Genomic DNA, 72089 nt, shown 5'->3' on the forward strand with positions numbered 1-72089 from the left:
GACTGTAACACTCTGATATAGCGCTCACTGCAACACTCTCATATATCTCACATCCCTCACTGTAACACTCTGATATACCCCACACACCTGACTGTAACGCTCAGATATATCCCACACCCCTGATTGTAACACTCTGATGTACATCACAACCCGCACTGTAACATTCAGATATATCCCACACCCCTGACTGTAACACTCTGATATATCCCACACCCCTGACTGTAACACTTTGATATACCCCACACCCCTGACTGTAACACTCTGATATATCCCACACCCCTCACTGTAACACTCTGATATATCCCTCACCCCTCACTGTGACACTCTGATATATCCCACACCCCTCACTGTAATACCCAGATATACTCCACACCCCTCACTGTAATACCCAGATATACCCCACACCCCTCACTGTAACATTCTGTTGTACATCACGCCCCTCACTGTAACACTCTGGTATATCCCACACCCCTCACTGTAACACTCTGATATATCCCACACCCATGACTGTAACACTCTGATATATCCCTCACCCCTCACTGTGACACTCTGATATATCCCTCACCCCTCGCTGTGACACTCTGATATATCCCACACCTCTCGCTGTAACACTCTGATATATCCCACACCCCTCACTGTAATACCCAGATATACTCCACACCCCTCGCTGTAACACCCAGATATACCCCACACCCCTCACTGTATCATTCTGATGTACATCACGCCCCTCACTGTAACACTCTGGTATACCCGAAATCCCTCCTTGTAACAATCTAATATACCCCGCACCCCTTACTATAATGCTCTGATATACCCCCCTCCCCTCACTGTAACACTCTCTGATATACCCCCATATGCCTCATTGAAACACACTGATATATCCAACACCTCTCACTGAAACACTCTGATATATCACACACTCCTCACTGTAACATTATGATATACCCCACACCCCTGACTATAACACTGACATACCCCACACCCTTCACTGTAACAATCTGATATATCCCACACACCTGGCTGTAACACTGATATACCCACACTCCTCACTGTAACACTCTGATATGCCCCACACCACTCACCGTAACACTCTCATATACCCCACACCCCTGACTGTAACACTCTGATATACCCCTCACTGTAACACTCTGATTTAACCAACACCCCTCACTGTAACACTCTGATATATCTGACAACCGTCACTGTAACACTCTAATATACCCCACACCACTCTCTGTAACACTCTGACATATCCCACACCTCTCGCTCTAACACTCTGATATACCCCACACCCCTCACTGTAACACTCTGATATATCCCAAGCCCCTCACTGTAACACTCAGGCATGTCCCACACCCCTCACTGTTACACTCTGATATAGCCTACATTTCTCACTGTAACACTCTGATATACCCCACACCGCTGACTGTAACTCTCTGATATACCCCTCACTGTAACACTCTGATATAACCCACACCCCTCACTATAACACTCTGATATACCCCACACTACTCTGATATACCCCACACCCCACACTGTAACACTCTGATATACCCCACACTACTCTCTGTAACACTCTGATATACCCCACACCCCTCACTGTAACACCCAGATATACCCCACACCTCACTGTAATACTCTCATATACCCCACACCCCTCACTGTAACACCCTGATATATCCCACAACCCTGACTTTAACACTCTAATATATCCCACACCCCTCACTGTAACACTCTGATATATCCCAAGCCCCTCACTGTAACACTCAGGCATGTCCCACACCCCTCACTGTAACACTCTGATATATCTGACAACCATCACTGTAACACTCTAATATACCCCACACCACTCTCTGTAACACTCTGATATATCCCACACCTCTCACTGTAACATTCTGATATACCCCAAGCCCCTCACTGTAACACTCAGGCATGTCCCACACCCCTCACTGTTACACTCTGATATAGCCTACACTTCTCACTGTAACACTCTGATATACCCCACACCGCTGACTGTAACTCTCTGATATACCCCTCACTGTAACACTCTGATATAACCCACACCCCTCACTGTAACACTCTGATATACCCCACACCCCACACTGTAACACTCTGATATACCCCACACTACTCTCTGTAACACTCTGATATATCCCACACCTCTCGCTCTAACACTCTGATATACCCCACCCCCCTCACTGTAACACTGATATAACCCACACCTCTCGCTCTAACACTCTGATATACCCCACACCCCTCACTGTAACACTCTGATATACTCCACACTACTCTCTGTAACACTCGGATATATCCCACACCTCTCGCTCTAACACTCTGATATACCCCACACCCCTCACTGTAACACCCAGATATACCCCACACCCCTGACTGTAACACTCTGATATACCCCATTCCCCTGATTGTAACACTCTGATGTACATCACAACCTGCACTGTAACATTCAGATATACCCCACACCCCTGACTGTAACACTCTGATATACCCCTCACTGCACACTCTGATATACCTCACACCCCTGACTGTAACACTTTGATATACCCCTCACTGCACACTCTGATATACACCACAGCCCTCACTGTAACACCCAGATATACTCCACGCCCCTCACCCTAACGCTCTGATATACCCTTGACAGTACCACTGAGGTAACATGTCCATTTCTCACCCGAACAGATTTATACATCTTTCTCTGCTGCATCAAACTGTGACCTCCAGAATCACCCAGGCTGTTGGTTGAAGTTTCCCTCATTTCTCCTGTTCTTTGGACAATGCTGCCACCCCTGGTTCAGTGCCGCATTGCAGCACGTGTCAGTTTCTGCCTGTGGGTCGACCAGCCTTTTGTACTGTTCCTTGCACCACAATGCCTCATGCTGACTCTCCCTGGTTGCTGTTTCTGTCACCTTCTTGTTCACATTCTGAGGACATCCCAAAGCACTGACTGCTTTCTTTCCATGTTCCCTGGATTTGGGGGGAGGTGCCTGAGGACTGGAGAATTGCAAACATTACGCCCTTGTTCAAAAAAGGTTGTAAATATCTGCCCTGCAATCACAGACCAGTCCGTTTAGCTTCGGTGTTGGGGAATCTTCTGGAAACAATTATTCAGGATAGAATTAATAGTCACATGGAAAAATGTGGATTGATTTGGAAGAGTCAACATGGATTTATTAAAGGAAAATCGTCTCTAACTAACTTGCTGGAGTTTTTCGAAGAGGTCACAGAGATGGTTGATGAGGGCAAGGCCACTGATGTGATGTGTATGTACTTCCAAAAGGCGTTCGATACAGTGCCACACAACAGACTTGTGAGGAAAGTTATGGGTCATGGAATAAAAGGGACAGTAGCAACATGGATACAAAATTAGTTGAGGGATAGGAACAGAGAGTAATGGTTAATGGGTATTTTTCAGGCTGGAAGAAGGTTTGTAGTGGAGTTCCCCAGGGGTCAGTATTGGGACCCTTGATCTTCCTGATATATATTAATGATCTAGGTTTTGGTGTGCATGGGACAATTTCAAAGTTTGCAGATGACACAAAATTTGGGAGAATTGTAGACTGTGAGGAGGACTGTGTAGAACGTCAGAAAGACATTGACAAGTTGGTGGAGTGGGCAGATAGGTAGCAGATGAAGTTCAGTGCAGAGAAGTGTGAGGTGATGCACTTTGGTACAAAGAACAAGGAGAGAGAGTATAAAATAAAGGATACTATTCTAAAGGATGTGCAGGAGCAGAGAGAGCTGGGTGTGTCTGTACATAAGTCATTAAAGGTATCAGGACATGTAGAGTGCGCTGTTACTAAAGCATACAGTATTCTAGGCTTCATTAATAGGGGCATAGAATACAAGAGCAGGGAGGTTATGATGAACTTATATAAGACACTGGTTAGACCTCAGCTGGAGAATTGTGTGCAGTTCTGGGTGCCACACTACAGGAAGGATGTGAACATATTGGAGAGAGTGTAGAAGAGGTTTACAAGAATGGTTCCAGGGAGTTCAGTTATGAGGAAAGATTGGAGAAGTTGGAACTGTTTTCCATGGAGAGGAGAAGGCTAAGAGGAGACTTGATAGAAGTTTTCAAAATCATGAGGGGTCTGGACAGAGTAGATAGGGAGAAACTGTTCCTGGTCGTAAACAGATCAAGAACCAGAGGACACAGTTTTAAAGTGTTTTGCAAAAGGAGCAAGTGCGAGGTGAGAAAAAACTTTTTCACACAGCGAGTAGTTAGGGTTTGGCATGCACAGCTTGGAAGTGTGGTGGAGGCACGTTCAATTGAGGCTTTCAAGAGGGCATTGGATGATTATTTAAATAAAAACAATGTGCAGTGGTACAGGGAAAAGGCAGGAGACTAGCATTAAGGGAGAAAGGAATAGAAGGATATAATGATAGAGTGAGATGAAGAGGGGGTGGGAGGAAGCTGGTGTGGAGCAAAAAAACCGCATGAACCAGTTGGGCCAGGTAGCCAGTTACCCTGTTCTGAAGAAGAGTCATATTCAACTTGAAACATTAAATCTGTTTCTCTCTCTACCACATCGCTGTTCCTTCACTGTCGCTGGGTCCAAATCCTGGAACTCCCTCCCTAACAGCACTGTGGGTGTACCTACACCACATGGACTGCAGCAGGTTCAAGAAGGCAGCTCACCACCACCTTCTCAAGGGGCAACTAGGAATGGGCAATAAATGCTGGCCCAGCCAGCGAGGCCCACATCCCATGAAAGTAAAAAAAATGCTGCCTCGCTAAGTATTTCCAGCATTTTCAGTTTTTATTTCAAAAATTACAAAGACGTAGACTGGAGTATCTAGAAACAATCAGCCCCTTCAGGTTTTATTTTTATTGGATGGGCCCATTCTGACTGAATGAGGGTCACATGTTTCACTGGGGTGGAGATAGGGCACTTTCACATCCGCCATTTTACCGGAAGTCCCGCATTTACCGCCAAAGAGCTTCCTGGAATAATAAACTTTTCAAGAAATGGTTTTAATCTGTGTTGCGGGCGGGGAGGTGGCTGATCGGAGCCTGAACTCTGGGGGGGGTTGAGAATCTGAGGACAATTTAAACATTAAATGGAGTTCGTGGTCATTTTAGGTTTAAAATCCGGAAGTGTTGCCAAATGTCTATTTCCGGTTCCGGGCGGCCCCCATGTGCTGGACCCGGAAGTTCAGTGGCTGCGCTCGATTCTAATCGGATCGACACCGGCTCCATGGAGGCGACGCCGGGCCCAGCCTCCGCTTCCCTGTCCCCGGAACTGGCCGCCTTCCTCCAGCAACACCCGGCGCTGCAGCCCGGCCACGACAACCGGGTGAGTGCGGGGCGGAGAGGCCTTTAAACCCCACCCCCCAGCTCCATAAATAGCAGGTAACCAACCCTCTGGTCCCTTGTTTGCAGATGGAGGGTTACCTGCTGCCCCTCTGTGTGGATGGACAGTCTGCAGCAGCTCTTTAAAAAACCTCTCGTGTTCTCTTGTGAAAGATCACGAGAGACTCCTGTTTGAGGCAAGAATGAGATTGGCCAGTCATTGGATGCAGTGCAAAAACAAAAATAGCTGGAAAAACTCAGCAGGTCTGGCAGCATCTGCGGAGAAGAACACAGTTAACATTTCGAGTCCTAATGACCCTTCAACAGAACTAAGTAAAAATAGAAGAGAGGTGAAATATAAGCTAGTTTAAGAGGAGGAGGGGGGTGGGGACAAGTGGAGCTGGATAAAGGGCCAGTGATAGGTGGAGATAGCCAAAAGATGTCACAGACAAAAGGACAAAGAGGTGTTGAAGGTGGTGATATTATCTAAGGAATGTGCTAATTAAGGGTAGAAAGCAGGACGAGCAAGGTACAGATAGCTCTAGTGGGGGTGGGGTGGGGTGAAGGGATCGAAATAGGCTAAAAGGTAGAGATAAAACAATGGATGGAAATACATTTTAAAATAATGGAAATAGGTGGGAAAAGAAAAATCTATATAAATTATTGGAGAAAAAGGGGGATCGGAAAGGGGGTGGGGATGGAGGAGAGAGTTCACGATCTAAAATTGTTGAACTCAATATTCAGTCCGGAAGGCTGTAAAGTGCCTAGTCGGAAGATGAGGTGCTGTTCCTCCAGTTTGCATTGAGCTTCACTGGAACAATGCAACAGGCCAAAGACAGACATGTGGGCATGAGACCAGGGTGGAGTGTTAAAATGGCCAGCGACAGGGAGGTCTGGGTAATGCTTACGGACAGACCAAAGGTGTTCCACAAAGCGGTCACCCAGTCTGCGTTTGGTCTCTCCAATGTAGAGGAAACCGCATTGGGAGCAGCGAATGCAGTAGACTAAATTGAGGGAAGTGCAAATGAAGTGCTGCTTCACTTGAAAAGAGTGTTTGGGCCCTTGGACAGTGAGGAGGGGTTAAGTAAAGGGGCAGGTGTTGCACCTTCTGCAGTTGCATGGGAAGGTGCCGTGGGAGGGGGTTGAGGTGTAGGGGGTGATGGAGGAGTGGACCAGGGTGTCCCGGAGGGAATGATCCCTGCGGAATGCCGCCAGGGAGTGAAGGGAAGATGTGTTTGGTGGTGGCATCATGCTGGAGTTGGCAGAAATGGCGGCGGATGATCCTTTGAATGCGGAGGCTGGTGGGGTGATAAGTGAGGACATTGGATGCAGTGGTTTTGTTGCTGTAATCCAGAGAATATGAGTACAAATCCGACAGTCGACGTTTTAAGAATTTGAAATAAAAATCTGTAATGAGTATAAGAAGCTGTCGGATTGTCGTAAAAAGGCAACTGGGTCGCTAATGTCCTTTAGGGAATGAAGCCTGCCGTCCTTGCCTGCACTCGGGCTACATGTAACTCCAGTCCCACACCAATGCGATTGCTCTCTGAAGTGGCGTAGTGAGACTGTTAATTCTGTCAAGTGTGTCCAAAGGCTCACCACCATCTGAGGACAACTGGGCACAGACAGTAAATATCAGTCTTGCCAGCAACACACACAACCCCAGAATTGATGAAAAATAAGTTGGTGCTTGTTAGCTTGCAAGATTCTGAGTCTGTAGGTTCGTGGGTGGCGTGGGGAGGTCAGGGGTGACAGAGAGGGGACTGGGCTAAGAGGGTAAATGCTTATGTTCTCCTTGGCATGAAGGGCAGTATGAAATACTGTATTTCACTGAAAATGATGGTCAGTTCAGTGATGTACTTCACTTGAACTGAACCAGTTTCTTGCTCCGAAACTCTTCAGGATCTTAGTCAGTCCGCTAGCTAAGACGAGGATAAATGCTGATGCCCAGAAGCGCTGGGATTGGGTTGTGTCAGCAGATGTAGCAACCAACACCTGCAGAGCAAGATCCCACAAACAGCATGCAACATTAAGCAACCATTGTGGTTTTTGGGAAAGTGAGGAATGTTGGGCCAGCTCACTGGGAAGTCACCTCATTGCTGTTCATTGGATTAGGTCGTGGGAACCATTAACTTTGAAGTGTGAGATCGAAACAAATTACTGAAAATAATTTCATCTGATTGTAAAGTTTGTTTCTGCTATGTGTCAAAGGTGACTTGTTCTCTGACCGGGCATGAGTTGCCATGCCGATTGGCAGATCTGCAGGCCTACACCAAGGGCAAGAAGTACCAGCGCCTGGCATTGAAAGAGCCATTTAACTACAGTCAGTATGAGCCGCACATCATCCCCAGTACAAAAAATCCGTAAGTACAAGATCTTCAGAATCAAGCTGTCTGAGGGTTTAGCGCAAACTATACAATCTCAGGACAGGTCAGTACTGAGGGAACGCTGCACCTTCAGAGGGTCAGTACTGAGGGAGTGCTGCACTGTTGGAGGGTCAGTACTGAGGGAGTGCTGCACTGTTGGAGGGTCAGTGCTGAGGGAGTGCCGCACTGTCGGAGGGTCAGTGCTGAGGGAGTGCTGCACTGTCGGAGGGTCAGTGCTGAGGGAGTGCTGCACTGTCGGACGGTCAATGCTGAGGGAGTGCTACACTGTCGGAGGGTCAGTGCTGAGGGAGTGCTGCACTGTCAGAGGGTCAGTGCTGAGGGAGTGCCGCACTGTCGGAGGGTCAGTGCTGAGGGAGTGCCGCACTGTCGGAGGGTCAGTGCTGAGGGAGTGCCGCACTGTCGGAGGGTCAGTGCTGAGGGAGTGCCGCACTGTCGGAGGGTCAGTGCTGAGGGAGTGCCGCACTGTCGGAGGGTCAGTGCTGAGGGAGTGCCGCACTGTCGGAGGGTCAGTGCTGAGGGAGTGCCGCACTGTCGGAGGGTCAGTGCTGAGGGAGTGCCGCACTGTCGGAGGGTCAGTGCTGAGGGAGTGCCGCACTGTCGGAGGGTCAGTGCTGAGGGAGTGCCGCACTGTCGGAGGGTCAGTGCTGAGGGAGTGCCGCACTGTCGGAGGGTCAGTGCTGAGGGAGTGCCGCACTGTCGGAGGGTCAGTGCTGAGGGAGTGCCGCACTGTCGGAGGGTCAGTGCTGAGGGAGTGCCGCACTGTCGGAGGGTCAGTGCTGAGGGAGTGCCGCACTGTCGGAGGGTCAGTGCTGAGGGAGTGCCGCACTGTCGGAGGGTCAGTGCTGAGGGAGTGCCGCACTGTCGGAGGGTCAGTGCTGAGGGAGTGCCGCACTGTCGGAGGGTCAGTGCTGAGGGAGTGCCGCACTGTCGGAGGGTCAGTGCTGAGGGAGTGCCGCACTGTCGGAGGGTCAGTGCTGAGGGAGTGCCGCACTGTCGGAGGGTCAGTGCTGAGGGAGTGCCGCACTGTCGGAGGGTCAGTGCTGAGGGAGTGCCGCACTGTCGGAGGGTCAGTGCTGAGGGAGTGCCGCACTGTCGGAGGGTCAGTGCTGAGGGAGCGCCGCACTGTGGGAGGGTCAGTGCTGAGGGAGCGCCGCACTGTGGGAGGGTCAGTGCTGAGGGAGCGCCGCACTGTCGGAGGGTCAGTGCTGAGGGAGCGCCGCACTGTGGGAGGGTCAGTGCTGAGGGAGTGCTGCACTGTGGGAAGGTTAGTGCTGAGGGAGTGCTGCACTGTGGGAGGGTCAGTGCTGAGGGAGTGCTGCACTGTGGGAAGGTTAGTGCTGAGGGAGTGCTGCACTGTTGGGAGGGTCAGTAGTGAGGGAGTGCTGCACTATCAGAGGTGCTGTCATTCACCACATCAAACTGAGGCCCCATCTGCCCTCTGTGGGGATGAAAAGATCACATGGCCACAATTTCAGAAAAGAGCAGGGGAATTCTCCCAGGAGTCTTTGCCAATATTTCTCCATCATCAACATCACTAAAAAGCAGATTATCTGGTCGTTATCACCTTGTGGTTTCTGGGAGCTTGTTGAGCGCATACTGGCTGCTTCATTTCCTACGTTGCAACAGTGACCATAGCTCCACAAACTGCTTCATTGACTCTAAAGCGATTTGGGATGTCCTGAGGTGGTGAAAGGTGCAATAGAAATGCAAGGTCCCTCTTTAATTCTTCTTGTATTTGTTCAGGCAGCAGCTATTTTGTAAACTGACACTCCGCCACATTAACAAGATTCCGCAACATATTCTTCGTCATGTGAATGGGAAACGCTACCAAAGAGCACTGAAGAAATGTGAGTCTGCGGTTCAGGTGGAGGAGAGATTAAAATGGAGGAGAAAGTGCACTGGATGAATAATAGTTTGAAGTTTATTAATAGTGGGGCTTAGATAATTAGTTCTGTTTTGTTAAATTAGCTTCATGTTCAAAATGCCTGAATTAGATTCCAGTCTGTAACTCACTCCCGGGTGTCTGTTATTCTATATATAAACCCCCCGAACCCCTCGATCAGATTCCAGTCTGTAACTCACTCCCGGGTATCTGTTATTCTATATATAAACCACCCCGAACCCCTCGATCAGATTCCAGTCTGTAACTCACTCCCGGGTATCTGTTATTCTATATATAAACCCCCCGAACCCCTCGATTAGATTCCAGTCTGTAACTCACTCCCGGGTATCTGTTATTCTATATATAAACCATCCCGAACCCCTCGATTAGATTCCAGTCTGTAACTCACTCCCGGGTGTCTGTTATTCTATATATAAACCCCCTGAACCCCTCGATTAGATTCCAGTCTGTAACTCACTCCCGGGTGTCTGTTATTCTATATATAAACCCCCTGAACCCCTCGATTAGATTCCAGTCTGTAACTCACTCCCGGGTATCTGTTATTCTATATATAAACCACCCCGAACCCCTCGATCAGATTCCAGTCTGTAACTCACTCCCGGGTATCTGTTATTCTATATATAAACCCCCCAAATCCCTCGGCTAGATTCCAGTCTGTAACTGTGAGCACCTGGTGTGGAAGTTGCATGCCTGAGCCTGAAACTTGGGGGAGTTTGGTGGGGTCAGGAGGAAGAAGGGTGGTGGCAGTGAAACCATTGCCCTGACATGGGGAGCTAGTTTTGCCAGGATGCTGGGGGTGTTAATGCAGGTGGGGGGGGAAGGACCAGTGTTGCCCTGATGGTGGGTGGGGTGTTGGGGCACAGTGTCACACCCTCGCACCTCTAACATTGTCTCCATCTATCTCGACTCAGTCAACGAGTGCACTGCTCTTGGGGTCCCCTTCATCCCAGCGTGTCTGTCGAAGAAGAAAAAACGGAATCGGGAATCCAACAGGGAGGAACCTTATCATAATCGGAAGACATTCTGGGCGCCGGACGAGAGTGAAGGAAGTGAGAGTGACCACTCGGACGACAGTATGAGTGACCTGTATCCAGGTGAGTTACTGCAAGCTGAATCTGTGTTTGCTGGTTGGAAGCTGTGACCTTTAGCCTGAATCCCACCATGGTTTAGAGAGCTGAGATTTCTGTTACAATCACCCAGCACAGGAGGTGGCCATTTGGCCCACCCTGCCTATGCTGACTCTTTGGAAGAGCTGTCCAGTTGTTCCCACTCTCCTGTTTTTCCCCATAGCATTGCACATTCCGCACATTTACCTAATTCCCTTTCGAAAGTTACTGTTAAATCTGTTTCCACCAACCTTTCAGGCAGCGCATTCCAGATCACAATTTGCTGTTTAAAAAAAACTCAGGAGAATAATGTATCTTTACCGATGTTAATCCAGCTTCCTCACACCATCACTCAGTAACCCCTCTCCCCCCAGTGCCCTGTGTTACTGACTGTATCACTACTGATGTTAATCCAGCTCCCTCACACTGTCACTCAGTAACCCCTCTCCCCCCAGTGCCCTGTGTTACTGACTGTATCACTACTGATGTTAATCCAGCTCCCTCACAATGTCACTCAGTAACCCCTCTCCCCCCAGCGCCCTGTGTTACTGACTGTATCACTACTGATGTTAATCCAGCTCCCTCACACCATCACTCAGTAACCCCTCTCCCCCAGTGCCCTGTGTTACTGACTGTATCTCTACTGATGTTAATCCAGCTCCCTCACACTGTCACTCAGTAACCCCTCTCCCCCCAGTGCCCTGTTACTGACTGTATCTCTACTGAAGTTAATCCAGCTCCCTCACACTGTCACTTAGTAACCCCTCTTCCCCCAGTGCCCTGTGTTACTGACTGTATCTCTACTGATGTTAATCCAGCTCCCTCACACTGTCACTCAGTAACCCCTCTCCCCCAGTGCCCTGTGTTACTGACTGTATCTCTACTGATGTTAATCCAGCTCCCTCACACTGTCACTCAGTAACCCCTCTTCCCCCAGCGCCCTGTGTTACTGACTGTATCTCTACTGATGTTAATCCAACTCCCTCACATTCTTGGGCTCAAGTGACCTGTTTAGTCCTAACAGTCAACATTTATCTTATAGAACATCTCTTTAACAGAAAAGACAACTCAAGGACAGAGTTGCTGCTGAACAAGGGGCATAGTGACAGTGAGAAAATGGAGGTCGAGACACAATTGCCAAGGAAACGGAAAAAGGTAAAGACTGCACCCATCACACAAGAATAGCAAAGGAATGAGTTTAATTCCTGCTGTTCTTAGGAAGCCCGTCAGGCCTGTTCTGCCATTTAATTAGATCATGGCTGATCCCTATCTTACATACGAATTAGGAGCAGGAGTAGGCCACTCAGCCCCTCGAGTCCACTCCACCATTCAATAAGATCATGGCTGATCTGAATGTAACCTCAACCCCACATTCCAGCCAACCCCCGATAACTCCATCTACCTGCCTTGTTTCTGTAACCCTCAATACCCTTAACTAACAAAAATCTATCAAACTGAGTTAAAATTTTTAACAGCTTTCTGAGGGAAGAGTGTCTCAGATTTCCACTACAATTTGTTTGAAGAAGTGCTTCCTGACATTGCCCATCCTTAATTGCCCTTGAGAGGCAACACATGCTGGCCCTTGCCAGCAGAGCATACTTCCCACGAATTAATTTTTAAAAGCCCAGCTCTAATTTTAAGGTTCTGCTCCCTTAATATAGATTACTGCCAACAGAGGAAATAGTTTCTATCTACCCATTCAAACCCTTTAATTACCTCAATGGGATTACCCCTTAATTTTCTATATTGTAGGGAATGCAAGCCTAGTCTGTATATTCCATTCCCAGTTTAACCCTGGTATCATTCTGTGCTGCACCCCCTCCAAGACCAATATATATATTGCTGCTGAGGTGTGGTGCCCAGAACTGATCACAGTTACACCAGATGGGGTCTGACCAGAGCTTTGTACAAGATTTTATTAAAAACGCACTAAAAGACTGGATTATGGGAACAATTGGGAGGGAACTTTCAAGACTGAGATGGACAGATTTTTGTTGGGTGGGTATGGGTGGAACTTAAGCCAAGGAGAGTAAATGGAGTTGTGACACAGATCAGCCACGATCTGAGTGAATCTCAGAACTGACTTGAGGGGCTGAATTACTGAAGTAAGGTTGGGAATCAAAGTAATGCAGTTCATCACTCTTCACCTGACATCCAAAATGTATTTCTCTCCCCCCCCCACCCCCCAACACTGCCCGAAACACAGACACATCCACACCCATTCACAAAGAAGAAATTGAAGGAAGGGGCCCCTCAAAGACCCAACAGCCGTGGCAAGTTTAAGATGAGTCAGAAAGCCGGAAATCGGAACTGATTCTTGGAACAGCTCAGCTCTTCTACGCAGGTCTGGTGCGACATGCTGCGTGTTAACTGTACAGTTCAATTTGTATTTGTTTAGAAAGTAAAACATACCTGAAACAGTGGGGCTTTGAGCATCTTTTTACCATGTGTTCAAATGTAAGTGAAAGTCAAGCCATTTCCCTTTCCTCCTCTAATGAATGCTGACTTGCTTGGGGATCTGCACACACCTTACATTTATACAGCACCTTTAACGTAGTTTTGACATCCTAAGGTGCTCCACGGGAGCATTATCAAACAAAATTTGACACTGAATCATAAGATATTTGGATAGGTGACCAAAAGCTTGGTTAGAGGTCACTTTTAAGGAGCAACTTGAGAGGTTTAAGAAGGGAATGCCAGAGCTCAGGGAGCTGAAGGCATTGCTGCCATTGGTGGAGTGATTAAAATCAGGGATGCCTGAGGCACTGAAAATTAGAAATAGGGAGTGACAAGGCCTGGAGGGATTTGAAAATTGAGGTGTTGCTTAACAAGGAGCTAGTGTTGGTCAGCAAGCACAGAGGTAATGGGTGAATGTGATTTGGTGCGAGTTAGGATGTGGGCAGCAGGGTTTTGGTTATTGTCACGAGTGTTTTGCTCCTGACATGGCCCAACCTGCACTTTGCGACTAACAGGGCTCACATCCTGTCAACCCAGGAAGATGGAGGCTACTGGCCTGGCTGCAACTGGTTAACTGGGCACAGCCGAGGGGGGAAAATAAAGCCTCCTTTGCTGCAAGATTCCAGGATGTGGGCATCATTCACAAGGCTGGCCTTTATTGCCCACCCGCAATGGAGTGCTGCTTTCTCCAACTGCTGTAATCTGTGCACACATAGGGAAGGAGTTCCAGATTTTGATGCAGAAACGATGTGGGAATGGGGATTGTGTGTCCAAGTCAAGATGCTGAGACTTGGGAGAAGAACTCGCTGCCCCGAGTCTGCTAATTCAGCGCAGAGCAGGACCACAGCACCTTCCGAGCAATCCCACTACCTCAACTGAAAAACAAGAATGTGGAGGGGCTGCAGGGGGAATTCACAGCTTTTATTTTAACAATCTCAACACCACAATTTTCCGAAGGGAACAAAGGTTCCTGACATCTTGCAGTAACAGTTACCCAGGGTCTGTAGCTGTGCGCACGACAGCGACGACAAGCTCAGCCTCACTTGAATGAACTTGTGTTCCACGTGTGAAAATCAAAAAAAAAAACAGCTGCGTAAACTTCTTCCCAGCTGAAAGTAGGTACTCCTCCCCAAATCAGGCACATCAACTAATACTGACACAGTTATTGCACCGAGTGTCTTAAGAATAAGAGTCCATCTTTATTGCTGTATTTATATAAATAATTTTTTCCCCGTCCCTTGTCTCCTATTGGGAATTTCCAGTTCTCCCCTGAAAATCTGAACAATGAGCGTTGGCCAACTGTTTGACTGCAGGGGGCATCACAGGCATGCCTGACGATCCCGCACCCTCATGTTCCCCACACATTTCCTTGCAAAAATCACTAGAGTATGATCAGGACCAGGAGTACTAACTCAGGAGCAGAGCCTGGGACAACTGTCGAAAATTAATATTTATGAAGTATTTTTGTTTAAAACAGAAACACTTTTACAGGAGCCGCTCATGAATCGCCATCCATTTTTGCTGCTCTGCAGGCCAGGTTACTAAACACTAGCAAAATACCAAGACACAACATCAAGGGAAAGATAAGAGAAATGGTGCAAATGCTGTTAAAAATAGATACCTCAGAGACTAGCTGAGAATAATTCTTTGGGAATTAGGATGTGCACAGCCCAGCAAGATTCATCTTAAAACAGGAATACTCAGTGGTAGAGTAGGATAATACCAATTCCATCATTAACATGATCCCACAGCAAACTTCACTTAGAAAGGTAGCAGGCATTCGTTCTCAAAATGCACCCCGCACCTTTAACACCTTTTTTTGGTAATGGCAGTGAAATTCGGCATTATCCCTCTCCTGAAGGGGCTGTCTCTGGCTGCAATACGGTCACCATCGGCTACCCTAACCAATGGGCATTCTTTGTGCCTGGAGCATGATGACTGGAGATTTAAATATGGGAGATAGGAGAAGGGTATCAGTCAAGCCCAATTCAATAAGCACACACTTGGGTATGTGCTTTCAGGCATGGACCATTGGGTAACAAACTGAATTCTGGTCAAGTTTCCCCTCCTTAGCCCTTGTAACAATCTAATCCCTCAACTCCATCATTTATCTCCACAAACAACAGGGAAATGGAACTTTAATCCATCCTGAGTTTCCTGGCCTGCTTTGCACATTAACTACATGGACAGCTTGCATTACTCACTTTCAATCCTTTCCCAAGAGGGGCTGAAGCTTAGGAACAGCCTTTGTGAATGCCTGTCCCGTGACCCTGCTCTCTGCCTCTTGAGGGAGATGAGGAGCTTTGGTTAGTGTCGAGTATGGGAACTGCAATCTCATGGGGAGGAGGGAGCAACACTGCATCAACTTGAAATTGGACCTCCCAAGCCTCAGCTATTAGTTTGGACAGGCAGACCTAGGGAGGGTTGAAACAACAGAGGTACCTCATTTTGGCACAGCTTAGTGTTCTTTTAGAGCTGTTTATTCCAAGCCTATCAGAGAACAGTGCCATTTGTAGTGAAGTATAATTAAATAAGTTTCTCAAGGGTGGGTGTATATTCCAACTCTTTCCCTTAATTCTTCTCAGGATGAGAATATGCAAAGACAGGGAACTCTGCACAGTAGCAGGAGCCTGAATTGGGACTTTGTTTAAAAAAAGGGTGGGCCTCGAGTGTTTCATACACAGCCATTGTTTAAAGTCTGAACCATAAGTATTTTTCTGTTGGGACATTTTCAAGTTACTCTGTTTTCTTTTATATCTGAAACCCAAAAATAAGGCTGTATTTGTGAGGTTACCAATATGAGCAGGTGGAGCAATACATGCCCTGAATATGCGAATGCATTGAAATCACTAAATGTACTTAAACTGTACAAAACAGTGGGGATGGATGGGGGAGGGGGGGCAGGGGAGAGGGAGGGATGATGGTGGGGGGAGGGAGGGAGGAGGATGGTGAGGGGAGGGGCTGCAGTTTTGGCGATGTTACACCGATCACCACTCTTTCTTCTTCTCGTCCATTGAAACGCCACCAGGGCCAAGGGCAACCACAAGCAGCAACCCCCCAATCACAGACATGCTCTGGAAGAAGTCGTATTTCAGGAAGTCGTGCATGGGTTTGTAGGCCGGGATTGTCCAGAAGGCGTTGAAGTAGAGGTTGAGACTGAAGAGCCAGATGACCAGGGTCAGCGCCGCCAGCTTAGTTTTGAAGCCGATCGCCACCAAGACAATCAAACCTGTTCCCACCACATTCTGGATAATCTATAACGAGAAAAATCAAAACACACACTTTGGATCAGATTGGAATACATAAACAACCTTAATATTGACTCTATCATTAACCCCCTCTGCATATTCTGCTGAGTTTTGCTGGAATTTCAGCTTCAGACCTTTTTGAGTATCACCCAAGTGTCCCAGTCTTTGTCTACACGTCTAGCAGTAAATGCCAGTTGACTATTTGGCCACATGAAGCACCACAATCTTACACAAAATTACAAAAGCAAAATACTGGAAATACTCAGCAGGTCTGGCAGCATCTATGACAAGAGTAACAATTAACAATTCATGTTTGTGACCTTCATCAGAACTGGAATAAAGATACAGATGCACACATTTTAAGCAAGGTCGGCTGTCCCTCTATTAAAGGTTGATATCTACTCAGGGTTGAGTTTCTGCCGTGGGTTTTCATGTGACTGAACAAGTTGATTCTTGAGCCACGGATCTTTGGAAACACTGGGCAGGACATCCCACCAGCCAGTGAGATCTGGAGTGCAGGATTTTCTTATTTTTCTTCTCTTCCCCACTCTGCCTCATCATTAAGATGTTTAGACTCAAAGCGAGAAGCAGCTCGATGGACAAGTTGTCGTCATTTTGAACAATTGGTGGTAAGCTCCTCAAAGTCATTAATGTCAAAGCTGCTGCAATTCAAGGAGAACTTCAGAGTCTTTGAAGTGTTTTCTTTGTTCGCCCCCAGAATGCTGACCATTTGAGCGTTAAGGAAACAGTATCTGACGGGGAGGACACTTTTTGGCCATCTGGACAGCGTCCAGTCCATCATAAACAAAAACAGAATTACCTGGAAAAACTCAGCAGGTCTGGCAGCATCGGTGGAGAAGAAAACAGTTGACCTGCTGAGTTTTTCCAGGTAATTCTGTTTTTTTTTGGATTTCCAGCATCCGCAGTAGCTTTTAGCTTTTTGTTTTTATCCAGTCCATCAGAGTTGATTTTGAAAATCACTTTTAGTAGTTTACAAACTTGCAAATTTCATAAGACACTCGATACTCAAAAAGGTCAATCTGCTCTGTCACATCTCAGTAATGTCCACCAGTGCCAAAACGCTTGCCTTTGGCTGGTTTCTTTTTTGTAGTTTACTGCTGTTGTGACTAGGTACTTTGAACATTCTCCCTTTTTCTGAATTAGATTGCACATTAGCAAATCAAGAAGTTGAACTTGCACAGCTTTCCCCTTTTCAAATACTCTCCCAAGTTTGAATCAAAGGGTTGGAACCTGGTGAGAGATAGCATGCAAAGTGTTCAAGACTGCCATTTCTCATTTGCAGGGAATAATTTAAACGTAGTTTTGCATGGCCTTTTGACCATTATTTGTAACAACATTAACCCAGACAAAAGGTAGGTGTATATTTATGAAGGGGAGTATCAAAAGACTGACCGTACATAGGGTGGGGGAATACCCAGGTGATAATAGGATGTGTTATTGAACTCAAACAAGCACATCTGATTTAGAACACACACTTGCCATTCTCAAATGCACCAAAGGAGACAGTGATGGATTAAACCTCGTTACTGAAACAGTTAGCCTCAGACAGAAGCACGCTAATGCAAAAAGAAAGTTATTCTTAAAAAATGAGAGATGATCAAGTCCAGGGTGTATTGTTCAAGCAATAGGTTGGGTGAACGGGGTATGATGCTTTAGAAGCTTAGTAAGCCTCCATTTGCCCGAACGCTTATGGAGCCGGCTTCAAGAAGGACACTAGTATGTGTTCGACGGTCCTCCGAATCCAGAGGATGTGGTGGAGGCACTGCCGATGGAATTTCTCTAGTGCTCTAACGTGTCGCTGATACACAGTCCCGGTCTCACTGCAGTACAGGAGTGTGGTGACAACAACTCTGTACACCAGGACTTTAGTTGACTTGTGGAGGTCTTTGTTGTTAAACACTTGGTGTCGTTTGTAGAAGGCGGAGCTGGTGCAGCTGATCTGGTGTTCGATCTCCTCATCAATGACAGCCTTTTGGGAGAGGTGGCTGCCAAGGTTTGGTTGATATGAGTTTTGCTTTGGCAACATTCAAGGACAGACCAAGTTTCTTGTATGCAGTAAGCAATAACAGTGGCAGGGAAGGGGGGTTGGGGGAAGGAGACCAAAGGGAAAGTCTGTGATAGGGTGTAAAGCAGGAGAGATTAAATGACAAAAGGGATGACAGTGCAAGGCAAAAGGAGATGATAACAGGACAGGTAAAGACATAAAAGGTGTCCAGAGGAGGTGTAAACGGAACTGCAGAATGAAAAATAAAACACCACCAGAAGTTCCAAATGTGGACACCATCCTGATGTCAATATTCCTTCCAGCAGGATTGGAGTAACATGGTCTCTGCTGTCACTAATCAGAAATTTTTGAAGTTACTGGGCTGTTCTTGAGCACAAAGATTGTGCTTTGCAAGTAAATCAGCTTGTTAATGTTGCGACTGCAATGATTCCTTTTTTAACTTTCCATTAATAAAATACACTTGGTACCCAGGGTCTAGACTCACCGAGAAGAAGCTGGCATTAAAATGCAGCAAGGTCATGAACATCAGGATGAGCAGAACGCGACCCCCCAGCTGCATGTACTGTTTCGGTGAGCTCTCGCTGATTGTTGGAACGCCAGCAAACATGCTTTTACCTTCTGACCTGGACTCAGCCAACAACAGCAGCAAGCCACCTCCGAGGGCAAGGTTCCTAACCAGAGAGAGAGAGAGAGATAAAGCATTAACACAGGGCATCAAAATCCGAGACCTTGCTCATTTTAAAATGCCAATATTTGTATATATATATTTTTTTAAGTTGCTTGTCTCACATCCCTCAAAGCAGCGACTCTGATTCACTCCCTCCTCTCCCCCTCCAAGGGTTTACTCATTCTCACGATGTGTGTCATTGACAAGGCTGACATGTTTGCCCCATCTCCTAGTTGCCCTGAGAAGATGGTGGTGAGCTATCGTAAACCCCTGGGTAGCAGGTTTGATACAAGCGAGTAACCACTTCAGAGGATAGGTAAAAGTCAGTCAATGTTGCTATGAGTCTGGAGTCACAAGTAAGCCCAGAGTGGGTAAAGACAGCAGTTTTCCTTCCTAGCAGGACATCAGCGAACCCTGGAGTTCTTCCCCAAATCCAGCTGCCTCGCTACCTCCCTCCAAACGATGAACTCTCCCTGCACCCATCCTGCCCTGTATCACCCCCTCCATTCCTGCTGACAGTCTTACCTGCCCTTGCAAAGTCTCTCGTAATGCCCTGTCAAATGTAGTTAACTTTTATTGGCCTGGTTGCCCCCTGCTTGTTTTAATGTGCAGCCATTTGTGCTCCCTGCAAGTTTACTACCCGCCCCCCCCCTCATTACAGTGTCCTTGTCTATGGGGGAGGCACTGGACTGTGCAGCAGAGCTCCAGGAGGGGTGGGGTGGCGGCGAGGCAGGCAGACAGCTTCGGGGTTAAGATACAAACCTCATCAGGAACTTCAAATCCCATAAAATACTGTAGGCGACAGTCTGAAAGCAAAGAAACATAGCAGTTAATGTCCACCAGCCTCCACAGAGAGACAATGTACAACCCACTTTGAAAAGAAGGGTCAGTCAAAGGGATAGAGAAGATTCCCTCTCAAGTCAATGTGCAGTTACCTCATGGTTTAATTGTTTAAGTGGGAGCTGAGACCCAGAGCCATAGTGGGTAAATGGAGTTGCAATATAAATCAGTCACAAACTAATTCAGCTCAAGGGAGGTTTGAATTGCTGTTCCTCCAAGTACCCAATGTCTATGCTATTGGCGGGAGGGCAGGCGTGATTTTGTTGGAGGCCCTGAGCAAGTCAAGACCACCATCATTTGCCCTGCCTCTTGCTGAACAGCAACATAGGCACTTGTGACTTGTTTCACGGCAGATGCCTCAAAGCATTAACACTGACTCGCACTGAGAAAACTGTAAAACTGGAGAGGAGTCAGGGTGGGCAGTCTGCACAGTAAAAGGCAAATGAAAGTCAAGAGGGAGGATGGAGGAACATAAGCCACAGTCCTCTTCAAATAAATAAATGGTATGGATAACATACCCAGACAAAAAATACTCATTTCAGGTGCACTATTCAACTGTGGGGCAACTGAGACCAATCCGCACTTTGCAGCAGGAATCAATGGAATGTGATAAGGAGTGGGATTTTGGGTTGATGTTTTCTTTACCAGCTCAGGGACACAGAGGTTAGCCTCTAATAACAGACAGACTGGGATTTCTCTGGTCACTTCAATCTTGCAGCATCAGGGATGGAATTGGTTGGTGGTTGGGGGGGGGGGGGGGGGGGGGGGGGAAGAGAGAAGGTGGAGCACTTAAACACATTTTAAACCTAGGGAGATTATGACAATGGATCCACAGAGTCTAGACTCCAGCTACAGACCTCTGGAAGTTCAAGTTACTAATTGTTAAAAGCAGTGGAAAAGATCCTTATTGCTTACCTGCAATCCTATAATTCCAAACAGTCCAAAGCAGGCATATTGTACAAAATTTCTACTTAATATCAGGATGCATCCACCTATGGAATAGAAAACAAATAAGCAGACCAAGATTCAACACAATATGTGGTGAAGATGAAAAGGAGATTTGACTGACTCTTACCTAACTGCCCCAAGAGATTGGTCAGTACAAAGCAGGTAGCTAGGAAATAGCCACAATTCCAGGTTGCCTCGATGTAATCCCGCTGTTCATTCCATTGAAACCACATGCGAATCCCGTCCTCCAGAAAGGTGCTTATTAGACACAGGCGGGCTAGGTGAGGCAGGTAATGTTTGGTCATCCGCAGAAACTGCAAATATAAAACTGAATCAGAGGAGCAAAACACATCAAACTTAAAAAGCAGAGCTCAGCATCTGCAGCAGCACCAGCATCAAAACACTGAAACCTGTACCCACCAGTACTGCGTGTAATAAAAACAGCCACTATCAGCACCTCCTTTAGTCCTTACCACTACCTTTAACACTCCCTTTGTCTTTCCATCCATAATATCTTTGTCAATCTCTCCTTAGCCCCCACCTATCGTTGGCCTTCTTTCCAGCTTCACCCCCTTAAACAGTATAAATTTCATCACATATCTACCTCCCTTTACCTCTGAAGAAGGGTCATACAGATTCGAAACATTAACTGTTTCTTTCTCCACAGGTGGTGTCAGACCTGCTGAGTTTTTCCTGCATTTTCTGTTTTTATTTCAGATTTCCAGCATCCACAGTATTTTGCTTTTAACCCACCAGTACTGTACCCCAGATATACAGTAACAAACCTGTATCCACCAGTACTATATGTGTTCTACAGTAACATATGTACCCACCAGTATTGTACCACAATAACAGTCTCACTGGGTCATATGATCTCAATATTCATCTATCGCTGTGCCAATGTGTGAACTTTAACCTTTGGGTGCTTATTCATAAGATGGAGATAGGTAGAGTGTGCGTGTTTACTGGTTGCTGGGAGAGCTTTACTTCCTTACTAAATGAAAGGTAGGTTCTTGTTCAATAAATGTACATGTGTGAAATCAATATCCTTAGATTGTGTGCAAGGCATTTTCTATTAAATATTAGTGCAAGTGGCTAAAACCATAACAACATCTGGGCCAGTGATTTCTATTCACGACATTCAATAAGTCCAAGATTGCCAGTTCCCCACCACAACCTAATCAGAAACTTCCCTACACTGTAACAGCGAATACACCTCAAAAGTACTTCACTGGTTGTAAAATGCTTTGAGATGCCTAAAGATTGTGAAACATGCTAAAGAAATACAAGCCCTTTATTTCTTTCCACCACTGTCACTGGGGCAGGAGTTCGCGATCACAATGTCAAACAGAAATAACTCCACGCAATAGAAACCGCCAGTGAGAACGATCCAACTCTGCTCAGTATCTCAGAATTTCAGAGGGAGGCAGGATCAAGAATTTAAATCACACTTTGAACCCTAATTCCATGTTTCCCTGCCCCCTCCCCCACCTCAACCACCATACCCCAATCCAATAATGCAAATGACAAGCCTTGCTTCCACACACTGTCAACACAACCCACTTGAGGTTGGTGCAAAGCATGATTCCAGATTTCACACCAGTGGTAAAATAGGCCAGTGTTCAACCACAAATTGAAAGTGATAGGAACAGACCCGTTAAAACTATCAACTAACTGAGCCATAAGCATCTGATGACAGCATGAACGCCTCACACCAGACGCAGAGTTCAGGTTACAGAATTTGCCCAACACAAAAACTTGCGTTTACATAGCAACTTTAACATCCCAAAGTGCTTCACTGGAACGTTACCAAATTTAACACCAAGCACATAAGGAGACATTAGAGTAGGTGACCGAAGGCTTAGTCAAATTTGTAGGTTTTAAGGAGAAAATTCCAGAGCTTAGGGCCTTGGAAGATAAAGGCATGGCCACCAACGATGGGGCGATGGAAATCAGTGATGCACAAGATGCAGGGATGAGAGTGGATGAAAACATTAAGATCTGAAAATTGTGTCAGGAATCTTGTACCCCTACAGAATTCCCACGGTGGTCGTTGCACGGTGTCTTCGCCCAACTAACCCGCACCCTCATGACCGCCTCAAAAACTCCCCCACAACCACTCCACCATTGGGATGGGTTCTTCTGGGCCCCTCGAATGTGTGTTCCGCACTTGATTTCCCACTCCCATCCCAACAGCCATCACAGGATTTCATCCACTTTGGGAAGAAAAATAGTTTGACCGGCAGTATAATAAGGATAAATGTGAGGTTATCCAGTTTGGTAGCAAAAACAGGAAGGCATATTATCTGAATAGCTATAAATTGAGAGAGGGGAATGTGCAACAAGACCTGGGTGTCCTCATACACCAGTCGCTAAAGGTAAGTATGCAGGTACAGCATGCGATAAAGAAGGCAAATGGTATGTTGGCCTTCATAGGGAGAGGATTCGAGTACAGGAGCAAGGATGTCTTGCTGCAATTATACAGGGCCTTGGTGAGACCACACCTGGAATATTGTGTGCAGTTTTGGTCTCCTTATCTGAGGAAAGATGTTCTTGCTATAGGGAGGAGTGCAGCGAAGGTTTACCAGTCTAATTCCTGGGATGGCAGGACTGACATATGAGGAGAGATTGAGTCGGTTAGGATTATATTCGCTAGGTTTCAGAAGAAAGAGGGGGGCATCTCATAGAAACCTATAAAATTCTAACAGGACTAGACAGGTTAGATGCAGGAAGGATGTTCCTGATGGTGGGGGAGTCCAGAACCAGGGGTCACAGTCTGCGGATACAGGATAGACCATTTAGGACTGAGATGAGGAGAAATTTCTGCACCCAGAGAGTGGTGAGCCTGTGGAATTCGCTACCACAGAAAGTAGTTGAGGCCAAACCATTGTATGTTTTCAAGAAGGAGTTAGATATAGCTCTTGGGGCAAAAGGGTTCAAAGGATATGGGGAGAAAGCAGGAGCAGGCTATTGAGTTGGATGATCAGCCACGATCATGATGAATGGCAGGGCAGGCTCGAAGGGCCAAATGGCCTATTCCTGCTTCTATTTTCTATGTTTCTATACCAGGGGAGGCAGAGGCCAGAAAAATGTTTCAAAGAACAGAATTTCCCAATTGAAAAGTCGAAATTCTGCATTAGGTGGCAATTTCTCATCCCTGAAGGCGCCAGAATTTGAGAGTGGCCTACTCCTATTTCTTATGTTCTTGTAACCTTGGAGGGCTGGAAGTGACGACAGAGATAGGGAGGGGTGAGGTCAGGGACGGATTTGAAAACAAGGATTGAGACCAGAAGCCAATGTAGTCATTACAGCAGACACTACACTTCAGAAGGACTTAATTAGCAGTAAAGCACATTGAGACAGCCTGAGGTTGTGAAAGGCACTACAGAAATGCAAACCTTTCTTCCATTCAGTTCTGTATGTGTCCTTGAGATTGACACAATGAACAGATAAAGGGAGCGTTCCGAGCTCACCCGAAGCAGCAGAACCTGAGCAGCAATTTAAAATTAATTTCCTCCTCAGATTCTTCTTGTTCAAACTAACATGCAATCCACTTCCAGTCAGCACTAAGAATCTAGTTCACAGCTCCTCACGCTCCAGGGCTGTGGAACTAAGTTTCCCTCCCTTCCTTCTGACCACTAATTGTATTTTTAAGTTGTTTGGCTTGATTCTAACAGACAAGTTGTACAGACATACAAATTAGGAATGGAACCGTGGCAGGCAGCAAAGACAGTCAACTTGGACACTGGGGGACGGGGGGTTGCAAGGAGATAGGCATCGTACGGGACCCTGGGGAGGGGGCAAAGGATAGGCATTTCCAGGACCCTAAGGGGTGGAGGCAAGGGGATAGGCATCATCTGATCATCTGGGACACACAGGGGGGTGGGGGGGGGGAGAGATAAACATTGTCTGGTACACTGGGGGGCGTGGGTAAACATCGCTGGAGACACTTCCGGGGCGGGGGGGGGGGGGGTGTTGGGGATAGACACACATCACCTGGGATGCTGGGTGGGGGGGTTGCATAAACATCAGCCAGGACACTGGCCAGGGGGGGAGGGAATGAACAAAGTTTGGGACAGTTGTGGGTGGGGGGAGGGGGGGCAATAAACATCGTTCAGTACACTGAGTGGGGGGAGGGCAAGGTGAATAATCATCGTCTAGGACACTGCGGGGGGTAGGGGAGAGATAAGTCACCTGTTCCTCCGAAGCATGCTTCAGTCGTCACACCATGTCTGAAATTATTCACACATTATGTATGAAAGAAAACTATGAGTGGGTCATTGAGACTATTATGGTTGTTCCTTCTCTGGAAAGATAAGGCTCGACACCAACGGAGAAATCATTGAACCAACATCACTGACCAGTAAACTCTCAGATGCTCAACTGGTGATGCAATGTGACAAAAGCAGCTCCTGATGTCAAGTTTACTTCTTGTGGGCAGTCCTGCCATGTCAGGGAAGAATATGCCAGTAGATACTGTGAAAAATGCCTGTAAAATGTTTTCAACCCACTCCAGAGACTTGAGTCCATAATTCAGGCTGACATGCCCAGTGCAGTACTGAGGGAGCACTGCACTGTCAGAGGTGCACATCTGTCAGATGAAACATTACAACGAGGCCCCTCCGCTCTCTCGGGTGGATGTGAAGGACCCCACAGCCAATATTGGAAGAGCAGGGGCGTTCTGTTCAATATCTTGGGCCAATAGTATCCATCAACCAACATCATTAAAGCACAAATTATCTGGTCATTAACACATTTGTGGGGTCTTTGTACTCCAAGATGGCTGTCATGATTCCTACATTATAACACCGACTGTCCTTGGAAAAGAATGCACTTCACCGTCTGTAAAACGCTTTGGGAATGCTAAGCTCATGAAAAACCCTATAGTAATGCAAGTTCTTTCTTTTATGCCATTTTCTTTAAAATCCCAAAATAATGTTCCAATACTGTCCATCATAATCAAGTGAGTGACGAGAAACCCCCTTTGACTCCTTTTCCTGAAGACATGGAATGCGGTTCCACTAGCACCAATTCTTCATAACGAAGTCTAGACGGTGAGCTCATGGACCATGCTAGCGTGGGGACCGCAGGCACTGACCTCGTTCTCATCTAATACCCACAATTTCCTGCAGAGGATTAAGGGATAGGAAACAAAAACAAAAATAGCTGGAAAAACTCAGGTCTGACAGCATCTGTGGAGAGGAAGACAGAGTTAACGTTTCGAGTCCGTGTGACTCTTCATCAGAATTAAAGAGAAATAGAAATGAGGTGAAATATAAGCTGTTTAAGGAGGGTTGGACAGGTGGAGCTGGATAGAGGACCAGTGATAGGTGGAGGCAAAGGAGAGATTGCCAAAGATATCATAGACAAAAAGTCAAAGGGGTGTTGACGGTGGTGATATTAGCTAAAGGATGTGCTAATGGTGACATTAAGGGTAGAAAGCAGGATGAGCAAGTGACAGATAGCCCTAGTGGGGGTGGGGTGGGAGGGAAGGGATCGAAATAGGCTAAAGGTGGAGATGAAACAATGGATGGTAATAAATTTAAAAATAATATAAATAGGTGGGAAAAGAATATTAAAAAATATATAATAATTATTAGAAAAAAGGGGATTGAAAAGGGGGTGAGGATGGAGGAGAGTGTTCATGATTTGAAGTTGTTGAACTCAACGTTAAGTCCGGAAGGCTGTAAAGTGCCTAATCGGAAGATGAGGTGCTGTTCCTCCAGTTTGCATTGAGCTTCACTGGAACATTGCAGCAGGCCAAGGATGGACATGTGGGCATGAGAGCAGGATGGAGTGTTAAAATGGCAAGCAACAGGGAGGTCTGGGTCATGCTTGCGGACAGATCGAAGGTGTTCCGCAAAGCGGTCACCCAGTCCACGTTTGGTCTCTCCAATGTAGAGGAAACCGCATTGGGAGCAGCGAATGTAGTAGACTAAATTGAGGGTGAAAGCAGGTGAAATGCTGCTTCACTTGAAAGGAGTGTTTGGGCCCTTGGACGGTGAAGAGGGGGAAGTAAAGGGGCAGGTGTTGCATCTTCTGCAGTTGCATGGGAAGGTGCCGTGGGAGGGGTTTGAGGTGTAGGGGGTGATGGAGGAGTGGACCATGGTGTCCCAGAGGGAACAGTCCCTATGGAATGCCGACCGGGGTGGAGGGGGTGTGTGTGTGTGTGTGTGTGTGAAGGGAAGATGTGTTTGGTAGCGGCATCATGCTGGAGTTGGCGAAAATGGCGGAGGATGATCCTTTGAATGCGGAGGCTGGTGGGGTGATAAGTGAGGACAACGCGGACCCAATCGTGGTTCTGGGAGGGAGAGGAATGCGTGAGAGCGGATGCACGGGAGATGGGCCGGACACAGTTGAGGGCCCTGTCAACCAACATGGGTGGAAAACCTCGGTTAAGACATATCAGAAAAACTGTTTTGGAAAGTGGCATCATCGGAACAGATGCGACGGAAGCGAAGGAACTGAGAGAATGGGATGGTGTCCTTACAGGAAGCAGGATGTGAGGAGCTGTAGTTGAGGTAGCTTGGGAGTCGGTGGGCTTGTAATGAATATTGGTGGACAGTCTATCACCAGAAATTGAGACAGAGAGGTCAAGGAAGGGAACGGAAGTGTCAGCGATGGACCATGTGAAAATGATGGAGGGGTGGAAATTGGAAGCAAAATTAATAAATTTTTCCAGATCCAGACTAGAGCATGAAGCGGCACCAAAACAGTCATCGATGTACTGCAGAAAGAGTTGTGAGAGGGGGCCTGAGTAGGACTGGAATGTTCCACATACGCCATAAAGAGGCAGGCATAACTGGGGCTCATGCGGGTACCCATAGCCACACCTTTTATTTGGAGGAAGTGAGGCGAGTTTAAGGAGAAATTATTCAGTGAGAGAATAAGTTCAGCCAGACAGAGGAGAGTGGTGGTGGATGGGGATTGCTTCTTCCTTGAATAGAGGCCCGAACAGAGAGCCCTCAGACCTTCCCGGTGGGATGGATTAAGGGATAGGAATTGGGAACAGGAATTCCTGGGCCAGTTCACCCATTATTCCACCAAACAATGGTGCGGAGGCAGAGTTGTAGCAACTTCCCTGTAGCCCTGAATGGTTCAGCACAGTCTAAAGATTGAACACCGGACTGGATACATCAGCTAACTGTTGCTTTCACCAGCTGATCTACATAGGAGCCCAGAAAATTCACTTACATATATAGTAGCAAATGGTTATGTTGCTGGACTAATAATCCAGTGAACAAGAGTTCAAATCTCACTGCAGGCAATTTAAGAATTTGAATTCAGTTTAATTCTGGAAATAAAAAGTTGGGATCAGTAAAAACAACCATGAAGCTTTCGGATTGTCACAAAAACCCATCTGCTTCATTAAAAGTCTTTTAAGAGAAGAAAATATGCTACCTTTACCCAGTCTAGTGTACGTGACTCCAGTTGCCTGGCTTATTTATCAACGTAATAAACATCACTGCACAAAATAACTTACTAGCCATGAAGCTGGTTGAAATATTGGAGGGCCACAATAAGATATCAAATAAATATATCCATAAAATATTCAAGAGATGTAAACTCATGCTACAGATGTGCTGCAGGCAGGACGTGTATTAACAGCATGACCGGTTTACATAGGAATTACCATTATAAAAGTAGACATGGGGATTTACAACAGTAAAATGTTGTCATAAAGTACAGCAGGTTTGAACATGTAGGCCTCTTATCTAGGGACCAATATGAGATCCACCCTGGGCACAACCTATGGGGAAGATTGAAATTCAGACCTTGCATCTCCCCTTTTCTCAGGTATGAAGGACAGACTGAAATATAATACAGAAACTAAGGAGTTTTTATTTTACCAATTCAAAGGGAAAACATTTTCAGTTAGAGATTTAACCGAAACTTGCTGCTGACCTTAGAAAGCAGGCAGTGATTTTATAATTTAATCATTTTGCTGTGAGGTGGCCAGGTGAGGGTGGTCGGGCCGAGGGATGAAGGGGGGGTCGGGGTGGGGTGGGGGGTCGGGGCGAGGGATGATGGGAGGGGTCGGGGCGAGGGATGAAGGGGGGGGGTCGGGGCGAGGGATGAAGGGGGGGGGTCGGGGCGAGGGATGAAGGGGGGGGGTCGGGGCGAGGGATGAAGGGGGGGGGTCGGGGCGAGGGATGAAGGGGGGGGGGTCGGGGCGAGGGATGAAGGGGGGGGGTCGGGGCGAGGGATGAAGGGGGGGGTCGGGGCGAGGGATGAAGGGGGGGGTCGGGGCGAGGGATGAAGGGGGGGTCGGGGCGAGGGATGAAGGGGGGGTCGGGGCGAGGGATGAAGGGGGGGGGGTCGGGGCGAGGGATGAAGGGGGGGGTCGGGGCGAGGGATGAAGGGGGGGGTCGGGGCGAGGGATGAAGGGGGGGGTCGGGGCGAGGGATGAAGGGGGGGGTCGGGGCGAGGGATGAAGGGGGGGGTCGGGGCGAGGGATGAAGGGGGGGGTCGGGGCGAGGGATGAAGGGGGGGGTCGGGGCGAGGGATGAAGGGGGGCGTCGGGGCGAGGGATGAAGGGGGGCGTCGGGGCGAGGGATGAAGGGGGGCGTCGGGGCGAGGGATGAAGGGGGGCGTCGGGGCGAGGGATGAAGGGGGGCGTCGGGGCGAGGGATGAAGGGGGGCGTCGGGGCGAGGGATGAAGGGGGGCGTCGGGGCGAGGGATGAAGGGGGGCGTCGGGGCGAGGGATGAAGGGGGGTGTCGGGGCGAGGGATGAAGGGGGGCGTCGGGGCGAGGGATGAAGGGGGGCGTCGGGGCGAGGGATGAAGGGGGGCGTCGGGGCGAGGGATGAAGGGGGGCGTCGGGGCGAGGGATGAAGGGGGGCGTCGGGGCGAGGGATGAAGGGGGGTGTCGGGGCGAGGGATGAAGGGGGGGGTCGGGGCGAGGGATGAAGGGGGGGTGGGGGCGAGGGATGAAGGGGGGTGGGGGCGAGGGATGAAGGGGGGTGGGGGGCGAGGGATGAAGGGGGGTGGGGGCGAGGGATGAAGGGGGGTGGGGGGCGAGGGATGAAGGGGGGTGGGGGCGAGGGATGAAGGGGGGGTGGGGGCGAGGGATGAAGGGGGGGTGGGGGCGAGGGATGAAGGGGGAGTGGGGGGGTGAGGGATGAAGGGGGGGTCGCGGTGGAGTTGGGGGGTCGGGCGAGGCATGAGGGGGATGAAGGGGGGTCGGGGTGGAGTGGGGGGATTGGGGTGGGGTGGGGGGGTCGGGCCGAAGGATGAGGGGGGTCGGGGCGAGGGATGAATTGGGGGATCAGGGGTGAAGGGGGGTCGGGGCGAGGGATGAAGCGCGGTGGAGGGGGCAGCTGCGTTGGGGCCGCGGCTCCTCAATGAGCCGGGCACCGGGTTGAGGCCTGGTGCGGGTTTTGGGGCCTGGCGCTGAGGTGAGGGCTGTGGGAGAGGGGACAGAGGAGAGGCTAGGCTGAGCCGGGGTTGGTGTCGGACTGCGGTCGGGCCCCGGTACCTGGTCGGCGATGTCCTCCGCCGCGCCCATAATGTCGCTGTTCCCCATGGCGCCTTCCCGCCGCTCGGCTCCCGCCGGAAGTGAGGGTCGCGCGCACACCGCCGCCAAGGGGCGGGGCCTTGCCGCCTCCCACAACTCACCGCGCCACACCGCCACGCAGATGCCACGTGGGAAGCCGGCGGCAGGGTATACACATCGGGGGCGGGGCTATGAATATCAGAGGGCGGGGTTATGTATATCAGGGGCGGGGTTATGTATATCAGGGGCGGGGTTATGCATATCAGAGGGCGGGGCGTGATGAAAATGTGTCAGTCTCCTATCACAGAATCACCAAATCGTTATGTGCAGGAGGCCATTCGGCCCATCGTGTCTACACTAGCATCCAAATGAGCAACTCACCGAGTGCCATTACCCTGCCTCGGTCTCCTCTACATTGGAGAGACCAAACGCAAACTGGGCGACCGTTTTGCGGAACACCTGCGGTCTGTCCGCAAGAAAGACCCAAACCTCCCTGTCGCTTGCCATTTTAACACTCCACCCTGTTCTCTTGCCAACATGTCTGTCCTTGGCTTGCTGCATTGTTCCAGTGAAGCCCAACGCAAACTGGAGGAACAGCACCTCATCTTCCGACTAGGCACTTTACAGCCTTCCGGGCTGAATATTGAGTTCAACAATTTTAGATCTTAAACTCCCCCTCCCCCCATCCCCACCCCGTTTCTTTCCCCCCCCTTTTTTTTTTCAATAATTTATATAGATTCTTCTTTCCCCACCTATTTCCATTATTTTTAAATCTAAACTAAAACCTTGTTAGTCTTTCCACCCCACCCCCACTAGAGCTGTACTTTGAATATCCTGTCTTCCATTCTTAATTAGCACTTTTCTCAGACAAATGTCACCACCTTCGACACCTCTTTGACCCTTTTGTCTGTGACATCTTTTGATTATCTGCTCATCTCCACAATCACCACACCCTCAATGTGTCTCTCTCCCCCCCCCCCCCCCCCCACCCACCTTAAACCAATTTATATTTCTCCCTTCTTCTAACTATGCTTCAGTTCTGCCGAAGGGCCATGAAGGCTCGAAACGTTAACTGATTTCTTCTCCGCCGATGCTGCTAGACCTGCTGAGTTTTTCCAGGTAATTCTGTTTTTGTTTTGGATTTCCAGCATCCACAGTAGCTTTTAGCTTTTTGTTATTACCCTGCCTTCTCTCCATAACCCTTCACATTCTTCCTTTTCAGGTAGCAACCTAATCCCCTTCTGAATGCTTCGATTGAACCTGTATCCACCACACTCTAAGGCAGTGCATTCCAGACCCTAACCACTCACTGCATAAAAGTTTCTCCTCATATCTATTTTGCTTCTTATACTACTTATTTTAAATCTGCACCTTCTCGTTCTCGATCCTTTCACAAGTAGGAACAATTTCTCTCCACCTACTCTGTCCAGACCCCTCATGATTTTAAGTACCTCAATCTAACCTCCTCTCAGCCTTCTTTTCTCTAAGGAAAACGATCCTAACTTCTCCAAACTAACCAGCTAACTTAAGTTCATCGTCCTTGGAAACATTCTCGTGAAGCTTTCCTGAACTCTCTCCAATGCCTTCACATTCTTCCCAAAGTATGTTGCACAGAATTGGACACAATACTCCAAATTGAGGTTGAATCAGAGTTTTATAAAGATTCACATAACTTCCTTGCTGTTGTACTCTATGCCTCTTATCTACAAAGCCCACGATCCCAAATGTCTCATTAACGGCTTTCTTAATCTGCCCTGACACCTTCAACGATTTGTACACTATACCCCCGGATCCCTTTGTTCCTGCAACCCCTTTAGAGTTGCACACTTTATTTTATATTGCCTCTCCTTGTCCTTCCTACCAAAAATTATCACTTCATGCTTCGATGCATTAAATTTCATCTGCCACATATCTACCCATTCCACCAGATGTCTATGTCCTCATGAAGTCTATCACCATCCTCCTCACAGTTCACAATACTTCCAAGTTTAGTGTCATCTGCAAATTTTGAAATTATGTCCTGCACACCCAAGTCTAGGTTATTAATATATCAGGAAAAGCAGGGGTCCTAGCACCAATCCCTGAAGAACTCCACTATAAACCTTCCTCCAGTCCAAAAAAGATCCATTCAGCACGACACTTTATTTCCTGTTACTCAGCCAAACTCATAACCATGTTACCACTGTCCCTTCTACCCATGAACTTCAACTTGCTGACAAGCCTTTTATGTGGCACTTTATCAAATGCCATTTGAAAGTCCATGTACATCACATCAACCACGTTACTCTCATCAGCCCTCTGTTATCTCAACAAAAATCTCAAGCAAGTTAGTTAAACACAATTTACCTTTAACAAATCTCTCCTGGCTTCCTTAAGTAATCCACACTTATCCAAATGAATGTTAATTTTGTCCCAGATTATTGTTTCTAAAAGCACTCCAACCACGAAGGTTAAACTGACTGCCCAATAGTTGCTGGATTTGGTCTTGCACCCTTTTTGAACAAAGATGTGATATGGAGACAGAGAAACACCAAGTCTTGTACAGATAGAAATACAGCTGTCATTTCAAGAATCCACCTTAACTATGCTTTTAACATTAAAGAGTAATTTCATTAAATTTACAGAGTTTAATATTCCTGTCCATAAAAAGAGCACTTCCTTCAATTTACTATGGGATGTGCTGCTAGAGATTCACTAGGATGAGTGTACAATGTATGAAGCTTTTGTAGTACTGTCACACTATGTTGTAGATACAAAACCAGGGCTGAGGAGTTTGTTTTATGAGGAAAGGTTGAGCAAGTTGACATACTCATCGGAGTTCAGAAGAATGAGAGATGATCTTATTCAAATATATATGATGCTGAGGGGGCTTGACAGGGTAGATGCTGAGAGGATGTTTCCCCTGAGAGAAACAAAAACTAGGGGGCACACTTTCAAAATAAGGTGTTGCCCATTTAAGTTGGAGATGAAGAGGAATTTCTTCTCTCAGAGGGTCATAGTGTTACACCCGGGATGGCTGAACTGTGCATATGATCTAGTCTCATTACTCTGCAGGCCATACCATTAATTTAAAAGTTTAATTTTCTCACCAAAATAGCCAATCGTCTATTTCAATAAACTCGGAACAATTGTTTATTATAGAAAGAAACTTCTTTTTAACAAGTTGCAAGTACTGGTCAACACACAATTGTAATCTGGAGGTGTAACTATCTATCTCTTCCTAAAGAATTCTCCCAGGACACACACAGACAAACAAAGGGCAAACAGATCGAGTCTCTCCGCAGAGATGGGCGTTATAAAATAAAGGATACAGTTTGCAGGGTCTCAGTGCTGAGGACCTCATGTGAAGATGGGCCTCTGGCCCGGGTGGACGTCTGGAAGTTCTCACCAACTGGTCTCAGCTTTGCAGGTCCAAATGCAGACCAGTTACACTCAGATGAGGGTTTTCTGGTTACAGGCTGATAGCCACACACAATTGCAGGCAAGGTAGAGAGAGAGGGAGCCAGTTAGGGTCGCCTTCCTTCCTCAGTTTGTTCCCCAACAAGACTGCCTTCAAAACCAGCAGCTTCACAACTTCCGTTTTTTTCTCTCTCCCGTCTGATTTCCAGTAAGTCACCAACCTTTGCCTTTTCAGTTTTTTTCCCCATCAATTAATGTGATTTCTGTTCAAAACAAACAACCAGATCTTCCTCCAGTACCATAAAGGTCAGGTGATTTCTTGGAAGAGGCCTGCTTGTTGACAGTTCCAAGGTGAACTTATGACCTTTTTAAAAAACATCCCAGGTCAGCATCCAACTGTACAGATAATGCCACATCCTTCCATTTTGTAAAAGAAAAATTCAGTCTTGAGAGTATGATTCAAACATTAGCCTGTGGAATTCTGTTCCCCAACAAGCAGTGAAGGCTGGATCATTGAATATGCTGACTTGTACACACTTTTGATCAACAAAGGTTATGGAGGGGGGAGGGGTGCAAGCAGGCATAAAAGTGGAGTTAAGGCCACAATCTGGTTAGCCATGATCTTATTCAATTATGGAGCAGGCTCAAGGGACCAAATGGCCTACTCCTGCTCCTATTTCTTATGTACAAAAGTTAAATCATAAGGACAGGTCGTGCAAGGCTACTAATCCCTTAAGTATAGAAGATTAAGGGTTAAACTACTTGGGGTATTTCAGATAATTAAAAGTAGTTAATAGCAAAGTAGCATATTATTTAAATGCACTGCGGAACTTTGAGGTACGGAGAGATCTGGGGTTCTTGTACATGAATCACAAAAAGTTATAATGCAAATACAGTGAGTGATTAGGAAAGCAAATGGAATGTTGTTTATTGAAAGGGGAATGGAATATAAAAGCAGGGAAGTTTTTCTACAGTTGTACAGGGCATTGGTGAGACCACGTCTAGAGTACTGTGTACAGTTTTGGTCTTGTTATTTAAGACAGGACATAGTTGCATTAGAAGCTGTTCAGAGAATGTTCACTCGACTATTCCAGGGATGAAGAGGAAAGGTTGGACAGGCTGGGCCAGGAGTGTAGAAGATTGAGACGTGATCTTATTAAAACATAAGATCCTGAGGGGACTTGACAGGGTCGATGCTGAAAGGATGTTTCCCCTTATGGGAGAGACTAGAACTAGGGGATTCAGTTTAAAAATAAGGGGTGTCCCGTTTAAGATGGAGATGAGGAGAAATTTCTCTCAGAGGGTCATTACTTTGTGGAATTCCCATTCCCCAGAAAGTGGTGGAGGCAGTCATTGAATATTTTTAAGGTTGAGTTGGATAGATTCTTGACTAAAAAGGAAGCCAAAGGTTATAGGAGGTAGGCAGGAAAGTAGAGGCCACAATAGATCAGCCATGATCTTATTGAATGGCAAAGCAGGCTGAGGGGCTGAATGGCCTACTCCTGTTCCTAATTCATATGTTCGTATATTGATAGGTGGTGGGAAACCATTTCCTCTGGCGGGGAGTACAGGCTATGTCCTGCATTTATATAGCACCTTTAATATCCCAGTGCATTTCACAGAAGGATTAATCAGACACAATATGTGACACCAACTATTGGATATGGTAGTGGAGCAGTTATATCACTAGACTAGTAACTCAGAGGCCTGGTTTAATGATCCAGAGATATGAGTTCAAATCTGACCATAGGAGTTAGGGAATTTAAATTCAAATAAATAAATAAATCTGGAATAAAAAGCTGGTATCAGTATTGGGGACCACAAAACTATTGAATTATTGTAAAAACCCACCAGGTTCACAAAATGTCCATTAAGGAAGGAAAGCCAGTGTCCTCACCCAATCTGACCTATATGTGACTCTGAACTCAGCAGTGTGAATGACTTATAACTGCCCTCTGTAGTGGTCCAGCAAGCCATTCAGACACCCATTCCGGATGGGTGATAAATGATCTAGGCAGCCACTCAGAGGACGAATAGGGACGAGCGATAAATAGTCCAGCAAGCCCCTCAGAGAGCCAATAGGGATGGAGGATGAATTGTCCAGCAAGCCCCTCAGAGAACCAATAGGGATAGAGGATGAATTGTCCAGCAAGCCCCTCAGGGAGCCAATAGGGATGGGGGATGAATTGTCCAGCAAGCCCTTCAGAGAGCCAATAGGGATGGAGGATGAATTGTCCAGCAAGCCCCTCAGAGAGCCAATAGGGATGGAGGATGAATTATCCAGCAAGCCTCTCAGAGAGCCAATAGGGATGGAAGATGAATTGTCCAGCAAGCCCTCAGAGAACCAATAGGGATGGAGGATGAATTGTCCCGCAAGCCCCCTCAGAGATCCAATAGGGATGGAGGATGAATTATCCAGCAAGCCTCTCAGAGAACCAATAGGGATGGAGGATGAATTGTCCAGCAAGCCCCTCAGAGAGCCAATAGGGATGGAGGATGAATTATCCAGCAAGCCTCTCAGAGAGCCAATAGGGATGGAGGATGAATTATCCAGCAAGCCCCTCAGAGAGCCAATAGGGATGGAGGATGAATTGTCTTGCAAGCCCCTCACAGAGCCAATAGGGATGGAGGATGAATTGTCCAGCAAGCCCCCTCAGAGAGCCAATAGGGATGGAGGATGAATTATCCAGCAAGCCTCTCAGAGAGCCAATAGGGATGGAGGATGAATTATCCAGCAAGCCTCTCAGAGAGCCAATAGGGATGGAGGATGAATCGTCCAGCAAGCCCCTCAGAGAGCCAATAGGGATGGAGGATAATTGTCCAGCAAGCCCCTCAGAGAGCCAATAGGGATGGGGGGTGAATTGTCCAGCAAGCCCCACAGGGAGCCAATAGGGATGGAGGATGAATTCTGGTCATGCCTGTGACACGTGACTACTTTGAATCTTCCCTCCCTGCGCACGCGCAGTATCTCCTGACGTAAACCTTTTTTCGTTTATTTATTTGAAAGAAGCAAAGAAACCCAACAGTCCCGTAATAATATGAAATTTAACTGGGACAGTGTTATTATTTTTGGGTGTAAATAAAGGTAGTGGCCTCTCTATTGTGCTGCCCTTCTCCCCATCGTGCCGTGCGTGGGTCGCGTGCCCTGGTAACGGGTTAACGGGCGGGAGATTGTCGTTAGCTGGCGGCCGCTAAGCGCCATGGAGAACTATGAGGTAAATGAAGCGAGCGGTCTCTTACCTACTCATCTTTCGCCCTGGTAACTGGCCCTTTAATAATAAACTGTGTGTGTTCATGAATAATCCCACATGTTATTAGCTGCTCATCAACTGTCTCTTCCCCCCCCCCCCCTTCCCCATCCAGATTCAGAGAACAAAGCCGAATGGTTGCTACGGGTATGTACACGTCGTGAAGCATGTAGGAGATGAGAAGATGTATGCCATAAAAATGGTAAGCCTGGTTCCCATAGTGACATGGGTGGCAAAGGTGATGTTGCTGCCTGTTTTCCATGCTGATATTAACATAACATAAGGAATAGGAGTTGGATTGACCATTTGGCCCCTCGAGCCTCCTCTGCCATTCAATGTAATAAAATAAATTTCTCCTCAACTTCTCTCGAATCCGTCTGCCAATTACTTTAATCTTTGCCCCCTTGATTATCGACCCTCTGCTAAGGGGAATAGGTCCTTCCTATTCAGTCCAGCTAGGCTCCCCATAATTTTATACGCCTCAATTAAATCTCTCCTCAGCCTTCCCTGTCCCAAAGAAAACAACCCCAGCCTCTCCAATTTTTCCTCATAGCTAAAATTTTCCATTCCTAGCAACATCCTTGGAAATCTCCTCTGTGTCCTTTCTATTGTGATCACATCTTTCCCGTGATCAGAACTGATCTTTAATCACAACTCCGCTTTCACAGACTATCCCCAAATCCCTCAATTCCCTCAGTGTCCAAAAATCTATCGGTCTCTATCTTGAATATACTCAACATCTGAGCATCCACAGCTCTCTGGGGTGAAGAATTCCAAAGATTTGCAACCCTTTCAGTGAAGAAATTTTTCATCAATCCTAAATTTCTCATCATCTCAGTCCCAATTGCTGACCACTTATTCTGAGACTGACCACGTGTTTCCTTCCATGGTCAGTTACTGCACGTCTCCACCCCAGTGACACCAAGGCGTGGTCATAGCCACAGAAGAAAGGCAGACTCTGGAACGATCACCTCGGTGTATGTATACGTAAGTCGTTGAAGATGTCAGGGCATATTGATGAGCAGTTAATAAAGCATATGGTATCTTAGGCTTTATTAATAGTGGCATTGAGTACAAGGGTAAGGAGGTCATGCAGAACTTGTATAAGACACTAGTTAGGCCTCATCTGGAGTATTGCGTCCAGTTCAGGGTGCCATACTCGAGGAAGGATGCAAAGACATTGGAGAGATTACAGGAAATTCACAAGAATGATCCCAGGGATGAAGAACTGATTGGAGAGATGGGGATTCTTTTCTTAGTCAAGATACTGGAGGGGTATGGACAGGGTAAATAGTGAGAAACTGTTCCCACTCAAGGGAGCATCAAGAACTAGAGGGCACAGATTCAAAATAATTGGCAAAAGGAGTAAAAGTGATGTGAGGAAAAACTTTTCCACGCAGAGAGTGGTTGGAGTCTTGAACGAAGTTCCTGAGAGGGTGGTGGAGGCAGGTTCGAATGAGGTATTCAAAAAGGAATTGGATGCCTATCTGAAAAAAGAATCAAGGTGCAAGATCATGGGGATAAGGCAGGGCAGTGGGATTAGGCGGAACGCTCTTCCAGAGATCCAGTGCAGACTTCATGTGCCGAATGGCCTCCTGTACCGTAAAAATTCTGCGAACAACTTCCAACAGCTATGCCTAGCCTGAACCTGTTGGTGGCTGCCTTGGCCAGGCCCAGGAGCAGCTGTTCCCATGCTAATAGTAGGCCCAGTTACAATGGGAACAATCTTTTGCTAACTGATACTGGCAGTAATGCTGTGTGCTGATTCAGTAAAGCCTCAGTATTGCAAATGTCAGCAGCTCCCTCTAGTAATGACACTGAACACTCAGGGAGGCAGCGTCTCCTGTTTATCAGCTGGAGCTGCCCGTATTCTATTTTAATGCTGGTGGGGCCGTTTGCGGTCAGGCATGGGACTCAGCTAATGAACAACAAGCTGCATGAGAATAGAAGGATGTGTTAATAGGGTCAGATGAACATATGAATTAAGGGCAGGAGTAGGCCACTAGGCCCCTTGAGCCTGCTCTGCCATTCAATAAGATCAAGGCCGACTTGATTGTAACTTCAATTCCACATTCATGCCCACCCCAGTAACCTTTCACCCCCTTGCTTATCAAGAATCTATCTACCTCTGCCTTAAAAATATTCAAAGATTCTGCTTCCACTACCTTTTGAGGAAGAGAGTTCCAAAGACTCACAACCCTCTGACAGAAAAAATTCTCATCTCTGTCTTGAATGGGTGACTCCTTATTTTTGAACAGTGCCCCCTATTTCTAAATTTTCTCACAAGAAGAAAAATCCTTTCCACATCAACCTTGTCAAGTCCCCTCAGGATCTTATATGATTCAATCAAGCCTCTTACTCTTCTAAACTCCAGCAGATACAAGCCCAGCCTGTCCAAACTTTCTCATAAGACAACCTGCTCATTCCAAGTATTAGTCTAGTAAACCTTCTCTGAACTGCTTCCAACGCATTTACATCCTTTCTTAAATAAGGAGACCGATACTGTACACAATACTCCAGATGTGGCTTCACCAGTGCCCTGTATAACTGAAGCATAACCTCCCCACTTTTGTATTCAATTCCACTTGAAATAAATGATAACATTCTATTAGCTTTCCTAATTACTTGCCGTACTTGCAGACTAACCTTTTATGATTCATGCACTAGGACCTACAGATCCCTCAGCATCTCAGAGCTCTGGAATCTCTCACCATTTAGTTAAAATGCTTCTTTTTTATTCTTCCTGATGAAGAAGGCTGGAATGAGGCTTGTGATTGCACTAAAGAGGATACAGAGGAGATTTACGAGGATGTTGCCAGGAGTGGAGAACTTTCGCTATGAGGAGAGATTGGAGAGGCTAGGGTTGTTTTCTTTGGGACAGGGAAGGCTGAGGAGAGATTTAATTGAGGTGTATAAAATTATGAGGGGCCTAGTTGGAGTGAATAGGAAGGACCTATTTCCCTTAGCAGAGGGTCAATAATCAAGGGGCATAGATTTAAAGTAATTGGCAGAAAGATTAGGGAGGAGTTGAGAAGATATTTTTTCACCTAGGAGGCTGTGGGGGTCTGGAACTCAGTGTCTGAGAGGGTGGTAGAGGCAGAAACACTCATCACATTTAAATAGCACTTGGACATGCACTTAAAGTGCCATAACCTGCAGAGCTATGGACTGAGAGCTGGAAAGTGGGATTAGGCTGGATCTTTCAACCATAGGCTGAATGATCTTTTGTTATTTAAATTTTAAATGTTCCTATGGACCAGTTCTGTCAAATGGTCTGTTTCTGTGCTGTAAATTCTGTGCAATATTGTGAGGAGTTGATACTGTTACGGACAGGAGGGGGTTTAATTTAGAACAGTCTTGAGTTTTCCACACTCTATCCATCCGTAAACAGAAAGGTGTTTTTGATTTTTGATTTCCCCCTTTATAACTGATGGCGTATTTTCCCCAACCCTTCAGTTTTGGAGTGATCCAATCCTCTATTAATAACCTCACAGCAAACTCAAGATAGGGTAAAATCAGAGTTCATTTATTTTACACACACTAAAAACACTGGAAGGAGGCTTGCAACATGCCCAGTTTTTGCATTCATACAATACAAGAGGGATAAGGGAAGGGCAGAGGTATAGGGCAAGACCGCAGGGAAGATAAGGATTATGGTTTCACGTGAGTCCAGAATCAAAAAAATCCAATGGTGTATTCCTTCAGAAGTTAGCAGGCTGAAACTGTTGCAGGGTGATCCGTTTTTCCGGAAGCAATGTCTTCCATGATGGGAGAAAGCACACAGAGATGAATTAGTCTTGTAGGCACAGATACAGAAGTTCAGATGTTCCAGTAGAACAGTGCAGATGAGGGTCAGGCAACTTAAAAGCTGGGCAGAGATCTTTTTTGCTCCCTGTTAGGTAGTAAATGGTAGACAGAGGCTGGCTGTTAAACTGAAGCTCTGGTTCTCTTCTGAGATTAAACAGCGACTGATGATAGAACCCAAAAGCTGTATAATTAAATCAGTTCAAACAACTCAAGTCTTGGTCACGTGACAGGGTTGTTTTGGGTTGAGCTATTCAACTCATGAGATCCCTTGTTAGAATCCATTGTGTTTTGAGCAGATAACTGTAGAATCATTAGCACAATGTTAGAGATGAGCCACAAATAGCTCTGCCTTTGTTCATAGCTGGCTGGTGCAGACGTCTTGTCTACTATCTTTTGCGTTGGCTTGGCTGGAATGTTTATACAATGCAAGAAGTGTTACATTCCAGGAGTTTGGTGTGTTAGCCTTTGTCCATTTTTAAACTGCTCAGAAACTTCCAGAACTACCATCTTGTGGTCAGCGATGGCCATTTTATCAGTCCAGCCATTTGTCCATTTAAAAAAAAACAGAATTTAAACAAGAGAATATGGAAGAGAAACAAATTTTGTTTAGATTATTTGCTTCTTTGTGTCATCTCGGCAGGACATTGCCTCCACTATTGGAGAAAAAAATGAATTCCTTTTTTTATTCCATATATGTGGTCTTAAGAAGGAAGAAGAAGAAGTGAAGAAATATACGTGCATTCTCTCATTCACACATCACATCAGACACACCATTAGCAGGGAAATGGCAGTTCCTTGCTGTATTTTCTTTTTGTGACTTAAATCCTGGACAGGGCAATGGTAAGGACCTTGTCTGGCCCTGGGATTTGGGAAGGTTTAGCTGACTTGGGAGGATTTGAAATTCATCTGCCTGGAGAAGTCTATTCAGTGCTGGAGTTCTGACTTCCCTCTATTGGGGGTCAGGCATTCTAACCTCCTGATTAAGTATCTTCAAAAGGATCTGGGGGTTTTCCAGGGTGGTTAGCACTCAGGGGGTGATTGATGGTCAAGCTGCTCTGGGCAATCGCAGGGGAATGCTGGACATCTCACTCTGTGGGTGCTGGACCCTGGGATCATAGGGCTGAGCTGCTCTCATATGAACATACGCACTAGGAGCAGGCATAGGCCACTCAGCCCTTCAAGCCTGCTCTGCCATTCAATAAGATCATGGCTGATCTGACTGTAACCTCAACCCCACATTCCTGCCTACCCCTGATAACCTTTCACCCACTCGTTAATCAAGAATCTATCTAGCTCTGCCTTAAAAATATTCAAAGGCTGGTCTTCCACTTCCTTTTGAGGAAGAGAGTTCCAAAGACTCTCAACCCTCAGAGAGAAAAAAATTTCTTCTCTTTTAAATGAGCGACCCCTTATTTTTAAACAGTGACCCCCTAGTTCTAGATTCTCCCATAAGAGGAAACATCCTCTCCACATCCACCCTGTCAAGACCTCTCAAGATCTTAAATGTTTCAATCAAATCACCTGTTACTCTTCTAAACTTCAGTGGATAAAGCCTGACATGTCCAGCCTTTCCTTGTAAGACAGCTTGCCCACTCCTGGTATTAGCCTAGTAAACCTTCTCTGAACTGCTTGTAATGCATTTTACATCTTTTCTTAAATAAGGAGACCAATATTCGTCCAGCTTAGCTCCTGTCTGTTCACTTTGGTAACTGGGGGTTCAGCTGTTCAGACCCAGGGACCGTGGACAGGGAGAGGGTCAGGAGAGTGGGGTGTTTTAAAGGGACTTGGGCCACCTTAGGGGATTCTGGTTTGGGCGCAAGCACAACTGGAGAGTTGCAGCTTCTGTTGCTAGGTGCTTTAGGTTGTCACGGCAACAGACAGGCAGTTGGCTCTGGAACTTGGGCCAGCCCTTTTGGGCCAGGATGATAGGAGATGGCCTTCTGGCAAGGGCCTCTCCTCCATTCATACTGGAGAGGGCTACGGTGCTGTAGCCTGGTTAGGGTTTATGGATCATTTTAAAGAGGGTGGTTGACTCTGTCCGGCCATCTTGCGATTCTGCATTATGGTGGGTGAGCATGGGGTCCAATCAGGTTGGGGTCCCTCTGCTGGTCAGTAGTGGGGGTAGGCATTGTGTCTTTTGGGACACCACTGCCCTCTGGTGGATGGTCAGCTCTTTCTGTATCTCTTGGTGGCTTTTCAACTAAGTAAGGTGTCACCCTCATTCTGGGCTAATTTGGGAACTTTTCTGGTCCATGTTTAAATTCGACATACAACTACTAGCCAAACTAAGCTGGGGTCTTTGGCTTGGGAGTAGGCGCTGCCCTAACTTGTTCCATGTCCCTTGGAATACCTCTGCCCTTAAGTAGAGGTGCAGTTCCAGCTACACTCTCTTGTGGCTTTTCGACTGGTGGAGGCATCTCGCTCCCTATCTGCTCATTGGTTTGGGAACTCTCCTTTTCCCTATTTAATGTTGGAAAGTAGGTTTCTGGTAACCACACTTCATGTAAGTCCTTATTCTTTTCCTTTCCAGACTAACCTGCCTTCTGGCTCTTCAACTACATGGGGCATCTCCCTCACGATTTTTCTCTCTCTGCTCTAGGACTTCTCTGGTCCCTATTTAATGCTGGGATATTTCACGAGTCGATTTCAGATTCTATGGGCCTTCTCTGGACCTCTTCCAATTTTACTGGCCTGGCTTTGGCCTTCCTACCTTTGAGTAGCTCTCGCTCAAGGTCCATGGGTGCTATTCCACTCTTTTGGGCCTCTGGACCTTCCCCAGCTTCCCGCCCTTCTGCAGTTTTCTGCTGCTTGACATTGGCTTCATTTGTTTTGCTGGCTAGCACCTTGCTGTCAGTCAAATTGTTTCCAAGGAGGAAATCGATTCCTGCTACTGGTGGTTCAGGGACAATTCCTACTGCAACAGAACCTGAAATGAGGTCAAGCTTTAGGTGGACCTTATGGAGGGGTGCAAACACAGATCCTCCTTCCACTCCACTGGTCAATGCTTCGGCCTTTAGGGAGGACTTGGAGTAGATTTAAGTTTCCCTCCAACATTAAGGACTGAGTGGCCCGTGTCCCGGAGCAGTAGCACAGACTTGCTCACAATTTGGGCTGGGTAGGAGGACACAGTTCCTGAAAGGACAAAACTCTCCGGGAGTTTGTCCGGCTCAGACACACACAGTGCCATGCCCTCTGAAGGACAAGTTTCTGTAGTGAGTGGCTCTGCCTATTCTGCTGTACTACCCACTGGGGCTTCCTTCGGGGTCTACTCATGTGAAGTCCTATTAGGCCAGTTGTCTTGTCTCACAATCTCTAGATTCAAGTCTGGATTGGCCTATTTTTCTTCTTCCCATCTCGGTGGAACAATACTCTGAAGAGGTCAAAGAGAGTTAAGTGCCTTCTACATCCAGACTATTTGTGTCACCTCCTCTCAAAGGTACCAACTGTTGTTAGTATCTAATAGGTTGTATCAAATAGGCCCTGTTGATGGATATTAAATACCCGGTAGTTTGATGTAATAAGGTAAACAGGTGTTGGGTATTGATTAGTTAGGTATGCTCAGATGCGTATATAAAGAAGAGTCAGCCAGCACATTTTGGTTTAATGTTTGTAAGTTTCCTTTAACATTTGACTTTCTGTTTGCAGTGTCCCTTTAAGAGGCTGCATCATATTTTGTCCCTTGTTTTTCCTAATTTAGTTTAATTGATTTAATTAAAAGGAAAGCACTGGGGTGGGTGTGTTAAAGCGGAGAAGAAAGCTCTGCAGTGAGCAATAAACAGTCTCTACCAAAGCGTCCTGGTCTCTGTTTCTTCTTCACGACCAGGCTTAGGAGTTTCCTTTAACAACTGTTGTCAGTAGGGCTGACAGCTTTGGCTGGATGCATTCCTGGACGCTTCCTCACATGACTGCCCCATCTTGTCAAATAGCCATTTTTTCCCCATTGCCAACTAATCAATTAACAAACAAAAGTGTTCAAAGAAAATGAATATTTTTCAATGCCTTTAGGATTTTTCTCCCGGCACTGCTGGTGAAAGCATCCTGGAGATTCATCTTTAATTCCTGGAGACTCCAGGCCAATCCCGGAGGGTTGCCAACTTGGCCTACATTATGACCCTTAGCTCTTCACTGATGTCTTGCACTGTGACCTCTGGTCTCTTCTGGTGCTCTGGCCTGTGAGACTGGGCTCTTGCCCTGGTGGCTTGCTCCTTAGTTTCTCAATATCAATACTGTCCTGATATCCCTGCCTGAGTGTGACTATTCCAGTGCTCTCCTGGCTGGCCTCACATCTTTCATCCTCCATAAATTATTGTAAGGGTTGAGGCTCCTCCATTGCTACCTTCTGGATCCCCACACCTGCCTCACTTAAAGTCACAACCCTCCTGTCCCTGATCATAGACCAAAACAGCCCAAGGAGTGTGACTGCCTCCTGGAACAAAGTGGAAAGGTAATTTTTCCCCTCCCAAATATATTGCATTGTCCAAAGCTCGGACTGCAGCTCATCAATGTGGAGCCAAAGTTTCTCGAGCTGCAAAGACTTACTGCAGACATGTTGCTTTGGATTACACTGCTGTCCATCAGAGCGCACATGCTGCAGCTGCAACACATCACCTGCCCTGCAATCTTTATTGTGTTTAAGTTAGCTAATTAGGTTTCAAATTCAGAAATATCACTCATCTGTTGTCTGCAGTTACACCAAGTAACTCTTTCGAGTTATCAACAGATCTCATGTAACTCGAGTACATTCACAGTTCTTGGTTTCCGGGAGTGGGACATGAACCCACAACCTTCTGATTCAAAGGCGAGGGTGCTATGAACTGAGCCACAGCTGACACCTCCAACACCAAGTAGTTTAACTAGTTAAGCTGTTAATTTAATGCAATGCTTCTATCTTCCCAGTACTGGTTTAAACTACTGCCCGCATTTAGAGAGATAAAATCTTAAAAACTCACCAAACAATCACCCACTCACCTAATCAAAAGCCTTGAACAATCACCAGTTTCTAGAGGCTGAAAAAATATATAAAATATCATAAGATGTTGTGTGTAGTTTGTTAGGTCTCTTGAAGAGGTTCTGAGTCTTGTATAGTTTAATAGTAAGCATTTATTAACTACCTCTAACTTTATACATATATACAGTATAAGATCTAAGCTTGGAGCTGACTCCATGCTTGTCTCTACACATCTCTGTCCAGTACAAGACTGCCCTCTAGGCCCAGGTCATGTGCTCCTTTACATCAGACTGTGGGCGGTACTGTACCCAGTCTCACGTTAACCCTTTCTATGTCAGACCCTTAAAGTACACCTCCTCCCCAAGTCCTTATCCAATGTATTTATAATGCATTCCTGTTTACCCAGCATATTTACATCACTTCTAATGCCCCTTCTCACCCCCTCAAGTCTCTGTGTTTACAGGTCCACGCAGCCTGGAGGTGTTATAATTCTTCCAGTTCCAGTTCACTGTGATGCATGTTGAGATGGAAGGTGTCTCTTCCTATTGTACGGGTGTGACTTATCAATGGACTCATGGACTCACCTTGCAGTTTAGCTTCCTATGCAACGATGTTCTCATTGGTTTGCTTCCTTGCCTCATGGAGATCGGTTGATAGTTGCTTATCTTTTCCAGCATCGTCAAGAGAATCTTTTCTGTTGGGGCTCTCAGGAACTTGCAGTTCTGTGTAATTGACGACTTTTGATGCCTTCCTCCATTTTAAGAAGGTTCAGGGTAACACAGGCATCTCTGCTCAGAAGAGAAAAAGATTAGTTATGGATGACTTACATGACTTCAAAGATTTGTTTGCCTATAACTGGAAGTTGGATTCTTCTGAGCCCATAGATTGGTGTGTCTGTCGTTCGTAGCCTGATCTTTAACCTCACCTAAGAACCATGGCTGTATTTCCTCTTGGTATGATATGTCAACCTCATGAATCGTGTTGGGATCATCTGTGCGTTTGGTTGTCTTAGCTTTGCATAGCTTTCGGAAGTGCCCTGTGTGGTTGCAATTAAAACGCTGTGCTGAAACTGCCGGACATTGATCACATCTGTGGGGTTGCTTGGCTCCACAGAGCTGGCATGGTCACGACCCTCTACTGGTCGGTTAGGGTATTGCTTCCCTTGGCCTAGAGTGTCCCTGCTGCAATACTGCTTTACTAGCTGGACAGTGGGGGTTGTCCTGTACCATGGCTTGCATTTGCCCCTTAAGATGGATGTGCTGTAAACAGATTTTAGATTACCTGACAATCTGAATGGCCTTTCAAGGGTTAAACCTTCCTTGGCTTGAAGCATGCCTGAGAGTGTATTGTCTACCACTCTGTCAACATTTATGTCCCTTATTAGTTCTGATTTCAGGTCACTGTAATCACAGCCTTAAGCCATCTGTATAGCTCATTAATGAAGGAGTCAACAGGTTCTCCTGGCTGTTGGACACGTTTTTTAAACTTTGCTCTTTCAAGGATCTTGTTACTGCTCAAATTAAAATATATGTCAAATGATTTTAAAATTTCATCAAATTTTGCTGAGGATTCATTGATTCCTGTCTAGCCATTATATTGTTGGCTGTTGGATCTACCGAATAAAGCTGTGTGTTAACCTGTTCAGCTTTTGTCTTTTTATCTAGACTTGAAGCAATCATATATTTAAGGAATCTCTTTTTCCAATGTCCCCAATTTTGTGACTGGTCTGTGCCTTGGATAAATTCCATCTGGTCTGGTAAGGTAACTTTTTGACCCATCATCATTTAAAATTAACAGTGTACAGAGCTTTAAATGCTGTTAGGAAATCCAAGATGGTGCTGCCATATGCTTCTTCTCAACGAGGTTTCCCGCGCTTGTCAGGCTCCCACAGTACTGGCAGTCGCAATTTCTGTGTTTTAAATTTTCAGTAGCATCTCCCCACAGTATCTAAGTGTTTTTGGGTTGTAAAACCATTGATTCCTAGTTTTTGCTGGGTTTTTTAATTGCCGATTATTTTTTGATTATAATTTATTTTTCTCAATTGGAGCAAGCTTGGCCGCCACATGTTCAGGCACCAGCATTGCATTTTAAAATTGTACTTCTGACTACTTAAGATTTAAAAGCTTTTTAAAGCTCATTCTGGCCAAGAACTTAAGTATTCTTTTAGCTCACCCCTGCTTGGTCTTCTGACTCTGCATTCTCTGGGTATTGAACCTAGACTTCCATAGGATTTACTGGAGTCTTCTGCTGCAGCTTGGAGTTTTATTGCTGCCTTCTGCTTCCAGTCTTGCTTTGGAGCTTTTCTCTGGCAATCTCCTTCTGCGCCTTTGATTCTGGTGCTTTTCGTCAGGTTAGAATGCAGCTTTTTCAATCTTCCAGGTTTTAAATTTCTTCTCCAGCTTCTTCGAGGTTCTGATAGCTGCCACCATGTTGTAAGGTGTTGTGTGTAGTTCGGTAGATCTCATGAAGAGTTTCTGAGTCTTGCATAGTTTAACCATATGTGTTAATTAACTATTTGTAACTATATACAGTATAAAGTCTAAGCTAAGAGTTGTCTCCATGCTTGCCTCTATACACTTCTCTGTCCAGTCCCAGACTGCCCTCTGGACTCGGGTCAAGTGTTCTTTTTCACCACACTGTGGGCGGTACTGTACCCAGTGCCACGTTAACCCTTTCTATGCCAGACCCTTACAGTACAAAAAGCAGCACCTCCTTCCCCCTCTGCACCGAATTCCCACCTATACCAAATTCCCAAGTTAGCAAACGTATTTCGTTGCACTCAGGCCTCGTCGCACTCTGTGTTTCCACACTGTCTCTCCTCTTCTAAGATGTTCCTTAAACCCTTGGACCAAGCGTTTGGGCACCATCCTAATATCTCCTTAAAGTTGGTGTCAAATTTTGTTTGACAATCAATCCTGTGAAGCGTCTTGGAATGTTTTACTACATTAAAGGAACTATTTAAATGCAAGTTGCAATTATTGTTGATTCCGGTCCTGACTGATTTTGAAGTTGGGCCTCCCTACCGTAGGTGGGTCTTGCTTTCCACTATTAGGGGAAAATGCTCATTCAGCTTAAGTGATTTTATGTTAACCACAGTCCTTCACATGCTTGACTTTGACCATATATCATTCTTGCCCATCTCCTGAAAATAGGTTGAATGTATGGATGAAGCAACAGCCAACAAAGGTGTGACAGAAGTAAGTTTGCCACTTTATGGTGCAGCGGTCGGTGTAGGAGGCTGGGGGCCGGTGTAGGGGGCTGGAGCCGGTGTACGTGTTGTGATCGGTGTACATGGCTGGGATCAGTGTAGTGAGTATGAATTAGTGAATGGTACAGGGATCAGTGTACTGCACAGAGTGTAGTCATAAAGGTTGAGAAAGCTTCACTCTGTATCTAACTCCATGCTGTACCTGTCCTGGGAGTGTTTGATGAGGACAGTGTAGAGGGAGCTTTACTCTATCTAACCCTGCGCTGTACCTATCCTGGGAGTGTTTGATTTGGGCAGTGTAGAGGGAGCTTTACTCTGTATCTAACTCCATGCTGTACCTGTCCTGGGAGTGTTTGATGGGGGCAGTGTAGAGGGAGCTTTACTCTGTATCTAACCCCATGCTGTACCTGTCCTGGGAGCGTTTGATGGGGGCAGTGTAGAGGGAGCTTTACTCTGTATCTAACCCCATGCTGTACCTGTCCTGGGAGTGTTTGATGGGGAAAGTGTAGAGGGGGCTTTACTCTGTATCTAACCCTGTGCTGTACCTGTCCTGGGAGTGTTTGATGGGGAAAGTGTAGAGGGGGCTTTACTCTGTATCTAACCCTGTGCTGTACCTGTCCTGGGAATGTTTGATGGGGACAGTGTAGAGGGAGCTTTGCTCTGGAGGTAGGGTGGGAATTGGGGTGATGATTCTTCTTTCCTCCACTCCTGTTCTCATTGTTCAGTTGGAGACCTGAGCAGTGGCACGAGCTTTCTGCGTGACAAAGGAAAGCATTGGTACCATAACGTTAGTGTAGCTTGCTGGCTTCATGTTGATGATGTGTTGTCCTCTGACGGTTTGTCACCTTTCCTTCTCACAGGCCATGGTCCTGTTAGATCTGGATCATCCCAATATTTGCCCCTACAAGGAGATATTTGTTGCCTGGGATCAGGAGGTATGAGGTACAACTACTTGAGAATTCTTCATTTATAATCGTTTCCTCTCAACCTCTCTGTGGATTAGCTGGGAAAGCTCATGCCTGGTGTGGTGCTGCTTTTAAATGGCTTCACTTCATGTGGTGCTGAAACACTGCTACTTACCTTCATTATTCCTAGATTGACTATTTCAACATTCTCCTGGTTAGCCTCCCAACTTACAACCTAAGTAAACTAAAGCTCATCCAATATTCTGCTGTCTGTATCGTAACTCATACCAAGTCCTGCTTACCCATCACTCCCAGTGCTTATTGACCAACATTGACTCTAAGTCTGGGTACAGGAGTTTGAGGATTCAACCCCCACTCCGGATATTTGAGCCCAGCGCTCACTGACAATTAGTACAAATAAAGGCTCTCACAGCCATTACATTAGTAACAGCTTTAGCTCCTTGGGTAGCGTTCTCGCTTCTGACTCCCAATCCAGAGTTTTGACAACAAAATCCAGGGCAGTCAAAGGAGTGCTGCGCTATCGGAGAGTCAGTACTGAATGAGTGCTGCATTGTTGGAGGGTTAATACTGAGAGAGTGCCGCAATGTTGCAGGGTCAGTACTGAGGGAACATTGCACTGTCGGAGGGTCAGTACTGAGGGAGCACTGCGCTGTCAGAGGGTCAGTACTGAGGGTGTGCTTCACTGTCAGAGGGTGAGTATGGAGGGAGTGCTGCACTGTTAGAGGGTCAGTATTGAGGGAGTTGCTGTATCCGATGGTCAATACTGAGGGAATGCTGCATTGTTGCAGGGTCAGTACTCGGACCGCTGCACTGTCGGAGGTTCACTACTGAGGGAATATTGCATTGTTGGAGGGTCAATACAGAGGGAGCACTGTACTGTCGGAAGGTCAGTACTGAGGGAGTGCTGCACTGTCGGAGAGTCAGTACTGAGGAAGTGCTGTACTATCGGAGGATCAGTACTGAGGCAGTGCTGCACTGTCGGAGGGTCAGTACCGAGGGAGCACTGTATTGTCGGAGGGTCAGCAGTGAGGGAGCACTGCATTGTCGGAGGGTCAGTAATGAGGGAGTGCTGCACTGTTGGATGTGGTTTCTTTCAAATAAGATGTTAAACCGGGCCCCTGTTTCCCCACCTCAAGTGGATGTAAAAGATCCAACAACACTATTTTGAAGGAAAGAAGGGGTGTCCTTCTCTGTGTCTTGGACCAATAGCCTTAACCTACATCAGTATAAGCAGACAATTTTGTCATTCACCTCTTCGATCTTGCTGTTTGAAAATTAGCTGCCATGTTTCCCAACATTATAACAGTGAATAGTTTATTCAATAAGTACTTCAATGGCTATACAGTGCTCATGTCCTGAGATGTGAGAGACTCTATATAAATTCAAGCTTTTGCTGTAATACTAGGTAGCTGGGATGAATCCCAGTTCTTTATCTGTCATTTTGTATTGTGTTGTTTGCTGCACAGGTATCAGCCATGGCAGTTTGCATGGTGATGGACTATTCTCCTGTGGGAGATCTGGCTTCAGTCATCCAGGCCAAGAGACAGACAAAGGAGAATATCAGGGAGATGGTAAGATGGAAGAAGGAAGCCCTTTAGCTAGCTTCTCATTCCTATGAGCATTAAGGATCAGTCTCACAGCTGGCTGTTAGCTTTTAGCTAGCTGAGAACTGCATGGAGATGAAACTTGTCTTGGGCAGATGGTTGATGACGAATCAGCAGTCCTATTAGGGCAGTCTATAAAGCAGGCTGCTGATTAGCTATCACCAGTTACGCATTGCCTGTCCAAGATGACTTTCACCCCCACCAATGTATCTGCTCTTTTTTGCTGCGCTTTTATTTTGAATGTTGCATGGAGTTACATTGAATTTACAGCACTGGCCATTCGACCCAACTGGTCTATGTTGGTGTTGATGCTTCGCAAGAGCCTCCTCTCAGCCAACTTTATTTTATCCTATCATCATATCCTTCTATTTTTTTTCTCCGTCATGTGTTTATCCAGCTTCCCCTTAAATGTATCTATACTATTCACCTCAACCACTCCCTAAGGTAGTGAGTTCCACATTCTCACCACTCTCTGGATAAAGAAGTTCCTTCTGAGTTCCTATTTGATTTATTAATGAATGTCTTATCTTGATGGACCCTAGTTCTAGATTCTCCCAAAAGTGGAAACATTTTCTTTACGTCTACCCTACCCAACATCTTCATTAATTTAAAGACCTCGATCAGGTCACCTCTCAGCCTTCTCTTTTCTAGAGAAAAGAACCCCAACTTGTTCAGTCTTTGCTGACAGTTGTAACCTCTCAGTTCTGGTATCATCCTTGTCAATCTATTTTGGATCTTCAGTGCCTCTGTATTGTTTGTATAATATAGAGACCAGACCTATACGCTGTGCTCCAAGTGTGGTCTAAGCAAGGTTCTACACAAGTTCAATCGAACTTCTCTGCTTTTCAATTCCATCCCTCTAGAAATGAACCCCAGTGTTTACTTTTTTATGACCTTATTAACCTGTGTTGCTATTTTTAGTGATTTGTGTATCTGTACCCCCAGATCCCTCTGACCCTTTACCCCATTTAAATTTGTAATTTCCAAGGAATATGGGACATATCAAAATGCACCATCTCACACTTACTGATAGATTTACAAGGCTGGTCAGATAGGCTGATCAGTGGCAAATGGAATTTAATCCGGATAAGTGTGAGGTGATGCACTTGGGCAGGACACACAAGACACGGGAATACACGATGAATGGTAGGACCCTGGGAAGTACCGAGGATCAGAGGGACCTTGGTGTGCATATCCATCGGTCCCTCAAGGTAGCGGGACAGGTAGATAAGGTGGTTAAGAAGGCATGTGGGAGACTTGCCTTTATTAGCCGAGGCATAGAATACAAGAGCAGGGAGGTTATGCTTGAACTGTATAAAAGGCTGGTTAGGCCACAGCTAGAGTATTGCATGCAGTTCTGGAATCTGGAAGGATGTGATTGCAGTAGAGAGAGTGCAGAGGAGATTTACCAGGATGTTGCCTGGGCTAGAGAGTTTTAGTTATAAGGAGAGATTGGGATCACCGCGAAAGCAGACATCTTTACCAAATATGATGTGAAGAAGGATGGAGTTGTCCTTTTCAAGAAATCTGATGAAGGTCGTAACATCTACGATGGAGAAGTGACAAAGGAGAATATAATTGAATTGGGTTATTTTCCTTGGAGCAGAGGAGATTGAGGGGGGACATGATTGAAGTGTATAAAATTATGAAGGGCATAAATAGGGTAGACAGGAAGGAACTTTTCCCCATGTCGGAGCGATCAATAACTAGGGGGCATAGATTTAAGGTAAGGGGCAGGAAGTTTAGAGGGGATGTGAGGAAGAATTTTTTCACCCAGAGGGTGGTGGGAATCTGGAACTCACTGCCTGAAAGGGTGGTAGAGGCAGATGCCCTCATAACATTTAAGAAGTATTTGGATGTGCACTTCCGATGCCATGGCATACAAGGCTATGGGCCTAGTGCTGGAAAATGGGAGTAGAATAGTTAGGTACTTGTTTGACCGGCACAGACGCGATGGGCTGAAGGGCCTTTTTCTGTGCTGTAGACCTCTATGAAGCTATGATAATGAAGTTTATTTGTCAATTACATGTCCATTCTGCAATTTCATCATGACAAGTGGGAAACTAGTTAATGATCAATGCAATGGCAACATCAGCTGTAGCAGGGGTTCACCACCACAATGACATGTGATTTCAAAAGCTCTAAAGCAGATGCCTGCCCTGCAAACAAGGCTTCAGCAGAGATCATCCGGCACCACTGGCAAGGTACAATTTCATGTGCGGCACTTGTGGCAGTCTTTACTTTTCTAGAATTGGCTTGTTCAGCCATCAAAGGAAGTGCAGCAGATGATCTCATCTGTCCTCACCAGAGTTCTGAGGCTGCATTCCCATCATCTCTCACAGATGGAAGGATGCCAACCAACTGCAAATTTATTAATGTCTACCTGTAATTTTTCACGGTCTTCCTCAGTATGAACCATGATCCTTAATTTGGTATCTGTCACAAATTAGGATATCGTTACTGATGCAAAACAGCTTCCTAGGACTCCCTGGTGGCTTACTGAGAAGGTGCAGTGCAGTTTCAATAATATAACTTACATTTATCATAGAATCTTACAGCACAGAAGGAGGTCATTCAGCCCATCGTGCCTATGCCACCTCTTTAAAGAGCTGTCCAATTAACCTCACTGACCTCAGCTCTTTGCCCATCGTCCTGCATTTTTATCCAATTCCCTTTTGAAAGTTAATATTGAATCTGCTTCCACCACCCTTTCAGGTGGCGCATTCCAGATCACAACAATTCGCTGCATTAAAAGAATTATCTTCATCTCCTCTGGTTTTTTTGCAAATTTTCTTAAATCTACGTCGTCTGGTTACTGACCCTCAACACTGGAAATGGTTTGATCAAAACCCTTCATAATTTTGAACGCTTATATTAAATTTCCCCTTAACCTTCTCAGTTCTAAGGAGAACAATCCCAGCTTCCCCTATCTTTTCATGTAACTGAAGTCCCTTATCTCAGGACCAATTCTAGTAAATCTCCTCTACAACCTCTTCAAGGCCTCATCATCCTCCCTAAAGTGCAGTGCCTAGAATTGGACACAATATCTCAGTTGATGCCTAATCAGTGAGCTTTCTAATTTGTCTTTAACGTGGAAAATCATGCTACGGCATTTTATTGATCTGGGAGAGGTCATGAGCGTCAGATTAGTTGTAAAGATCCAAAGAAATTGTGTAAAGATGGAGGGAAGGGGATGTGAATGGGTTTGGAGAGAACATTTGGCCAGAGATCCCTCACCTGTTCATTGTCCACTGACCCCTGCTAGGAAGTGCCCCTGTGGTCATTGGTGAAGACTTCCACAGGTGAATAGCCAGAACATCCTTGAACATGAAGAACATTTACAGACATCAGCAAAGTCGTACCTCATACAAGTGGCTACTACTAATGTATGAGTCCAGAAAGTCGGTGTTGGCAGGATATTGAGCCACGGAGGGCATCATAACCAAACCTGATCCCCTCTTCACCTGATGCTGGAGGCAACTGAATGGTGATTGGTAGTGGAATCACTGGCTGATGCTCCCACTAACCCAGAGGTGCTTAGGCCAATCATAGAGGCCTGGTGCACAACCTCTCCACCTCAGGTCAGCTAGCTCAGCACAAGCTGAAGAGCATGCTTGCAGCCTTCCTGGTACAGAAGGCCATGTAGAGCAGGAAATTTACTCGCTGAACAATCAGGTGTCATGGGAATTTTCTTTCTGCCAAACCATTCAGATCAGCTCTATTTAAATAAAGCGCATTTGTTCCCTAAGGTGATCAAGAATTTTGTGGGACAGATGGTGGACGGCCTTGTCTACTTGCACTCCAAACATGTGATTCACAGGTTAGTAGTTCATGGGATGGTTTGCATTCATTAACTCGAAGGCTGCTGGGAAATTATAAGTTTTTTTCACTTTGCTACCACAGGACGGATTCAACCCATCCTAGGACAGGTACAATATAGGCTCGATACAGAGTAAAGCTCCCTCTATACTGTCCCCATATAACACTCCCAGGGCAGGTACAGCACAGGGTTAGATACAGAATAAAGCTCCCTCTATACTGTCCCCATATAACACTCCCAGGGCAGGTACAGCACGGGATTAGATACAGAGTAAAGCTCCCTCTACACTGTCCCCATCAAACACTCCCAGGACAGATACAGCAAGGGGTTAGATACAGAGTAAAGCTCCCTCTACACTGCCCCCATCAAACACTCCCAGCACAGGTACCGCACGGGGTTAGATACAGAGTAAAGCTCCCTCTACACTGCCCCCATCAAACACTCCCAGGACAGGTACAGCACAGGGTGAACAGATCAGACTAAAGCTCTGATCATGCTTAATATTAACATACTGGGTTTTGACATTGGGCAGTGAACAAATGGTGCTTGTTGTTAGACATGAGTTTGCTGACAGACTTTCTGTGGGGTTTTGCATGACAAGTTGCTGTTTGCTTAACACCCAAACAGTACAGCACAGTATAGGGAGTTTGAGACGTGTGTGAACGAGACAAAGTATATAGTTCCTTAACCAATCAGATTGAAGGATCGCTTATGAGCACTGTAGAGTTTGAATCAGGAATTGTATGCTAGAATATCTGGTGGAGAAAACAATGTAGAGATAGGAGGAAAGATGCGAGTAGAAAGAGGTAAAGGGACTGAACGAAAACATTTAAACAAATGAAAATAATATTTTTAAAACCTCCAGCAGAAATTAAAATCTGAACAAATGAGACTCCACATATACAAAAGTTAATTATAAGTGTCTGACAGGTTGTTTGACAGCAATTCAGATGCATCACTCCAGGACTTGAGCACAAATATCAAGGCTGACATGCCCAGTGCAATACTGAGGGAGTGCTGCACAGTCGCTGGTGCTGTCTTTCAAATGAGACATGAAACCAAGGCCCCATCTGCCTGCCCCGGTGGATGTAAAAGATCTCATGGAAGAAGAGCAGTGGAGTTCTCCTATTTATCCCTCAATCAACATCACAAAAACTATTGATCTTGCCATTCTCACATTGCTGTTTGTGGGAGCTTCCTGTGTGTAAATTGGCTGCTGCATTTCCTACATTACAACACTGACTACATTTCAAAAGCACTTAATTGGCTGTAAAGCACTTTGGGATGTCTGGTGGTCGTGAAAAGCGGTATATAAATTATAAGTTTTTCTTTATCACACCGTTAAAAGTGTATAAAAATGAGACCAGTACAACAGCTTCATGTCATTGCATGTATTCATGTGAGTCTCAGCAAGATAGCGTTATCGTGCAGCTTTGGAGGAGCACGTGGACTACAATTTCCACAATATCTCTGTTTAACTGCACATGCGCACCCACCAGAAGTTGCCGTCTGATTTGTTGTTAAATAATGGCAAGTGCTGTTGGCCTGACTGTTATATTTACAGCAAAATTTACAGCAAAACCCTAACCCTAACCCTTCTGCATCCTTCCACGTTTGAGATTTTCCCCATTGTTTACACTGGCCTTGTCTTGAAGCTAGTTTGGCACTTTGTGCTGGATGAAACTTCCAGATGAGGCATTAAAACGAAGCCTCTTCCATAGGCACTATTACAAAGGAGGGCGGGGTAGGATGTGTTCTCCCCAATGTCCGGGGGCCAATATTTATTCCTTACTCAATATCACTAAAAACACATTATCTGGTCATTATCACACTGTTGTTTGTCGTATCTTGCTGGGTGCAATATAGTTGCTGCATTTCCTATATTACAACAGTGACTACACTTCGTAAAAAGTACTTGGGGCTGAAAAATGCTTTGGATGTCCTGAGGTTGTAAAAGGTGCTATAGAAATGCAAGTCCTTCATTCTATCACTTGGACTTTAGGGAATGTGATGACGCAGACTGGGTTCTGCACTCCCCCATTTAATAGCTTCCTGACACTGTTTAGAGTCACATGTGGACAAAGAGAAAAAATATTGTGCATGTGGCTTAGAAGAAGAATATGCAAATTTACAAATGTTGATTCATTTTTTGGATATATTCCCTTCCTAGAAATTTGAAACCAACTAACATCATACTGCTGGCAGACCTGTCATTCGCAATTTGTGATTTCATCGTTCCTACGTTTGTCAATGACGAAGTCAAGTTTAAGATAAGAATGAAGGAGTGTAAGAACTGCTGTTTAATTCACCCATTTTCTTGGGTGGCCCTTTACAGCTGAGTTGTTTGAAGAGAGTTTGGAGATCTCCCTGATTGGCTGCTGGTGTTATCTTAGCCACAGTGTCTCAGAGCTCCGGAGGGGTGATAAAGTCTGCCACAGCCAATGAGGTGACCTTCACGGCTTAGGTCAGGGTTAGGTCATATGCGATGCCACCGCAGTCGAACAGTCCAGCCAATGGCCAGCCCATCCCACCCTGTACCTGAACAATGGTTTATGGCATAAGGTCCTGTAGGATGCCTGGTGTGCATGAAAATGTTACCCCAGTGACAGTCATTACCTTCAAGAGAGGTTGGGGGAAACACCGAACAGGATCAGAAACCAACTGCATTAAAAAAATCAGGCTGGAATCCAGCATGGTTCGAGTGTGCCATCTGGTGTCTGATTTAAGAAGCAACCAAAGTATTGCATCCACTTCTGGTCACCAGGGGTAGAATCATAGCGTCATAGAGATCTAAAGCACAGAAAAAGGCCCTTCAGCCCATCGCATCTGCGCCAGTCAAACAAGTACCTAACTATTCTACTCCCATTTTCCAGCACTAGGCCCATAGCCTTGTATGCCATGGCATTGCAAGTGCACATCCAAATACTTCTTAAATGTTATGAGGGTATCTGCCTCCACCACCCTTTCAGGCAGAGAGTTCCAGATTTCCACGACCCTCTGGGTGAAAAAATTCTTCCTCACATCCCCTCTAAACCTCCTGCCCCTTACCTTAAATCTATGGCCCCTGGTTATTGATCCCTCCGACAAGGGGTAAAGTTCCTTCCTGTCTACCCTATCTATGCCCTTCATAATTTTATACAGCTCAATCATGTTCCCCCTCAATCTCCTCTGCTCCAGGGAAAATAACCCTAGTCTATCCAATCTCTCCTTATAACTAAAACTCTAGCCCAGGCAACATCCTGGTAAATCTCCTCTGCACTCTCTCTAGTGCAATCACATCCTTCCAATAATGCAGATTCCAGAACTGCACGCAATACTCTAGCTGTGGCCTAGCCAGCCTTTTATACAGTTCAAGCATAACCTCCCTGCTCTTGTATTCTATGCCTCGGCTAATAAAGGCAAGTCTCCCACATGCCTTCTTAACCACCTTATCTACCTGTCCCACTACCTTGAGGGACCGATGGATATGCACACCAAGGTCCCTCTGATCCTCGGTACTTCCCAGGGTCCTACCATTCATCGTGTATTCCCGTGTCTTGTGTGTCCTGCCCAAGTGCATCACCTCACACTTATCCGGATTAAATTCCATTTGCCACTGATCAGCCCATCTGACCAGCCTTGTAAATCTATCAGTAAGTGTGAGATGGTGCATTTTGATAGGAGGAATAAGGATGTCCCATATTCCTTGGAAATTACGAGTTTAAATGGGGTAAAGGGTCAGAGGGATCTGGGGGTACAGAACACAAATCACTAAAAATAGCAACACAGGTTAATAAGGTCATAAAAAAGCAAACACTGGGGTTCATTTCTAGAGGGATGGAATTGAAAAGCAGAGAAGTTCGATTGAACTTGTGTAGAACCTTGCTTAGACCACACTTGGAGCACAGCGTATAGGTCTGGTCTCTATATTATACAAACAATACAGAGGCACTGAAGATCCAAAATAGATTGACAAGGATGATACCAGAACTGAGAGGTTACAACTGTCAGCAAAGACTGAACAAGTTGGGGTTCTTCTCTCTAGAAAAGAGAAGGCTGAGAGGTGACCTGATCGAGGTCTTTAAATTAATGAAGATGTTGGGTAGGGTAGACGTAAAGAAAATGTTTCCACTTTTAGGGGAATCTAGAACTAGGGTCCATCAAGATAAGACAATCATTAATAAATCAAATAGGAACTCAGAAGGAACTTCTTTATCCAGAGAGTGGTGAGAATGTGGAACTCACTACCTTAGGGAGTGGTTGAGGTGAATAGTATAGATACATTTAAGGGGAAGCTGGATAAACACATGACGGAGAAAAAATAGAAGGATATGATGATAGGATAAAATAAAGTTGGCTGAGAGGAGGCTCTTGCGAAGCATCAACACCAACATAGACCAGTTGGGCCCATTGACTCCAGACCAGATGAAGTCTCTGGGTAGCAATCCAAACATGGGATAGGAAGTCTCCTGATTATCATCTGCAGCTCTCCCTCTGATGGTAAATCAGTACTCCTCTATGTTGAACACCACTTGGAAGATATACTGAGGGTGGTAAAGACACAAATTGTACTCTAGGTAAAGGATTCCAATGTCCATTGCCAAGAATGGCTCAGCAGCAACACTTCTGTCCAAGCTGGACAAGAGATGGGAGAACCAACACGAGATGAAAACTTAGCTGATCTCATCCTCACCAAGCTTTCTGTCATAGAAGCACCTACCTATGACAGTATTGGTAGAAGTGACCAACGCACAGTCCTTGAGGAGAGAAAGTTCTGTCTTCACACTGAGGATACTCTCCATTCTGTTGTGTGGCACTACTGCCATGCTAAAAGGGATTGATTCAAACAGATCTAGCAGCTCAAATCTGGGCATCCATGAGGTGTTGTGGGCCACCACCAGCAGCAGAATTGTATTCAACCACAATCTGTAACCTCGTGGCCTAGCATTTCCCTCACTTTACCATTACCATCAAGCCGGGAAACCGATCATGGCTTGACGATGAGTGCAGGAGAGCATGCCAGGAGCAGAACCCGGGATACCTAAAAAAATGAGGGCAAGGTCAGGTACGTTTTCCTCTCGTGTTGGTCTTCCCATCACTCGTCCACCTTGGTCAATACTGTAGCTGCTGAGCCAATCTTGGCGATGGACATTGGGGTCTCCCACCTAGATTATAATCTGTGCCTTTCGTAACAGCACTGTGGGTGTGCTTGCACCAGATAGACTGCAGCGGTTCAAGAAGGTAGATCACCGCCACCTTCTCAAGCATAATCAGGGATTGCCAACAAATGTTGGCCTTGCCAGCAATGCCCTCATCCTGTGAAAGAAGTAAAAAAGGTGCAAGACATGACTACATGCATGCTAAACAGCAGAAGCAGCATGCTAAACAGCAGAAGCAGCATGCATTTGACAGAGCATTCCTGTAAATAACTAGATCAAAGCTCTGTAATCCTGCCACATCCAGACGTTGGGGACAATTAAACATGAACATCCCCATTTCGATGGGAGAACTCTGCATGTGAGTGCAAAAGACAAAGCTAACACTTTTACAACTATCTTAAACCAGAAGTGCTGAGTAGATGATCCCTGCCAATCCCTAGATGCCAGTCTGCAGCCAGTTAAATTCACTCCACTTGATTTCAAGAAATGGCTGAACGCACTGGATACAGAAAAGGTTATGGGCTTGGCTGTGGAAGATTTGTTCTCCTGAATTAGTTGTGCCTCTAGCCAAGTTGTTCCAGTAGAACTATGACACTGGCATCTACCTGACAAAGTGGAAAATTGCCCAGCTATGTTCTGGCTACAAAAAACAGGATGGATCCAATGCGGCTAATTACCGCTTCATCACTCTCTGTCATCAGCAGTGATGAAAGGTGTTGTCGACAGTGCTTTTAAGCAACACTTACTTAGCGATAACCCGCTCATCGATGCTCACTTTGGGTTCTGCCAGGATCACACAGCTCTAGACTGCATTACAGACTTGGGCCAGAAAGTGTGGACAGAAACTATTTGTTCTGGTTGGGGAGTCTAGGACTGGATAGCATAGACTAAAATTATAACCTGATCTTTCAGGACTTGAAATTAGAAAACACTGCTATATGCATAGGCTGTTAGACATTTAGAACTCTTCTGCAAGCATGAATTAATGCTAATTAATTGTTAATTTTAAATCTCAGATATGGGGCAAGGGCAGGTAAATGGAGTTAGGTTGCAGATCAACCACGATTGCACTGAATGGCAGAATAGGCTTAAGAGTCTAAATGAGAATTGGGGCTTTTCTCTGAAGGTTTTAATTCGACTCACCACTCCTCAGGAAGCAGTACAAACCTGCATGCACAAAACCTGCACTTTGCTCAGGCTGGGGCTGATAAGTGGCAAGTAACATTCGCACCAAACAAGTACCAGACAATGACCATCTCCAATAAGAGAGAACCTAACCATTTTCCCTTGATATTCAAAAGCATTATTGCTGCTGAATTCTCCACCACCAACATCCTGTGGGTCATCATTGACCAGAATGTTCATAGGATCAACCATATAAATAAATACTGTGGTTGCAAGAGCAGGTCAAAAGCTGGGAATTCTATGGCAAGTAATTCACCTCTTGATTCTCCAAAGCCTGTCCACCATCTACAAAGCACAAGTCAGGAATGGAATGGAATACCCTCCACTTGCCTGGATGAGCGCAACAACACTCAAGAAGCTTGAAGCTTGACATTATCTAGGACAAAGCAGACTGCTTTGTTAAACTACCTCAGCAGGGGTGTGGGAACCAAGAGAAAATATTGGAGAGGAATACCAGGGTGCACAAAATACTGGGAGGGACAGATAGCACTAGTGTAGAGAATAGTAAGTTGATAGGTAAAGTCAGGGCAAAGGAGAAAGTAACAAAATCTAAATCAGGGTCACTATGCATGTGTGTGAATGCACAGAATATAGTAAATAAGATTGGGGAGTTACAGGCACAGATTGCCACGTGGAAATATGATGATGTGGCGATCACAGAATCTCTGCAGAAGAGGCCCTTCGGCCCACCGAGTCTGCACCGACACATGAAACACCTGACCTACCTACCTAATCCCATTTGCCAGCACTTGGCCTATAGCCTTGAATGTTATGACATGCCAAGTGCTCATCCAGGTACATTTTAAAGGATTTGAGGCAACCTGAAAACAGAGACCTGGCTCAAGGAAGGGCAGTGTTAAATATTCCTGGCTAGAGATAAGAAAGGAGGAGGAGTGGCAGTATTGGTTAAGGAGAGCTTTGCAGTGCTGGAGAAAGAGGATGTCCCAGAGGGTTCAAGGACAGAATCAATTTGGCTAGAGCTAAGAGACAAAAGGGGTGAAATTACATTGCTCAGTGTAATCTATAGACTGCCAACTAGTGAGAAGGACGCAGAAGAACAAATCTGCAAGGAAATTACAGAGAGATGCAAGCATTATAGAGTAGTTATAGTGGGGGACTTTAATTACCCGAATGTAGACTGGGACAGTGGTAGTGTAGAGGGCGGAGAAAGGCAAAAGTTCCTAGATTGTGTTCAGGAGAATTTTCTACAGCAGTATGTGTCCAATCCAACAGGAAAAGATGCACTCTTGAACCTGGTTCTTGGAAATGAGGTGGACCAAGTAGATCAAGTGTCAGTGGGGCAACATTTAGGAGACAGTGATCATTGTATTGTACGTTTTTAACCCCCCAATCTTATTTACTATACTCTGTGCATTCACATACGTGCATAGTGACCCTGATTTAGATTTTGTTACTTTCTCCCTTGCCCTGACTTTACCTACTAACCTACTATTCTCTACACTAGTGCTATCTGTCCCTCCCAGTATTTTGCGCACCCTGGTATTCCTCTCCAATATTTTCTCTTGGTTCACACACCCCTGCCGAGTTGGTTTAACAGAGCAGTCTGCTTTGTCCTAGATAATGTCAAGCTTTAGGATGATGATAGAAAAGGACAATAGGCAATCCAGAGTAAGACTAATTAACTGGATAAGAGCTGACTTCGATGGGGCAAGAACGGAGCTGGGCCAGATAGACTGGAAAGAAGGATTGGCAGGAAAAGTTGTAGCTGAACAATGGGCTACCTTCAAAAAAGAATTGGTTTGGGCACAGTCAGGATATATTCCATTGAAAGGGAAAGAAAGGTAGGGCGAACAAATCCAGAGCTCCCTGGATGAAAAAGGTTGAAATTAAGATAAAGAAGAAAAAATGCGCCTGTGACAAGTGTCAAGTAGAAATACAATTGAGAACCAAGAGGAATACAGAAGGTTCAGAGGGGAGGTGAAAAAGCATATTAGAGAAGCGAAGAGGGATTATGAAAAAAGACTGGCAGCCAATATAAAGGGGAATCCCAGTCTTCTATAGACATATAAATAGTAAAGGGGTGGTAAAAGGAGGAGAAGGGCCAATTAGGGACCTAAAAGGAAATTTACACATGGACGATGGGGCCATGGCTGAGATATTAAATGAATATTTTCCATCCATCTTTACCAAGGAGGTAGATGCTATCCAGGCCATGGTGACAGATGAGGAAACTCTATCACTAGATGGGTTCAAAATTGACAAGGAGGAAGTGTTGAATAAACTGTCGATACTTAAAGTTGACAAGGCACCAGGACCGGATGAGACCAAGGATATTGAAGGAAGTGAGAGTAGAAATTGCAGGGGCACTGGCCATAATCTTTCAGTCTTTCCTAGACTCAGGAGAGGTGCCAGAGGACTGGAGATTTGCAAACATTATGCCCTTGTTCCAAAAAGTTGTAAGTATAAGCCCAGCAATTACAGACCAATCAGTTTAACTTCAGTGGTGGGCAGGATTCTAGAAACAATTATTCGGGATAGAATTAGTAGTCACATGGAAAAATTTGGGTTAATAAGGAAAAGCCAGCATGGATTTCTAAAGGGGAAATTGTGTTTAACTAACTTGCTGGAGTTTTTTGAAGAGGTAACAGAAAAGGTCGATGAGGGTAATTCTGTTGATGTGGTGTACATGGACTTTCAAAAGGCATTTGATACAGTGTCACACAACAGAATTGTGAGAAAAGTTATTGCTCATGGAATAAAAGGGACAGTAGCAACGTGGATACAAAATTGGCTGAAAAATAGGAAACAGAGTAACGGTTAATGGATATTTTTCAGACTGGAGGTAGGTTTGTAGTGGAGTTCTCCAGGGGTTGGTATTGGGACCCTTGCTTTTCCTGATATATATTAATGATCTAGAACTTGGTGTGCAGGGGACAATTGCAAAGTTTGCGGATGATATGAAGCTTGGGAGTGTTCTGAACTGCGGGGAGGACTGTGTAGAACTTCAAAAGGATATAGACAAGTTGGTGGAGTGGGCAGATAGGTGGCAGATGAAGTTCAATGCAGAGAAGTGTGAGGTGATGCGTTTTGTTGGAAGAACATGGACAGACAATATAAAATAAGGGGTGAAATTTTGAAGAGGGTGCAGGAACAGAAAGACTTGGGTGTATGTGTGCATAGATCATTGAAGGTGGCAGGACAGGTGGAGAGAGCAGTCAATAAAGCATATAGTATCCTGGGCTTTATTAATAGGGGCATAGAGTACCAGAGCAGGGAGGTTATGCTGAATTTATAACAGACACTCATTAGACCTCAGCTGGAATATTGTGTACAGTTGTGGACACCACACTTTAGGAAGGATGTGAACACATTGGAGAGAGTGCAGAAGAGATTTACAAGAATGGTTCCAGGGATGAGAAACTTCAGCTCTGAGGATAGATTGGAGAGGTTGGGACTGTTCTCCTTGGACAGAAGAAGGCTAAGAGGAGATTTGATAGTGATGTTCAAAATCATGAGAGGCTGGACAGAGTAGATAGGGAGAAGCTGTTCCAACTCGTAAAAGGATCAAGAACGAGAGGGCACAGATTTAAAGTGATTTGCAAAAGAAGCAAATGTGACGTGAGAAAAAACCTTTTCACCCAACGAGTGGTTCGGGTCTGGAATGTCCTGCCTGGAAGTGCAGTGGAGGCAGGTTCAGTTGAGGCATTAGATGATTATTTGAATAGAAAGGCAGGGCAATGGCACTAGGTCATAATGCTCATTTGGAGAGCCGAATGGCCTCTTTCTGTGCCATTGAAATCCTGTGATTCTGCTTGATTGGCAACCCAGTAGCTACCTTAAACATTCACTCCCTCTGCCACTGGTACGCAGTGGCTGCAGTGTGTACCATCTTTAAGATGCTCTGCAGCAAGTTGCTAAGTCTCCTTCAGTAGCATTTTCCAAACCTGTGATCTAGTGAAACAAGGACAGCAGACACATGGGAACACTATCACCTGCAAGATCCCCAAGTCACACACCATCCTGACTTCAAAACCTATTGTATTCCTTCACTGTCGCCGGGTCAGAATCCTGGAACTCCTTCCCTAACAGCATTGTGGCTGTACCTACACTGTATGGACTGCAGCGGTTCAAGAAGCACTTGCCACCACATTCTGAAGGGCGATAGGGGATAGGCAATGAATGCTGACCTTGCTAGCGCTGCCCACTTCCCAAGAAGGAATAGAAATTTTAACCTGCATGGAGACCAGACTCTTGATAATGAGCCTGGCAGTTGCAGTAGTTTGAACCCCAAGCTACAACAGACAAATAACCCTAATTTGGCAAAGATTTCCACTAAACTACGTTGTAATTCTTTATCACAACATCGGTGGGATAAAAGTTCCTATTTTTTTATTTGTTCATGGGATGTGGGCTTCACTAGCAAGGCAAGCATTTATTGCCCATCCCTAACTCCCATTGAGAAGGTGCTGGTGAGCCACCTCCTTGAACTACTGCAGTCCATGTGGTGTAGATACACCCACAGTGCTAACAGGCTGTGTGAAAGGAATGGCACTACTGGGCTTTATACAGTTCAATGCGATTCCCTGTGATGTCCCTGCCCCGAAAGTGATAGGACAGAGCTTTACTCTGTATATTATACCTATCCTAGGTGTGCCCCATGTGGAGACTCTGCAAAATATGGGCCCATATTCTACCTGAAGGTGTCAACTATGTGCAGTCCCTGAAACAGTAACAAATTGGGCTCTGACATTGATTCTCTTGTTCCTGTCATTCAGTTAAATTATTTACAGATCAGTAGGAGGTCATTTTTCCTTTTCTCTTTGATAGATTCAAAGGTCTGGATGGCACCAGAGGCAATGGAAAGGATGCCGATTTCGAAAAGTGACATCTGGTCCACAGGGTGTATGTTGCTCGAGATGATGACATGCAGCATGATGGACGTACAAAGCCCTTTTCCACTTCTTCCTTCTCTGTGACCTCCTTGGGGTAGCATTTAAAAAAAATACTGTTTCATCTCCTCTGCTGGTGCTGGCACTCCCTGGATTACTGGTTCAATGGGCACTGACTCATTGGGATATGGGTCCCAAGACCTCTCTCTGTTTCGCAATGCCTTGCTGAAATGACAACAGGTTTCTGGAGTGTGTCGGTATTTAAAGGGGCCTTCTGGAGTGAGTCAGAGGGCCCAGGGAGTGTCAGTATTTACACAGAACTCCTTGGGACTGTGGTCAGTAATTAGAGGATGCCCCAGTGTGTGTCAGTATTTATAGGGGTCCCCTGGAACTGAGTCATTATTTAGAGGTGGTCCCCAGGAAGTGTAACAGTATTTATAAGAAGCAGATTGCCCAACTATTGTTGGTGTTTTGGGCGTTATTGGCAATCTCACACCTGTCCCTCTCAGCCTGCGTGAACTACAGGGTGTTGGTTGGTAGCAGAGTTCCTTACTGGGCGGGAGCCTGGTGTAAGCATGAAATAGTGACCCTGTGGATTCTCGGTCTGGTGGCCTGGGCACAAACCTATGCATCCTGTAAAACCACCCTCCCCACACACCAGCCCTGCCCCACTCCCAACAAAGAACTGCCAGGATAGGTATGTGCGATGCTGGAGAGGAAGAGTAAGTGAGGGTATCTTTCTAAGGTTGTTTCTTCTCTGATGTGCATGCCAACTGGTGCAAATATATTTTTTCCAAATGCTCTATCACAAGGAAAATGAGTTTGAACAGCTGGTAAGGATCGTCAGGACTGACTCGAAATATATGGCGTACACCCTGGAGAAACTCCATGTGGAGAAGAAATACACGCCCAGCCTTTGCAAGTTGGTGCAGCTCATGTTGGAACCAAATCCTGTTGATAGAATTGGTGTGATGTAAGCAACTCGATGGGGGGGCCGTGGCCAATTTATTAATGCTGCACGCTGCATGCCAGAGATGTAACAGACACCAGTGAGAGAGTTACGGGCTGGAATTTAGTCGAGAGGTCCAGGGCGGTTTATCTCTAGAATAACAGATACCAGGGAGTAAGTTTCAGGCTGGAATCTAATCGACAGGCTCAAGATTTTACATAAAGAATAACAAATACCCAGGAGTGAGTACAGACTGGAATCTAATTGAGGGATTTGGGATGGTTTATATAGAGAATAACATACCTGGGAGTGAATTACAGACTGGAATCAAATTGAGGGGTTCGAGTAGTTTATATGTAGAATAACAAATACCTGGGAGTGAGTTACAGACTGCAACCTAGTTGAGATTTCCGGGGTGGTTTATATATAGAATAACAGATACCCAGGAGCACGTTACAGACTGCACTCTAATGGAGGGGCTCAGGGTGCTTTATACATAGAATGACATACCTGGGAGTAGTTACAGGCTTACCTTCATTGCTTTCCTTCCTTAGCCACTGCACCAAAAAACCTCTCATCCTCAAGTCCTCCAACTCATCTGTTTTGTGTTCACTGCCCTCCTATCCTCTCTTATTCATATAAACTCCCCAACCAATATTCATAGCGACCCCCTTGACCTTGCCATCTCACATGGCCTTGCTATTCCCAACATATCAATCATGGATCAGGTAATCCCTGATCACTTCATTGTATTGCACTCCCCTTATATCCCCTTCCAAATCACAATCTTATTTTTTCCTGGAAAAACTCTCCTAATTCACTTACAACTGCACTTTCAAAATCCCAACTCTCTGGCCTTTGATCTTCCATCCAGCATAACTTTTTTGCAGCTACTGGTTTGCTGAACTGTGCCCTCATCTCCACCTTTGATGCCCTTGGCCCCATTACAACAATTGCTTTCCCTTACACTGGGCATTCCCCATCATACACTCATTCCTTAAGTCAAGGGATGTGAACATGAACAGATAGGGTGACAACTGGTTTAGCCATTCACCGTTAGATCTGGCTGGACCACAAAAAACACTATTAAGTCCTGCTATCCTCTGAGAAAACTGAATACTATTTCAGGGTCATGCTGGCATGCCAGAAGCAACACCAGGCATACCTAAAAATGATGTTCCAACATGGTGAAACTATAACACAGTACTACATGCGTGCTAAATAGCATGCTATAGACATAGTGGAGCGATCCTATAACCAATGGATCAGATCAAGGCTCTGCAGTCCTGCCACATCCAGTTATGAATGGTAGTGGGAGATAAACAACTAACTGGAGGAGGAGGCTCCACAAACATCCCCATCCTCAATGATGGCGGAGCCCAGCACATCAGTGCAAAAGAAAAGGCTGAAGCATTTGCAACCACCCTCACTCAGAAATGCTGAGTAGATAATCTATTTTGCCTTCTTCCCAATCATCACAGATGCCAGTCTTCAGCCAATTCAATTCACTCCACAATAGCAAGAAATGGCTGAGCACATTGGATACAGCAAAGCCTAAGGGCCCTGACAACGTCCCAGTTGTAGTGCTGAAGACTTGTGCTCCAGAAATAGCCCTGCCCTTAACCAAGCTGTTCCAGTACAGCTACAACACTGGCATCTATTCAACATTTTAGAAATTTGCCCAGATATGTCCTGTCCACAAAAAACAGAACAAATTCATTCCAGACAATTACTGTTAATCAGTCTACTGTAACATCAGGAAAGAGATTGGTTTGTGTTGTTGACAGTGCTATCAAGTGGCACTAACTCAGCAATAACCTGCTCACTAATGCTCAATATTGGTTCCAGTGAGGTGAGAGTCACTGCCCTTGACATCAAGGTTGCATTTGACAGAATGTGGCATCAAGGAGTCCTAGCAAAATTGAAGTTAATTGGAATCAGGAACAACTCTCCACTAACTGGAGTCATACCTAGTAAAAGAAAGATGGTTTTGGTTGTTGGAGGCCAACATCTCAGCCCTAGGACCTCACTGCAGGAGTCCCTCAGGATAGCCCCATAGACGCAACTATTTTCAGCTGCTTCATCAATGATCTCCCCTCCGTGAAAAGGTCAGAAGTGAGAATGTTTGCTGATGATTGTTCCCTCTACACTGTCCCATCAAACACTCCCAGGGCTGGTGCAGCACCGGTTAGATACAGAGCATTCCATGTGTCACAATGTATTTCAGTACACTGCCACTTCAACCCACCAATTACAACTCTCGCAAGGTGCCCAGAGTGGGATTACCCATTAGTGCTGAAATAGTTTGGTGCTCTGGGCAATCTGAAAGTTGGCTATGTCAGCCTGTGTTGGTTTTGGACCTGTGGTTAGCTGGAAACTCTGTCTGATCCGTACCTGAGCCAGTGAAAGATTAACATGTTTGATTCTACACGTGGTTGATTTGTGTTTCTCTGAAGGACACTCTTGGACTTAGGGTACGTGTACGAGTCGTTGGTCATCTGTGGCTCCTTTCTATCTGGAGTAAAGAAGTCACCAATGGGCACAGAACACTTGCCTTACAGAGAAGGCATTGATAAACTACTTGGTAAGCAGCATTTGAACCTTAGTCCAGGACTAAATGCCTTCAGTTGCTAGTCCATTGGTTTTAACCGGAATAAAATATTCCAGGGAATTGTTCTACTTAGAAGGGTATATTTTCCAATTGATGCTGTTCATACACGAATCTTTATCGCACAATGGTGTTTTTTTTTAACCCTGTACGTTGTCTTAACACCTACATTAACATGTTATGCTATCTGTTAAGTGTTTTGCCACAGCTGCGGCACTGGACAGGCAATATATCCAGCGGGAAATCGTAAAACAGGGTTCACCAATTCTTGCCCGATTACTGGAAGTTTGGTATAAGCCCAGTCGAGAATTTTGTCTGAGCATCTTAACCAACTCATTAAAAATATCCAGGAGTTTGAATTCTACCACAATGCTAGTAACTGAACACACAATGCCTACAAGGGAACAGGCAGAGGCCACTTAATTCCATGTGCTTGCTCTGCTATTCAGTTAGATCATGGCTGATCTGTACCTTAACCTGATCCACCTGCTTTGATTCCATATCTCTAAACATCCAACAAAAATCTATCTTTTGAAATTTTCAATTGACCCTCGGCCTCATTAGCTTTCTGGGGGAGAGAGTACCAGATTTCCATTACCCTTTGTGTGACAAAGTGCTTTCTTGCAACACCCCTGAAAAACTTAGCTCTAATTTTAAGGCTAAGCACCTTTGTTCTGGACTCCAAGCCGGTTCTCTTCCTATCTGATCAACTGCTTTAATCATTTTAAACATCTAAATTAGATCACCCCATAATCTTTGACACTCAAGGGGATATGAACCTGGTCTATGTAACTTGTTCCCATAATTTAACCCTGATCAAAGGAGCCAGAGGGTGCCATTTAACTGCTCAAGCCTATTCTGCCATTCAGTGAGATCAGTGCTGATATGTGACCTGACTCTACCTACCCGCCTTTCTCCATATCCCTTAATACTATCAGTTAACAAAAATCTATCATCTCATTTAAAATTGACAATTGATCCAGCATCCATTGGTGTTTACATAAAGGTTCCAAACCTCTCCCTTCCTAACAGCACTGTGGGTGTACCTACACCACATGGACTGCAGTGGTTCAAGAAGCGAGCTCATCCCCATTTCTCAAAGAAAATTGGGGATGGGCAACAAATACTGGCATGGCCAGCGATGCCCACATCCCATGAAAGAATAACAAAAAAACTTTTACCACCCTTTGTATGTAGAAGTATTTCCTAATTTCACCCCTGAAAAGTCTGACTCTAATTGTTGGACTACACCCACTAGCCCTAGATTCGCCAACCAGTCAAAATAGTTCCTCTATACCTGAATGGTCTCCTACTGTGCCATAATGACTGTTGATTCTACCCTTTCTGCTCCCCTGTATATCTTGAAGACTTTGATCAAATCACCCAACTATCTAAGTTCCAGGGAATACAAGCCTAGTTTGTGTAACCCCTCTTCCCAAGTTAACTGTTGGAGTCCAGGCATCATTCTAGTAAATCTGTGCTGCACTCTCTCCAAGGTCAATATTTGCGTCCTAAGGTGTGATGCCCAGAACTGTATGTAGCACTCCAAATGTGTGGGGATAGGCATGTACGCAGAATGGGAGAGCGTGCATATAGGAAGTTAGAAGGCATGTGAGAGACAATGTATACATAGTGCGAGGAGACATGTGCATGGAGCAAGGGGCTGTGTATATTGCAATGGAGTCAATATTTGCTGTATGTTGGATATGTATGGATGTATCTCTGATCTCCCCTAGTGTAAAACCTAAATGCCTTTGTCTGTTTTTTTGCAGAATTTATGCTGCTGCATATTGATGTAGAAGAAATTCAGAGCACTGCTCTGAAATACCTAGTTTACTTGTTGTATGAAACCGAGGGTAAGTGAATGTCATGTCCATCAGTACAGCTGTCAGAGTAACGACCCAGCTCAACAGATCTCACAAGCCCTCCAGGTCATGAGTTTGGAAGGTGCTTTTGAAGGAGCCTTGGCGAGGTTGCTGCATTGCCTTGTAGATGGTGGACAGGGTTTGAGGA

At 45.8% G+C, this 72089-nt stretch overlaps 3 protein-coding genes across 3 annotated transcripts in view; 2 read left to right on the forward strand and 1 right to left on the reverse strand.

The window, feature by feature from the left end:
* Positions 1–5153: 5153 nt before the first annotated feature.
* On the forward strand, positions 5154–13124 carry surf2 (surfeit 2). The gene is made up of 6 exons (XM_078550215.1): positions 5154–5312; positions 7520–7671; positions 9439–9542; positions 10510–10692; positions 11747–11859; positions 12911–13124. Exons 1-6 carry the CDS (start codon positions 5214–5216, stop codon positions 13016–13018), a joined length of 759 nt encoding a protein of 252 aa, XP_078406341.1. The 5' UTR covers positions 5154–5213; the 3' UTR covers positions 13019–13124.
* Positions 13125–14068: 944 nt separating this feature from the next.
* On the reverse strand, positions 14069–30530 carry surf4 (surfeit 4). Its single transcript, XM_078550216.1, has 6 exons — positions 30369–30530; positions 21018–21204; positions 20858–20934; positions 19865–19908; positions 18920–19106; positions 14069–16415 (listed from the first exon to the last, which is right to left on the reverse strand). The coding sequence occupies exons 1-6, from the start codon at positions 30414–30416 to the stop codon at positions 16149–16151; spliced, it is 810 nt and encodes a 269-aa protein (XP_078406342.1). The 5' UTR covers positions 30417–30530; the 3' UTR covers positions 14069–16148.
* Positions 30531–69930: 39400 nt separating this feature from the next.
* Positions 69931–72089, forward strand: part of LOC144685574 (serine/threonine kinase-like domain-containing protein STKLD1) — a 20432-nt gene continuing 18273 nt past the window's right edge. The window contains exons 1-2 of the mRNA XM_078550230.1: positions 69931–70052; positions 71849–71932. Of these exons, the coding sequence (XP_078406356.1) occupies positions 70004–70052; positions 71849–71932 (133 nt within the window). The 5' untranslated portion in view covers positions 69931–70003. The remainder of the gene's footprint in view (positions 70053–71848; positions 71933–72089) is intronic.

Source organism: Cetorhinus maximus, chromosome 10, assembly GCF_964194155.1.
Source record: "Cetorhinus maximus chromosome 10, sCetMax3.hap1.1, whole genome shotgun sequence".
Lineage (NCBI taxonomy): Eukaryota > Metazoa > Chordata > Chondrichthyes > Lamniformes > Cetorhinidae > Cetorhinus > Cetorhinus maximus.

Coding starts and splice junctions, on each gene's coding strand:
- surf4 (XM_078550216.1), bottom strand. CDS start 30,416: ATGGGGAACAGCGACATTATGGGCGCGGCGGAGGACATCGCCGACCAG. Junction 21,205..30,368: donor CGGAGGACATCGCCGACCAG/GTACCGGGGCCC, acceptor TTATATTTGCAG/TTTCTGCGGATGACCAAACA. Junction 19,107..19,864: donor GATTTGAAGTTCCTGATGAG/GTTTGTATCTTA, acceptor CTCTCTGGTTAG/GAACCTTGCCCTCGGAGGTG.
- surf2 (XM_078550215.1), top strand. CDS start 5,214: ATGGAGGCGACGCCGGGCCCAGCCTCCGCTTCCCTGTCCCCGGAACTG. Junction 5,313..7,519: donor AGCCCGGCCACGACAACCGG/GTGAGTGCGGGG, acceptor TATGTGTCAAAG/GTGACTTGTTCTCTGACCGG. Junction 11,860..12,910: donor TGCCAAGGAAACGGAAAAAG/GTAAAGACTGCA, acceptor CCCGAAACACAG/ACACATCCACACCCATTCAC.